This window comes from Chrysemys picta, chromosome 15 (assembly GCF_011386835.1).
Source record: "Chrysemys picta bellii isolate R12L10 chromosome 15, ASM1138683v2, whole genome shotgun sequence".
NCBI classification, from domain to species: Eukaryota; Metazoa; Chordata; order Testudines; family Emydidae; genus Chrysemys; species Chrysemys picta.
The window spans coordinates 540,012-599,359 of NC_088805.1; the positions used below are offsets into that span (position 1 = coordinate 540,012).

General features: G+C 56.9%; 2 protein-coding genes across 5 annotated transcripts; one reads left to right on the forward strand and one right to left on the reverse strand.

The window, feature by feature from the left end:
* The first annotated feature begins 2,453 nt into the window (after positions 1-2,453).
* LOC112060228 (zona pellucida sperm-binding protein 3-like) lies at positions 2,454-13,739 on the forward strand. Of its 4 annotated transcripts, XM_065568399.1 has the most exons (9): positions 2,454-2,609; positions 5,694-5,831; positions 7,009-7,200; positions 8,459-8,639; positions 9,125-9,236; positions 10,296-10,387; positions 11,030-11,124; positions 11,941-12,021; positions 12,380-13,739. In XM_065568399.1, exons 1-9 carry the CDS (start codon positions 2,549-2,551, stop codon positions 12,667-12,669), a joined length of 1,242 nt encoding a protein of 413 aa, XP_065424471.1. In that variant the 5' UTR covers positions 2,454-2,548; the 3' UTR covers positions 12,670-13,739. The 4 variants fall into 4 exon arrangements, with proteins under 4 accessions (XP_065424471.1, XP_065424473.1, XP_065424474.1 ...); XM_065568401.1 differs by lacking the exon at positions 11,941-12,021; XM_065568402.1 differs by lacking the exon at positions 5,694-5,831 and having other exon boundaries at positions 2,487-2,609.
* Positions 13,234-21,466, reverse strand: MTFP1 (mitochondrial fission process 1). The gene is made up of 4 exons (XM_005278796.5): positions 21,174-21,466; positions 19,745-19,872; positions 17,666-17,898; positions 13,234-13,915 (listed from the first exon to the last, which is right to left on the reverse strand). The coding sequence occupies exons 1-4, from the start codon at positions 21,226-21,228 to the stop codon at positions 13,843-13,845; spliced, it is 489 nt and encodes a 162-aa protein (XP_005278853.1). The 5' UTR covers positions 21,229-21,466; the 3' UTR covers positions 13,234-13,842.
* Between the last annotated feature and the right edge of the window lie 37,882 nt (positions 21,467-59,348).

Here is a 59,348-nt window from a genome sequence, read left to right on the forward strand (position 1 = left end):
ACCCCCTCCTGGTGCGGGAGGAAATGTGTGGGCAGCAGGGGCACAATAGCAGCCTGGCTCAAGATCCAGCAGTGGTGCAGGGGGTGCAGGGAAGAGCAGGTGGCATCAAGGAGCATCTGCTCTATGGTTGTGGTTGCATGGTTATTTCGGGGAAACAGGGAAGGTCTGGACAACAGTGATGTGATATAAATGCTTAAACAAAGACAATGAGTAGGGACCAAAGCCAGGAATTTCCTGTGTGTGGCCAAGAGCTCCCTGCTCCACACCCCATCCCCATGGCCCCTCACTCTCCTGGGCAGCTGTCCCACCATCTCGCTTCCTGCACTTCACTTGGGTCACTCCGCCTCTCATCCCAGCCTCTGTCTCTGCCAACACTGCATTGGAGCCAATGTCCTGATATAGCCTGGAGGGGGGGTTGAGAGGGAAGAGGATGTGGAGGAGGCCCAGACCCCCGTCAGTAACCACCATCATGTTCCCCAGCGACTCAGTCAGTGCAGTAGAGCATAGGCTGCCAGGTTGGAGAGGCAGCTAGGGTTGCCATCTTTCTACTCGCACATCCTTGCCATGCTCTCTGCCCTGCCCCTTCTCTGAGGCTCCGCCCCTGATCACCCCATCCTCCCACCCTCACTCACTCGCTCATTTTCACCAGGCTGGCTCAGGGGGTTGGGGCGCAGGAGGGGATGCGGGCTCCAGCTGGGCATGCGGGCTCTTGGATGGGGCAGAAATGAGGGATTCAGGGTGCGGGAGGGGGCTCCAGGCTGAGGCAGTGGGTTGGGATGTGGGAGAGGGTGAGGGCTCCGGCTGGAAGTGCAGGCTCTGGTGTGGGGCTGGGGATGAGGTGTTTGGGGTGTAGGAGGGTGCTCCAGGCTGGGACCAAGGGGTTCGGAGGGAGGGAGGGGGATCAGGGCTGGGGCTGGGGCAGGGAGTTGGGGCGCAGGAGGAGGTCAGCGGTGCAGCCTCTGGGCGGCACTTACCTCACGCAGGTCCTGGAAGCAGCAGCATGTCCCCCTCTGGCTCCTATGCGGAAATGCAGCCAGGTGGTTCTGCGCACTGCCCTGTCCACGGGTTCTGCCCCCACAGCTCCCATTGGACGCGGTTCATAGGAGCCAGAGGAGGGACGTGCCGCTGCTTCTGGGAGCTGTGCGGCACGCAGAGCCATAGCAGGCAGGGAACCTGCCTTAGCCCCACTGCGCCGCCGACCAGTCTTTTAACCAGCAGTGTTGACCAGAGCTGCCAAAGTCCTTTTTCAACTGGGCATTCCGGTCGAAAACCAGACACCTGGCAGCTCTAGAGGCAGCATGCTGGGATACAGAGGTCTATAGGATGCCAGCCATTCTGTCATCTCAGAGGATAATGGGGGGGGGGGTGAATACTGTAGATAGTGAGGTCAGGTGGGAGGAGAGGGTAGTGCCAGGCTAGCAGAGGCAAGACAGGGGCTGGTCCCACAGCCAGGAGCCCCAGAGAGTTCTGTGAGCTGCCCAGGCTAGACAAGCAAGGAGAGAATTGTGCTTCTGAGACTACTTAAACCTTGATTGCAAACTAATCTCTTTTGGGGGCATGAACTCCTTGGAGACCAGGCCCAGACCATCCTCTGAGCACACCCCTTCCCACCATCCATTCCTCACCTCAAGGAAATTGATAGGGACAGAGAAACTGGTTCTCATGAGATGAGACACAACCCTCCTCCCAAAACCTGTGCCCCACCTTGCCTGAAATTTGAAAACCTCTCGCTGATGTCCCATATTTGGGGGCAACCCCATCACCAGAGCAGGGGCTATCTCTTCCTATGTGTGTGCACAACTCCTAGTGCAATGGGGCCCAGATCTCAGTAGGCAGCAGCTTCTAGGTGCTATCTTACTGCAAAAAGGCCCGGCTTGACAAAGCCCTGGCTGGGATGATTTAGTTGGGAATTGGTCCTGCTTTGAGCAGGGGGTTGGACTAGATGACCTCTTGAGGTCCCTTCCAACTCTGATATTCTATGATTCTATGATTCTATGAAAAAATAAATAATCCCTGCACAGCTGACAATCTGTAAGGCATATACAGCCCTACTGGAATCAAGAGACTGGAAAGCCAATGGGAGAGCCAGAGCCAGTGAGATTTTCAGAGCCTGGGGTTAGAAAACACTGGACATGTTAGATATTTGGGCTGGGCAGAACCCCTGAACCTTTAGCACTGCTCCTAGCATTGATATTAAGCACTTGTCAGCTAAATTAATAGGGAGTCTCCACTCAGCACTTTTACTATGTGTTTAAATCTACATGGGCTGTGATCCCTCCCCACTACAGTGGGACTGGAGGAGACCCATTTCTAGGAGAAGGGTGAATCTGATCCAGGTGTGCCCAGGGAATCTCGACGAGCTTTTGCTTTGGCACTGATTCCCCCCCCCCCCCCTCCAGGTGGTAATCCAGGTGAACTGCCCAATGAGGAGGCAGAGCTCTTGAGCTGAAGCTGACTCAGGTGGGTCTTGTTCCCTCTCAGAGCACCTGCTGCAGGGCCTATTTACAGGGGCTGGAGAGCTAGTGTTCTGAATCATTTCTTTCCTAGGATGGCTCCCTGGAGGGTGGTCCTGGTTGTGGCTGTCTGTGTAGCAGTGTTCGGGGTGCCAGGTAATCTGAGACTGAGCCACTTGTGTTGCTGAGCTTAATAACAATGGTGTGAGCTGTTATGCTGTCTTAATGCTGTGCTGGGTGTTCTGCTTGCTGTCCTTTATTTGCCTGATCACAAGAACCTTAGAAAACAGCTAGGGGATTTCTTACCCTGTAACATCTTTACTTAGCAGTCCTACTATTAGGGTCTCTTGTCTTCTCTACTGGGAGGCTTGGGCACTCCAGTATGCTAGGTGAGATGGTGTCTGATGCCTTAGGTTAGGCTAGTCTTTTTCTAGGGTGTCTGCTTAACTCAGAAGTGTGGGGTATTAAAATGGTAAGTCATCACTTTAAATGGCATGGGGGTTTTCCTGGTCCTGCTTGCAGGCTGTGGGGCAGATGTGATATGGGCCTAGTAGCAGCCAGCTATGGAGAAGTGCGGGGAATTGTGCTTCTTTCTTGAAGAGACAAAGTAGACTGCTCCCCTTGTTTGAGTGTGATCATACTGCATTCTAAGCAGTGTTACCCTGAATATGTTGAGAACATGTAGCTTGATCTCTAGCTCCACTCACTGGTTGCTGTTTATTTCCATGTGAGAGGAAGCTGTCTATGGACAGGCATGTCTCATCTTTTGTAACCAAGGCACACTTCCACCAGAAGTCTAGCCTGCACTCTCTGCATTTCGTAGAACTTAAGGCTAGAAGCATCTAGTCTGACCACCTGCCTAACCAGGGCCGGCACCAGCTTCTCAAGCAGGCGCTTGGGGCGGCCGTTCCGGACAGGGGCGGCAGTTCCAGGTATTCAGTGGCAATTCAGCGGAGGGTCCGTCACTCCGCCTGGGAGTGAAGGACCTCCCGCTGAATTGCCGCCGCAGATCGCGATCACGGCTTTTTTTTTTTTTTTTTTTGGGTTTGGCTGCTTGGGGTGGCCAAAACCCTGGAGCCGGCCCTGTGCCTAACAAAGGCTAAACTCTCCTTTCCCCTGGCCCCTCCCCCCCAGAAAAAACCCTTATCTGAGATATAGCATAACTTCTTAAAAGAGATTCAGTCTTGACTTGCCTCCAACTTGATTTTCCACCACTCCCCTATGTCTTTCTGCTTCTCCTCACTGCATGAGGCACTGGAGGCAAAGGTGCTTCCACAGGGATCTGCCTAAAGAAGTCAAAGCTGATCTAAGAGGGCTTTTTGTAACCAGGTGTTGAGGCAGGAGGGGACAGCAAAAAGTTCTGGCTTTTATTACCCTTGAGCAGGCTAGGAACTGTTGTGGTGTCCCCTGCCTCTGACACTAGACTAAATTGCTATCCGATTGTTTGGGCTAATGAAAACCATGTGCCCAAGGAAAATGGGCTTGTTTAGTGTCTAGGGAGTAAGCTGTAGACTGAAATGCCATGCTGGGGCTTAATGCTGGAGAAAGGTGCCTCAGCCCTGGAGACTAAAATGGTCTCTAGCTCGAGTACACCAGGCAGACTGTGAGCTTCCCCCATCTGCTACCTTGCTATTATGCCTTAGCACTGACCTGCCTGGGCCATGGGGGGGGGGGGGGGGGAATCAGAGGCTTTAAAAACAAAGCTTGGCATTGGTAATACCATTTTATGATTTGATAGAGAATGCCATGTGTCTTAAAGCTCTATTTACTTCTGGTTTCTGAGCCTTTAGGGTGCACTCAAGTCAATTTCAAGCTCTTCTCTACCTAAGGCTAGAAACTCACTACAGTAACTCCTCACTTAACATTGTAGTTTGTTCCTGAAAAATGCAACTTTTAGTGAAACTATGTTAAATGAATCCAATTTTCCCATAAGAGTTAATGTAAATGCAGGGGGTTAGGTTCCAAGGACACTTTTCTTGGGGCAGACAAAAGGCATTATGTACAATACTGTGATTAGGAAGTGCCCCTGGCTTACCCCACACAGGCACAGCCTGCTGCAGGTGAGGAAGCACCTTTGCAGCAGCAGCTTCCCCAGAGAAGAACAGGCGCAGACTTTGCCAGGGGATGCTCCAGGCCTGCCTCTTCCAGTCCCTGCTGCACTCCAGGCCCACCTCTTCCCACCCCCACTCCACCTCCTCTCTGGAGCATGCTGCTTCCCCGCTCCTCACTCCCAGAAAGTCCTAAGCGCTGCCTGCTTGGCGGTGGGGGAAGCACTGGGGAGGCAGCAGAGAAGAGGAACTTGAGTAGCAACTTTACAAGGGAGCATTGCACTTCCACAGAATCTTACAAGCAGTGGACAGAGCAGGCAGCCAAATGATGTTAAAAGGGAGCATTGCACATCTTTAAATGAGTATGTTCCCTAATTGACCAGCGACATAACTTTGAAACAATGTTAAGTGAGGATGAGTAAGGAGGATGTTAAGTGAGCAGTTACTGTATTAAATGAAAGCTGAGACTACAAGAACTTGCATGACTACAAGAGCTGGGGCTGTAAGAGAACCACCAAATGCTATGAGAGTCTCTTATCAATCCAGTATCGGCAACATTGGACTTTGCCCACTCCATATTCCCTTGGGTCCCTGCTGTGACTGATAACAATGGTGCTAGCTGGGGATGTGGACACCTGACCCCTAGGAGCTGGAGCATCCACTGACTTTATATGTAGGCCATGAGAAAGGAGAGAGATGCTTCTGCCACCCTTTCTCTTCTCTCCTCCCTTCCCACCCCCCCACCCCTGCAGCCCTGGGCTGGGGAGTGGTGACACTTCACTTGCTGTATAACTGTCTACACCCTAGTCTGGATGCTCCCTCTCTGCCTGGACATTCCTTGCTCTGAAGGAAGTTCTCAACCTGTATGAGCACTTCTCTTGGGGTCTGTACTCTTGCTGGGTCCCGCTTCCTTGGTATGGCTGGGTTTTTCTGCAACTAGCTCCCTATCATCTGATAACTTTGGATTTAAAGGAACAAATTCCCTGCTTTGTTGTGATGCCTTGGATCCTAGGAATCCATACTGTTAAGGTCTCCATTTACCATCTCGCTCCATGCGAAGGAGACTGAAGGCTAGCTAGGATCACTTCTCCAACTGCGGTGCCTGGCTTGTGCACCGTGAGTGGAGGAGACTCTAAGCATAGTAGCTAACCCAGGCTGAGTCAGGCCAATAATCAAAGGTTTCCTTCTCTAGTTGTCCCAGAGTTGGTTCCCTCCCAATTGAACAGCTCCTCGCACCCAACCACAGCAGCTATTGCCACAGGTCACAGTCTGCAAGATGCCACAACTGCACAGTCTGCAAAGATGAGCCTCTTCCATAAAGTCCTGAATGGTGAGAAACTCTTGGCCTCCTGAGTCAGGCAGGCCAAGCCCTGCAAAAGCCCATGAGCTGATACTAGCTACTTCCATCTTGGGTTAGGCCCTCAGCAGATCTGCAGCAGCATCCTTGAAACTCTGTGGTGCTTATTCTCTGCTCTGAACCCTGCATCACTGCCATCCCCTCACTGGGTGAGGCAGGGCTCTGGAGGGTAGGCAGTGCTTGCCTGTTGCTTGGTGGGCTGCTGCTCAGCAAAATAACCACTGACTTGAAGGTTGCAACCTAGCCAGGCTGTCCCCTTAGTGCAGAAGTTGGTTACATGTTTGTAGGGCAGTATTCCCCTAATCCAGCCTAAGGATGACTCTTCCTGAAGGATGAGCCATCTGGGGCTGTTGTCATCTGCCTTCTGGGAGCTGCTGACTAGCCCTCTTAATTACTCTCCAACCCCTCCTTCCAGAATGACCCAAAGGCAGGTCCTATTGCACCTGTCCATGCCCTTCTACCCTCTTCATGGGAGGAAAGACCAGCTACCTAGAAACCCATGTATACTTAATGGCCCATCTTGTAGTGCTGCAGGTCTCGGGTTGGCCTCTCCATAGGTTCTCTGCTGAACCTATTTTCAGTAGGTCCCTCGGTGGTGGTGGAGGTCACACTTGGCCAGTTCTGTGGCCATAATCAGGCTGGTGAATGCTGCATGGGGAGGGCTGAGAGGAGCCTGTATGGTGCATCAATGAATCAGAGGACCTGATGAAGGTCTCCAGTCTAAAGAATGGGATAGAAAGTAGACAAGATGCTCCTACCCACCCATTCTTCCATTCCAAGAACAAATGGACACCAGTGGAATTAGAATGCAGCAAATTTAAAACTGATAAGACTTGCCTAAGTGTGGATTTCAATGCTACCAAAATGCATTGAGGTCAAGAACTCTGCCAGACTAAGATTTTCTGTGGGTCGAAAGAACATTTCCATGTTGAGGTCTAAACCATGGCATAAACCAAACTTCCCAGTGGGGGTGAGTATTTAATGATAAATTTCCCCCATGGGGAGCCTAGTTGCACATTCCTCTAAAGTCTCTCCAATTGGACACTTTTGGGAATAGGACTGCTGGTCTGATCCAGTTTGGCACTTCCTATGTTCCTGCAGATGCTGTTCAATGTAGATTCAAGTCTAGTTCTCAATTCTTCTCTCATAGCTGCCAAAGATCTAGTGTCCCCCTTCTGGGGTGATTCCTCTAACAGCACAGTGACACCTGCTGCTTCAGCCCCCTCTGGTACCACAGTGGCTGGCCATCTCTCAGCTAGGACACCAGGTCATGTCCAGTTCCTGCAAGGTGGCCACTCCATAAAGTCTGCGAAGATAAACTTCACCCTAAGGATCCTGAATGGTGAGACCTTCTTACAGATCTTGGTGAGGTTGCCATGTGTAAGAGATGCAGCCTTCTGCCTTCTCAATGTTCAGTTCTGCACTGTTTGTCCTCCCCACCCCACGTACAAAACCAACTCTGGTAAACACTAACCCAGCTGCCTAGCTGTCAGTATGAGTTTAAGCCAGCTGTCTCTAGGATAACAATCTGGCCATGGATATCTGGTTAACATGCTCCTGGATGTGACTGCCTTCAGGCATCTTAGGTTCATCTTGTTAATGGTGACTATTGACTTATTCCCTCCCTCCCCCCACCCCATCCTTTCCTGGACTGCCCCATGTGCAGGGCTTTGTGTTGAGAAAGCAAAGGTACTTCCTCAGGGAGACATTGGAAGTGTTGCTTAACACCAGTTTTTTGTTTTTTTTTTCACCTTGAGAGTGGGAAGCTGCCACCCTCAGCCCAGCTAATCAGGTCAAAGGGTGGATCACTCTATAGCACTGAACCTCTGCTGGCCCAACACCCACACAGGTTCATTCAGATGGGTGCTGGAGCCAAATGACTGGGATTAAATGCCAAGGGTGGCAGGCTTAAGGGCCAGCATATGGGGCTAGCTCTTCAGCAAAGGGTTTCATAAATGAGTTTTGTGTGGTTGCAACCACACATTTCTGGATTAGATTAGCCTCTATCTGTCTAGCTGGGGCATTCAGTAGCTTCCCTGTACCCTGAGCTGTTTGTATGCTCCAGCTGGTGGCTTATTGGTGACAGGGGGTCTCCCCCCTCCCCCGCCCCAGCACAAGTTTGAGTAGGTCTCAGTCTTAACATTTACCATGGAGTTGAACTTCTGACACCTCAGACTCCAGCCATGGGCTCCTGGGAAGCAATAGCTTAGTTTCCAATCCAGTTCGGATTGATGGTAACTGAGCTCAAGGGCTAGGTGGCCTTCATCCACCCCTCGACCACTTACTCCTTTCCTGGGCTGAAGAATCCTGGGAAGGGTGGTTGCTGGTTTGACCCTTCTGGAGAGCACAGATCCTAGCATGGAGATGTCCATAGTGAACAGCTATGGCTCACTGTTCCTGAGTGCAAGGACCCAATACAGACTTTCTCCATCCTGTGACCTCCGCGGCTGCTGGAAAGAAGGTGTTCTCAGCCCATGGGGCACTCCCCCTGTCACTGGGTGGATGAGACAGGCCCACCTCTTCAGAGGTGCTTCCAGCTTAGTTGGGATAGTGCAAGACATTGGCACATGTAACCTAACCTATCCTCTCCTCCCCCCCAGAGGACTTCAGTGTGATGGCAGAGCCCCCAACATACACCCCTGGCTCTCCCATCCGTGTTGAGGCCAAAGTGGAATCCAGTGCAGGTGTCTCTCCAAGAATCTATGTGGATGAGTGCTATGGGAGCCATGCAGAGCACCTGAGCCATTCCAGGAGGATCTATGTGATTGTGAACAATCATGGGTCAGTGGGGGTAAAGGGTGGGGAGATCAGACACTGAGGTGTTTGGGCTTGTTCTGCATGCCCTCAGCTGTGGGGTCTCACTCCCAACATAGGGACATGTGATCTATCCTGCTGGTGGGATTTCAGCACTTCCCTGGAGCAAAAATACAGCAGGGGGAGAAGGTGCTCTTTGACCCTCAGCTGGTTCCTATATTAAACCCTCATCCCTGTTCACTCTCTTGGAGGTAGGGGTGTGTGGATCCCTTGCTCTAGCAGGGGAACATGTAACTCCAATGCATACACTTGAGGGAGTCTCTTCTTGTGCTGTGCCCATCACCTTGGTATTGGGTAGCCTAGGACAAGTCAATGGGAAGAATGGCAGCCTGGTCACCTCACACTCGGTCTGCACTCACTACTGGGGAGGGCACTTCCTCTGATCCCTTCCCCCTTCTGAAGGCTGTGACCCTACTGAAGGCATCCCTGGCTGGCTCCCTTGTCTCCCCCAGGTGTCTGCATGGGGGGAAGTCTGGGGATGTTGCTGTCTGGTGTCGGCCTGAGGATTCTGCCTTGCAGTTTGCCACCCCAGCTTTCATGCTGGCTGATGAACCAGAGGAAAAGGTGAGGCCCCACTATGGGTGGGGGAGTGTGACTGGCTCTGTGCTTGGGTATCGTTCTGCTAGTGGCTGAAAGGGGTGGCTGAGCCCAGCCATGGGCTGATGGAGGAGAGCAGCAGTCTGCACACCTGCCGCCTCAGATGCTGCCAACTAAGCAGCGGACTTGGGAGCCTTGAACGAGCTCCCTGCAGTGACTGAACCGAGCTGTCTGTACCTTGCAGCCTGGCCAAGGCACTCAGCAGCAATTGCCTGTTTTGCTTCAGGGTCCTAATTCTGAACAGAGGGTGCCCTATGAGAGACGCTGCCTGCCCCTCCCAGCTAAGCCAGAAAAGCAGGAACTGCTCTGTGAAAGCCACCTTAACTGGACTCCAGATCCTCATACAAGGATCCCAAAGCCTCCTCTGCCCTGTTAGCAAGGTGCTTTAACTGCCTGGCTAGAACAGGGGGTCATCCTTGCTGTGCAAGACTGATCTAGGAAGGCAGTGCTATGTCCTGCCCTATTGCCCAGGCTCAGATGCTCAGTCCCTTGCAGGGCACCAGCTTGCATCTCCAACAATGCAGCTGGGGTCTTCTGGGAGATGTCTGCCCTGGAACATGTGCAGTAGCCAGACTGGCTGAGCATGTACAGCAAATGGTTCAGAAGAGAGGCTTGTGCTTGGCTCAGTCCTCAGGATCATTCAGCCACAAGCTCCCTGTGTGCTGCCTCTCCAGGCAGCCAACTCTTCCTGGGCCCTCATTTGTGCACAATCTTCACTTCTGTTCCCCAGAGGCTCTGGACCTGCCTGGAGTGGGAAGGCTGCATGTATGGCAGTTGCACGGCAGTGGGCAAGCCCACCATCCCCTGTCTGCTTCTGGACACCTGCCAGGCTCCCTCCAAACTTAGGGCATCAAATGAAATTGTCAGTCAGTGCAGGCCCAAGGGTTTCCCCTGGCTGCTCTGATCATGACCTTGAGCTCAACTCCTCTGCAGCCTAGCCCATATGTAAACTGTCATCCCAGGTGCCACTGGCCAATCTGGGGTGGGAGCTCAGGGTTTGCTCTGAGCACAAGCTGTCTCTTTCAGATCTACATTCACTGCCTGCTGACTGCATGGGGCCAGGAGAGCCTCACAAGCCTAGGGAAGAAGTCCTGCTATTACAACAGTACCTCCTTCAGGTCTGTTCAGCCATTCAGTGCATTACTGGGGGACATAACCAAAGCACCCCATAACACTGGGACTAGTGGGGCTCTCCAATAGAAGAAACAGCTGGCAGGGCTGTTGCAATAGTCACATCTGGGGAAGTGCTTTTTCACATCTGAGCACAAATGAGACACCACTCCAGAGCATCTGTCAAACAATGCCTGGAGAAGGCTCTCTAGGCTATGCTTGGAGGGAGGGCATGTGTGACTAAACTGGAGCCACCATGACCTGGCTCAAATGTGGCTCCCCTGCCAACATGATGCCATTGCAGGCAGGGTATGGAGGGGACTGGCACTAGGGAGGGTACCTCCCAGAAGCAGGTTTGAATCCAGCTCTGATCAGTAGTTACCATTTGGTGGTTGTAGCCTATGTGGAAGTAGGGGGTTTCCATTCAGTTCTAGTGGGCAAGCTGCCACATGGAAATGGCCACCACAACTGTCATCAGCTGGTGGGTTCTCTGCAGAGAAGCCAAGGCTATAATGGTATGGGGCTCACCTGTCCTCAAAGTGCCTGCTTGTGGGGCTATATGGGCTACCCTCTCTGTAGGACCACTCCTGACCCCAGATGTGCTGTGTAGGGACTGCTGCCCAGTGACTCCTTCCTCTCACTATCTCCAGCTGGCAGAACCTAGAGGACCCTTCCCAAAACTTAAAGTGTAGCTGCTGTGACAGCCACTGCCCTGCTGACTCTGCTCCCCCAGGAGAACTAAGAGGTACCAGGACCCTGTGTCCATTATCTTCTCTGCATGCTTGATACTGTGCAACCAGATTGTATGGCCAGTTGGTGAGTGCTCCCCAGACAGAATGTGGGGAGGCTGGGGTGTAGTCACTGTCTTAGCCCCAGCAGAGAACATCTGGATCTCTGCAGCTATCTCAGCAGACTGCAGGCAGGACCTTGCAGCAATGCCATAAGAGGGTGCTTCATCTGCCCAGGGGGAGGGCTTCTGGATTCCTGTTAGCCACTCTGCTGTGGCTAGTTAGCATTAGGCTCTCCATTGGACTTGAGTGGTTGTGAGGGCAACAACACATCCAACAAGAGTGGGGCAATGTTGAGGAAACGTGCTCTTCTGTGAGCCTCAATACATGGTGAGGGGGGGGAAGTTTAGCTATCCAACAGGAGCCAGTCACAACCACCTCCCTGCTCTGGTGGGGACACTAACACAAAGGCCCTATCTAACATCAGACTCGGCAGCCTCCACTCCATCCTATGGAGCACTTTGTTGGTTGCTACATGGTATCAAACCACCTTGCCAAATCAAGCTGTGGCACCTGAGGCGGGTATTGGACCCTCTCACACAAGTAACCCCTGTTCTGTTAACCAAAACCCTCTCAATATGGCAGTGCAGCCTGTAGTGACTCTCTTGGAGAGAGCAGTGTAGCTGCATGCTGGGACCTGTAACCTCTATCTCCTTGTGGCATGAAGGTGGCTGCAGCCATCGCATAGATCTCCATGGCTGTGCTCAGTTGCCTCTGTAAAGTGACTGGACAACCCAGTCTGAGTGTGGGTACAAAGACCTGTTTTCCTCCAGAGTTTGTAGGTGAAGGGATGCTCCATAGAAAGGTAGCTGGCCCCTTGATGGTGCACAAGGAAGAGGCTCCATGGTATGAAGGTAGGTGCAAATGAGACCTGTCAAACTCCTTGTATTGGGAGGGAAGTGGGAATGACTAACTTAGGGTTGGAAGGACCCGTGAGTCTACTACACCTGGAAATGGCTAAGACCATGCTAAAAGCTCTGTTGGCACTGGTCTGAGTAAGAAGGCAGTACTTGCTGCTTTAGCTCCCAGCTGGCATTGCTTGTAACCACAGTTCTGGGCACTTCTCTGTAGGTGGCATCTAATGAATGGCTATGCACATGGCACAGATATGCAAATGCAGGGCTCTTAGCCTTAGACTGGCTTCTCCTGGGGTTACATTTTAATTTGGTCCACTTGGTCTGGACTCAATCCCTGAATGTCTCTGTCCCCTAGAACGATGCCGCACCCTGAAGAAGCTTCTGCTGGTGGGTGTTGCTTTTGTAGGCAGCTGTCTAGTGGGAGCCCTCTTTGTAGGAGGCCTCTTAGCTCTGGCTCTGGCCTTGTTCCGGTCATACCAGCGCAGCAAAGGGCAAAGGCTGCTGAGGAAGAGGAAGGAGTACCCCTACCAGACAGAGCTGCAGAGTGTGGTGAACGCCCTCGTGACTGCTGAAGAGATGCAGAAGGCTGAGAGAGAATCCAGCATAGACTACAACTTGAATACAGATGCATCAGAGAAGGAATAACCAGCCCTTCAAGCTACAATAAATGCTCTATTTCTCTAATGTTCATCTCTTGTCTTGCTTCCCTCTGCTGACAAATGGGGGTGGTGGGGAGGAGGCAAAAGCCAAGGAGCTGGAGCTTTGTGTGAAGCTCAGCAATAACAGGTGCAAGTACCAGTGTCCTGACATGCAAGTGCACTTGCCACCTATGCACAGGGCCAATCTCTGCCTTCAACTGACCTGTAACAATGAACCAGGGGACCTCCCTAGTAGCAAATGACTCAGAAAATAGAGCTGGAGTATAGGGTATCTCAAGGCTAGCAGTTAAACCAAAGCTGTGCTAGAGGTCAGGGCCAATGCTTTGAGGCTACAGCTGCAGGCTGGGGTGCTACAGTGGGCACCACCCAAATCCTGCATTTTCTGGTGTCTGTATATTGCATTGTCTGCTTCTGTGAGGCTTAGAGGAAGGGAGAGACAAACCTCCTCACTTCTCTCCCTGCCAGCATATCATGGCTATTAAGACCGTCCCTGCACTAAAGCAGAGGGAGCCTAACTAATTAGTTCAATAGCACATGGAACTGGAGTGAATTCAGGTTAAAGCAGTTTATTCTGAGGAGAGGGAATTGCTAGTGTTGACTAGTCAGGTTCCCACTGTAAGACAACAGCAGGAACTGGAGCCAGTTAGAGGAATGTGAGTTAGTGCAATTAACCCCCAGAAGAGGTGTGTGGGTTTTTTTTTGTTTTTTCACAGTAAATACAGATATCTCAATGGGCCAAAACTAACCTGTCCTGGGGCTTCCTCCAATACAGAATCTATTGGCCCTAGCCTGTATTTAATATCTCCTGGCACCACTGGGTTTTGGTAGCAATTGCACTTTCCCCTCTTCCCCCTTCCGCTGGATCAGGCCACAAAGGACCAAGAACAACCCTGAAATCCCATGCTGCCAAAGCAGCTGGGCTTCCAGCATTTGGGTAGGGCAACCAGCTTCTGGCAATTCAGGTCTGGTGCTAATGCCTCTAAAGCAGGGGTGAGCCTGCACTGGGGCAGGGCTGCCCAGCCCACGTGCTCTCCCGCCCCATCTCACAGTAAGTTGGTTTAATAGCAAAAATTACTCTAAATACAGTGGAGTTAGTTGTGAGGAGTTCTCTCTTTCTCTTCCCCCCCCCCCCCTCCAGTTTTAGCTGTATTGTATTGCCTCAGGAAGGAGGACATTTCTCTTCTGCCGCGTAGAGTTTGCGGAGGCTGGAATCCATCAGGAAATCCACTGACCTGCAGAGAGGAGAGGCTGTGGTTACTTCAAACAGTTGTCTTCATTCTCCCATCCCATTGTGCCCCTGGCATATCCCTTCATTCCATCAGCTGAGCCCCCTCTCCTAGCAAACAGCCCCAGAGCACTAGCTCACAGCAAGGAGTTACTTAAGGAAAGCATTTGTATCCATCTCTAATGTGATCAGTGTTGGGCCCTTAGTGAAAGGGTTAATCACATGGTCTCCTTTGATCTTCTTTCTCTCGCCTCCTAGCTGGTAAATCCCTTGAGAATAACATGAGGGGGAAAAGAGTCCAGGAGAGCTGGCTGTATTTTAAAGAATCCTTATTGAGGTTGCAGGAAAAAACCATCCTGATGTGTAGAAAGAATAGTAAATATGGCAGGCGACCAGCTTGGCTTAACAGTGAAATCCTTCCTTAAACGCAAAAAAGAAGCTTACAAGAAGTGGAAGATTGGACAAATGACCAGGGAGGAGTATAAAAATATTGCTCAGGCATGCAGGAGTGAAATCAGGAAGGCCAAATCACACTTGGAGTTGCAGCTAGCAAGAGATGTTAAGAGTAACAAGAAGGGTTTCTTCAGGTATGTTAACAAGAAAGTCAAGGAAAGTGTGGGCCCCTTACTGAATGAGGGAGGCAACCTAGTGACAGAGGATGTGGGAAAAGCTAATGTACTCAATGCTTTTTTTGCCTCTATCTTCACAAACAAGGTCCGCTACCAGACCGCTGCACTGGGCAGCACAGTATGGGGAGGAGGTGACCAGCCCTCTGTGGAGAAAGAGGTGGTTCGGGATTATTTAGAAAAACTGGATGAGCACAAGTCCATGGGGCTGGATGCGCTGCATCCGAGGGCGCTAAATAAGTTGGCGGATGAGATTGCAGAGCCATTGGCCATTATCTTTGAAAACTCATGGCAAGCAGGGGAGGTCCCAGATGACTGGAAAAAGGCTAATGTAGTACCCATCTTTAAAAAAGGGAAGGAGGAGGATCCAGGGAACTACGGACCAGTCAGCCTCACCTCAGTCCCTGGAAAAATCATGGAGCAGGTCCTCAAGGAATCAATTCTGAAGCACTTAGAGGAGAGGAAAGTGATCAGGAACAGTCAGCATGGATTCACCAAGGGCAAGTCATGCCTGACTAACCTAATTGCCTTCTATGAGGAGATAACTGGGTCTGTGGATAAGGGGAAGGCAGTGGATGTGTTGTTCCTTGACTTTAGCAAAGCTTTTGATACAGGCTCCCACAGTATTCTTGCCAGCAAGTTATAGTAGTATGGGCTGGATGAATGGACTATAAGGTGGATAGAAAGCTGGCTAGACTGTCGGGCTCAACGGGTAGCGATCAATGGCTCCATGTCTAGTTGGCAGCTGGTTTCAAGCGGAGTGCCCCAAGGGTCGGTCCTGGGGCTGGTTTTGTTTAATATCTTCATTAATGATCTGGAGGATGGCATGGACTGCACTCTCAACAAGTTTGCAGATGACACTAAACTGGGAGGAGTGGTAGATAGGATACAGAGGGATCTAGACAAATTAGAGGATTGGGCCAAAAGAAACCTGATGAGGTTCAACAAGGACAAGTGCAGAGTCCTGCACTTAGGATGGAAGAATCCCATTCACTGTTACAGACTAGGGACCGACTGGCTAAGCAGCAGTTCTGCAGAAAAGGACCTAGGGGTGACAGTGGACGAGAAGCTGGATATGAGTCAACAGTGTGCCCTTGTTGCCAAGAAGGCTAACGGCATTTTGGGCTGTATACGTAGGGGCATTGGCAGCAGATCGAGGGACGTTATTATTCCCCTCTATTCGACATGGGTGAGGCCATATCTGGAGTCCTGTGTCCAGTTTTGGGCCCCGCATTAGAAGAAGGATGTGGAAAAATTGGAAAGAGTCCAGCAGAGGGCAACAAAAATGATTAGGGGTCTGGAGCACATGACTTATGAGGAGTGGCTGACGGAACTGGGATTGTTTAGTCTGCAGAAGAGAAGAATGAGGGGGGATTTGATAGCTGCTTTCAACTACCTGAAGGGGGGTTCCAAAGAGGATGGACCTAGACTGTTCTCAGTGGTACCAGATGACAGAACAAGAAGCAATGGTCTCAAGTTGCAGTGGGGGAGGTCTAGGTTGGATATTACGAAAAACGTTTTCACTAGGAGGGTGGTGAAGCACTGGAATGGGTTACCTAGGGAGATGGTGGAATTTCCTTCCTTAGAGATTTTTAAGGTCAGGCTTGACAAAGCCCTGGCTGGGATGATTTAGTTGGGAATTGGTCCTGCATTGAGCAGGGGGTTGGACTAGATGACCTCCTGAGGTCCCTTCCAACCCTGATATTCTATGATTCTAGGTGCTGCCCAGCCACCTGCTCTTTGATACTAGCTGCCTGTTTCTTCTCACACACAGCAGTCCCTATTAGAGGCAGCCAGGGGGCTGCTCTTAATGTCCAGCTACTTTTCCAGCCCTCGGTGCAGGGGGATGCTTGGCATATGTAGGTGTAGCTAGTGCTTGCAGCGTTTCAAGTTGTCTGAGCGTGAGAATCTCACTTTTTAAAATGGAAACTCAGGTTCTATCCCTGTAGCGGGTGGAGAAAAGCTTGGAGCTGTGACCCTGAACAGCTAGGACACCGGCAGCCAGCCAAAAACAATAGGGCTTTGGGGGTGTCTTTAAAAAAAGCCATGCTGGTGGGGGCCTGACTCATGATGTGTGGATGCCTGTGCTGGTAATACAGAGCGAGTGATAGGTGAAAGCAAAGAGCAGCACCATGTAGGATGGCAGGATGCACCACGTCCAGGCACCAGTGAGGGCTGAGGCCCTACGTGAACCAATCAATTTCAGCTTCCCAGGCCTGCACCAGCCTTTGCTTGGTGGCTTGTGGGTCATTTCTCAGTGTAGGAATTTCCTAGTGAGCACTGAGGCTTGTCATCAGCCCCAGGCTGATATTAGCCATGCGCCCCTGCAGTCTGCCTGGGGCCGTGACTCCTTGAAGCAATGGGCAGGGTTTAGCTATGAGCTAGCGCTGTGCTCGGCCAGATGTTCAACAGCAGCTGTGCCAGGAGAGGGTGACACCATGCTGGTGCAGGGCAATGGTGCAGCCAGGGTATGTGCACATTCCCCAGTGGTAGCTCCCTCTGAGCTGCTTGACAACGAACACACAGGCTGCACTTGCCAGAGGGCCTGGGGCACGAGGGGACTTTCAGCAGAAGTTGAGTGCCTGAGGCCTCGCTCCAAAGACACTCGGGGGTTGTTCCACTCTCATTAGGGGTTTGTGAGGCCCTGGGCCAGAGCAAGTGGGGCCCTTTCGGCTTGCAGTTCCCCCAGCACTCCAGCTGGGGAAATAAGGTTGGGGCATGGGGGCTTCCCCCCCGCCCCCCGCTCCTGCCAGGGAGTGGGGTCAGGGTGCAGGGGCTTGCAAGGATCACTTACACGGGTCACTTTTATCCCTAAGGCAGAGCACTACTGACAAATGCTGCATTTTTAATGCCAAGCATTGTAGCTACCGCTGATAGAGACAGGGAAAATGAGGCCCAAAGCCATACCATGAGTCAACGGTGGAGTGAGGAGTCTTGACTCCTAGTCCTCTGCTCTAACACCCTGCCTCTCTATGCATGTAATGTACACTACCCCCTCCATCACCAGCTTCCCCCCAGGGCATCACAGGCCTCCGGCCTCTTGCCCAGAGTCCTGGGCCCCAGGTGTTGAGCCCTGATCCTGCCACCTGTGTTAACCCTTGGCATGCCAGGGAAGCCAGGCCAGCCCTTACCTGTCAATGGGCTTGATGATGACGGGAATGGCTGAGAGGCCGATGGCTGTGGTCATCCACTTCCGGATGGGGAGGGGCCAGTGGGTCATGGTGCCCAGGAAGTAGAGGGAGGCAGCACAGATGCGGTTAATGGTAAAGCCGGGGATAGCCACAGAGGCCAGCGCCTGCCACACAAACGTATCCACCACAGCCACGGACACCTGCGTCGTCTTCCCCACGTCGTGTTCATGTGCCTGATGGGTGCAGCATGGAGAGCATGGAGATCAGGGACACTGCACTGGAGGAGAGGGGCAGAACAGCAGGGAGTGGGTGTGGGAGTGCAGAGAGAGGAAAGTACCACTGATGTGGAAGAGGGGGGTTCCATACTGGACCGTGTGTGTGTTTGGGGAAATGGTGCAGAGAGGAATGGACCACAGCAGAAGGCAAGCCGAGAAAACACGTTTGTTATGGGCTCTGTGTGCGCATGCGCACATGTGTACAGAGGTGTGTGCAGGCAGGGGTGTGTAGGTGTGTTTGCAAGTAGTGGGTGTATAGATCTGTGTGTGCGCACACATGTGTACACGTGTGTGTGCAGCTGGGGGTGTACAGATCTCTGTGTGTGTGTGTCTAAGTGCACATGTGTACAGGGGTGTGCAGGTAGGGGTGTACAGGTGTGTGCATGCATGAGTACAGGTGTAGGTGCAGGTAGGGGGTGTACAGATCTCTGTGTGGGTTTGTGGGTGTGTGTGTGCAGGTTGGGGGTGTACCGATCTGTGCACACATGTGCAGGTCTGGGATGTCAGGTCTGTGTGTGTTTGTACATGTCTGGGTTAGCTCACCATTAGCTCACCTGAGCAGGGCAGGTGCTGCCCTGGTGTGTGCAGGGTGTAGATCACAGCCTAGCAGCAGCTTTCCCCAGACAGGTACCACCACTCAGGAACACGCCACAGAGCTCAGCTTGGCACTGCCGGGCAGCACAGCCAATACAGAGCAAGGAAGCTGCCAAGTCATTGCTGTGTCTGACAGGGATCCCACCCGCCGCTTCAAAGGGAGCCAGGCCTCCCCTGGCCCGCTCACCCAGACCATGGCACATGGCTCCCTGCTCTCTGGCTAACATTGGATGGTGGGTCAGTGCTAGCAGGCTCTGACCCTCTGTCTCCAGTACGGTAGCAGGGCTCAGAGCATCCTCTTCCACACTCCTGGAGGTGCTGTAGCTGGCTTTTCTGGCTCCTGGATCTGCTGTCAGCTCCTGGCATGCCCTAAACCCAAATGCTTTTGCAGAGGATGGGCTCAGGAATGATCCCCCAGCCCAGCATATTGCACAGTTATGACACACCTGGCACTGGCCAATGTCAGACACAGGGCTCTGGACTGGATGACCCAGGGGTCTCTTCCAGAGTGTCAGGGACATGGGATACTGCACTAGACGGACCACAAGTCTCTTCCTGCAGGGGAATTCTTATGGTCCTAACCTCCAGCTCTCCTGGAGACAGGGAGGTGAGTGAGAAAGGACTGAAAGGAAAAGGCAGGTGCATTTCACAGAATAGAGATGCAGGACACTACAAGTCCTGAGCTGACACCATGAATCAAAAGATGCCCAGGAACTTCAATCTGTGGAGTCTGACGCCTGTTGCAGGTGGAGTGGGAGAGAAAGACAGGGCCTCAGCACAGAGAGCTGTGCAGCGGAGGTGTGCAAGACTGACTTTGTCTGTGCAAAGATGGGGACTGCCCCTGGGCTCAGAGGAAGAAGCAGACTTTTGGTGCATGAGCAGGACTGGCCCAGTAGACAGGATCTGGGCAGGAACGAGAGGGAGGGTGGAGTTGGCAGATGAGAGAACTTGGCCCCAGGCTGCCCAGTTTGTCAGCAGGAGAGGGGAGCCCTTGTCCCATGGAAGGTCAGAGGCCCAACAGCGAGACCCACCCTAGCCTGCCCTTCCCGCTGGCACTGCTCCCTCCACCAGGACCTGACCAGGGTCTAGGTGACAGGATCTTGCTCTGGCCCCTCTCTTTTAGGACACACACAGGCCATCCCCAGGGTCCAGGAGACAACCAGCTCTGGGGGGCGGTAACAGAAGGGTTTGAGAGCTCCAGGACACTTACAACAGCTGCCTTCTTTCCCTTATCAATCGCGTCAGCCGTCACGTACGTAGTCGCCACCCCATAGCTCGCCCAGACCAGCCAGATGGGCACAATGGCTCTGAAGGACTCTCCAACTTCATTGGCGTAGCCTTTAAGAAAGGACAAGGTCGGAGGGGCCAGAGTTACCGAGAGGATAAGGCACAGGGCAGAGAGGAGTTAAAACAAAAAAATGGTGGGACTCCAAGCTCCACCCACAACACCCCAGTTGCTAAATGATCAGCTGTCCACGTGTTGTCATTCAAGCATCAGCACTAGGCTTCAGAATGGCAGCTCTTTGCAACCAATGGGCAGCTCATGCCTCTCAGAGAGTGTCAGGCTCTCTGCAGACTGAACAGACAATTCTGCATCAGGTCACCTCTGCGATCAGGGGGCTGGGAACTGCACATGTAAATTCTGCAGGAGGTGCCAGCGCAGGAGAGACTAGGCCCTGGGTCCCTCCTCAGCAGGGCTGAGGCATGGGGCAGGGCAGTGTGGGCGAAACTTGCCCTCTGCTGCACTACTCTAAGGCTCTCCAGGGCTCACTCATGGATGCACCACACAGAGTTTCAGAGCAACCTGCTTCTCAGCAGTGCCTCCTGCATTATTTTTAGCCCTGGTGCCTCCCATACCTGCAGGTTGTGCCAGGTGCCTCCGGAGCACGGAATCACTGAGCGCTGGCAGATGCCTCGCTAGTCTGGGGCTGATGGGCAGGAAGGTCACCTTGAGCGCTTGCCCTTTGTTTCCTGCATCGCCCTCCAGGAGCCCATCACGAAGGGGTGGGCGGTGCCACCTTGGGGCGAGCTGCCCGCTGAGGGTAGGGGCAGAAAGCCATCCCCAGCGGGAAGATCCCATGGCGCGAGTAGTCACAGGAGCACATTTGACCCAGCAACTCAAAGAAGCCAAATGCTCCATAGTGTGGCATGGGAACATGGCCCCCTTCTCTGCAATGCAACAATCGGGGCGGGGGTGGTGGGGAAGGAGCGCATGGGCGCCTGAATGTGCTGTGCACGGATTGCACAACAACACACACGCTGTACAATGATCTATATAAATCGGTGTGTGGTTACACAGCAACACACACACTCTATATTGCATAGCTACACAATAACACCCTGAAAAATCAGGCTGACAACCAACCCTTACAGCATTAGCTATGGAGTGTGGCTGCCTCTCGGAGTACACACAGCCCCTTCCCCACGTGTGTGCGGCACCCTGGAGCCCACGCAGCATGCCCTGCACGGACGGCTAGGTGTCTAACACAGCGGAAGATCCTGCTCCCAGACACATCACTGACCATGGAGCTAGTGCCGCGCTGTGCACACGTTACACGGGCGGGGGGGTCAGGATCGGGCCCGCAGCGTGGCCGCGGCGGGCCGGCGTTACACGGGGTCAGGATCGGGCCCACACTCACCCAGGTAGCGCACCCACGTATCGCGGTAGAGGTCGGGCTCGGCGGGGGGCCCCATGGCGCAGCAGCCGCTGGCTCCCGTCACGCCGTCCCCGGGTCAGCCGCCGCCATCCAGCCCGAGGGCGGTGTCAGCAAATCCCCGCCCCCCTGGGGCCCGGCCGGCGGGGCTAGGCAAGCGCGGCGGCTGCTAGTGGCGGCCGATGGGAGCCAAGCTCAGCCAGCCCTTCCCCGGGACACTTCTGCCGCCCAGCGCCGCCCGCAGCCGGGAGGGGGCAGCTGGGCTGCCTTCCCCAGCGAAGTCACACCAGAAATAGTCTAGCGCCCCTACCCCCCGCGCTGCCCCGTGGTGTGTGCAGTGTCACCCCGGGGGCACCTGCACAGAGCCAGGGTCCTGTGGGGGGAGGGCTAAGCACCCCCAATAGCCAGGGGTCTCTAATGGATCCTGACTCACCCACCTTCCTGCTGCAAGGCCTGGGCCTGCAGCGTTGGGTCAGGGCCATCTCTACCAGAATAGTTGGCAGTAGCCTCCCCTCGGTCGGACCCCACTTTCCAGGCAGGAATAAAATCGGAAACCACACACGGACATTTCCAGCCCCAAGGGAGAGTCTTTCAGAAAGTTAAAAGGAGGAGGGGGTTGAGAGTCCCTGCCAGCTGAATCTAGACTCTCTGGGTTCATGGCTCTGATTGTGCTAAGACATCAGTGCATTATATAGGGGGTTGTTCTTATAGACAGAGCAGCCCCATGTCCTTATAATGGTCATCCCTTTCTACCAGAGCTCTATTCTGCTGGGAATAAATGACAATGCAGGGCTAAACTGGGGTTATGAATTACAGTATTCCACTGGCATGTGTGTTATCTTGTGCTCCTCTCTGTGAATCAGATTGTAATTTCCTTTCCAGAACTCAGCTTCAATTTATCATAGAATCAGGGCCGGCTCCAGGCACCAGCTTACCAAGCAGGTGCTTGGGGTGGCCACTTCAGAGAGGGGTGGCAGATCCAGCTGTTCGGCGGACACTCCCTCACTCCTGCTCCGAGCGAAGGACTCCCGCCGAATTGCCACCGCAGATAGTGGCTTTTTTTGTTTGGAGCGGCCAAAACCCTGGAGCTGGCCCTGCATAGAATCTCAGGGTTAGAAGGGACCTCAGGAGGTCATCTAGTCCAGCCCCCTGCTCAAAGGGGAATCCTTAGACAGATTTTTGCCCCAGAGTCCTAAGTGGCCCCCTCAAGGATTGAGCTCACAACCCTGGGTTTACCAGGCCAATGCTCAAACCACTGAGCTATCCCTGCCCCCTACTGGGACCAGTCCTATTCAATGTATTCATAAACAATCTGGAGAAAGGGGTAAAAAGAGGTGACAACATTTGTAGATGATACAAAACTACTCAACATAGTTAAGTCCCAGGCAGACTGTGAAGAGCTACAAAAGGATCTCACAAAACTGGGTGACTGGCCAACAAAATGGCAGATGAAATTCAATGTTGATAAATGCAAAGTAATGCACATTGAAAAACATAATCCCAACTATACATATACAATGATGGGATCTAAATTAGCTGTTATCACTCAAGAAAGAGATCTTGGAGTCATTGTGGATAGTTCTCTGAAAACTTCCACTCAATCTGCAGCGGCAGTCAAGCCAACAAAATGTTGGGAATCATTAAGACAGGAATAGACAATAAGACAGAAAATATCAGGTTGCCTCTATATAAACCCATGGTACACCCACATCTTGAATACTGCATGTAGATGTGGTCTCCCCATCTCAAAAAAGATATATTGGAATTGGAAAAGGTTCAGAAAAGGGCAACAAAAATGATTAGGGGTATGGAACAGCTGAGGAGAGATTAATAAGACTGGGACTTTTTCAGCTTGGAAAAGAGTTGACTAAGGGGGGATATGATATGACTGGTGTGGAGAAAGTAAATAAGGAAGTGTTATTTACTCCTTCTCATAACACAAGAACTAGGGGTCACCAAATGAAATTAATAAACAGCAGATTTAAAACAAACAAAAGGAAGTATTTTTTCACACAATGCACACTCAACCTGTGGAACTCCTTGCCAGAGGATGTTATAAAGGCCAAAACTATAACAGGGTTCAGAAAAGAACTAGATACGTTCCTGCAGGATAGGTCTTCGCCAGGATGGGCAGGGATGGTGTCCCTAGCCTCTGTTTGCCAGAAGCTGGGAATGGGCAACGGGATGGATCACTTGACGATCCTGGGGGTTGCTGTTGCTGTTCTGTTCGTTCCCTCTGGGGCACCTGGCATTGGCCACTGTCGGAAGATAGGCTACTGGGCTAGCTGGACCTTTGCTCTGACCCAGTGTCACAGAGTCACTGGGTCAATGCTCTGGAACTACTCCATACAAAGCCAGCCAGGACTCTGGTGTAGCATGCCTCCTCTCTCTGAGCATATTGTCACCAGGGCAAGCTTACTTAGCTTCGCCCTTCCTGCATCTGACCACGGAGTATTCAGCATCTCCTTCCTCCCTGTGTGCTTCCCGCAGCGAGTCCATCCAGGCGGGGTTCCTGGGGAAGCCAGAGGGCCCTGCACCCCAGCTCCTACAGTTAACAGTCACTCTCAGTCAGCGTGTAGAACAGAAGGGTTTATTAGCTGACAGGAACACCGCGTAGAACAGAGCTTGCGATCTCAGAAATCAGTGACTTTCAGCCAAGTCCATCTTGGGGAGTTCTGGGCCAGACGGCCTGGACTCCCCCTCTTCCAGTCCCCCAAGCAGCCTGACCAGCTTCCAGCGACCCGCCCTCTGACACCCCTGTTGCTCCTTCTCCTCTTTGTCATGCTTCCCTGGCAAAAGATGTCAGCTGGTCACATCCCCCTCCTGGGTCTCAGGTACATACGTGCAGACAGCTGGACAGCCTCACCTGCCCCGAGGGCCTCAGCAAAAATCACACACCCACTTCCCACCACCGAAATATTGGTGCAGTACACAGGGAAACTGTTGTACACATAGTATTAGTATAGGACAGTAAGACGCACATGCAACATAACAAGATGAATAAAACCCCACTTCGTCACATCTCTCCCCGCTCCGAGACCGAACTGAGCGGGGCCACTTTAGCCAGTGGTCTGGGGAAGTTCTGGCCCAGCACTTGTTTAACCTGGGAAACATGGTCCTCCCAGGTCTGGCTAAAAACACAGAGATCCTCAATATACGCCAGGGCAAAATGCTCCATCCCTTTGAATAAATGGTCCACCAGGCGCTGGAAGGTGGCAGGTGCCCAGGGCCGTCCCTAGCCATACGCAAACTACACAGCTGGGTAGAGCACCAGGAAATTTGGGGCACCAAATTGCCCCAAATTTTCTGGTGCCCTACGCAGCTGCGTGCTACATCCAGCTCCAGCAGCCAGCCCAATCCCCCGGACAGCTGAGCTGGCCCCTTGTGGACTGTGCACAGCAGGACCCAAGAAAGCTACCTCCACCCCAGACCCACCCCTTCTCCTCAGCTCCCGCCCCTGCTCTGCCCCACCCCCACCCCCACTCCACCCCTTCCCCCCCAAACCCCATCCCCTGAGCTATGCGTCCCAGGGGACTGCAGCAGGGGTCAGAGTCGGGCCCACCCTGCACTCACCAGGCGGCGGGAAGTGGAGTGACCCGGCCCCAGCTTGCTATGCTATGCTGGCTCCCAGCCGTGCTGCCGATGAGTGCTGGGGGGCGGTTCCCCTCCTTCTCCCAAGCCTGGGAGCCGGGGGAGCAGAGCGGAGCAGGCTGGGGCCGGGTCACTCCACTCTCGCTGCCCCGTGAGTGCGGGGGTGGGCCCGACCCCTGCTGCCTTCCTACACTGGCTGCTCCTGCCTCCCAAAGTGGGCGCAGCTCACCCTCACCCCCTGCAGAGGCCTGGGACACCCCCCTCTCGGAGGCCCGGGGCCGGCCCCCCTGCAGGGGGGCTGCGTAGGGCACCACAATCTCTAGGGATGGCCCTGCAGGTGCCCCCTTTAGGCCAAAAGGTAGGACCAGGAACTCGTATAGCCCCAGAGGGGTGATAAAAGCAGATTTCAGCCTGGCATCCGGATCCAAGGGTACTTGCCAGTAGCCCTTGGTGAGATCCATACTAGTGAGATAAAGAGCCCCCCCTAGCTTGTCTAGGAGCTCGTCAGGCCTAGGCATGGAGTAGGCATCGAACTTGGTGATGGCATGGGGCGGGATAGCTTAGTGGGTTGAGCATTGGCCAAGGATTGTGAGCTCAATCCTTGAGGGGCCCATTTAGGGATCTGGGGCAAAAATCTGTCTGGGGAGTGGTCCTGCTTTGAGCAGGGGGTTGGACTAGATGACCTCCTGAGGTCCCTTCTAACCCTGATATTCTATGACTCAACACAAAACCAGATTGACCCGTCCTTCTTGGGGACCAACACCATGGGAGAGACCCAAGGACTGGAGGATGTCTGGATTACCCCTAAAGCCAGCATGTCCTTGACCTCTTTCTCCAGGTCCTGGGCTGTTTTCCCAGTGACCAGGAACTGGGAGCATCTTACAGGAGGGTGGGCTCCTGTCTCCACCAGGTGGACAACCAGATTAGTGAGCCCAGGCCGGTTGGAGAACAGCTGCTGGTAGGAACCCAGCACCTCTTGGATCTCTGCCTGCTGGGCAGGGGTTAGCTGGTCAGAGAGGTGAACTGATTCCAGTGAAGGGCCAAACCCTGTCTCAGGGAATAGATTCACCATGGGGTCATCTCCCTGTGCCACACATGGCCAGTACCAAATTCTCCCTGTCAAAGTACAGCTTCATCATGTTAAGTATCAAAGGGCTAGCCGTGTTAGTCTGGATCTGTAAAAGCAGCAAAGAGTCCTGTGGCACCTTATAGACTAACAGACGTATAGGAGCATGAGCTTTTGTGGGTGAATACCCACTTCTTCGGATGCATGTAGTGGAAATACACTGCACCATCTACTCAGGACACTCCCTACACTAACACAGGAACAAATCAACATACCCTTAGAGCCCCGACCAGGGTTATTCTATCTACTACCCAAGATCCACAAACCCGGAAACCCTGGACGCCCCATCATCTCGGGCATTGGTACCCTCACTGAAGGACTGTCTGGATATGTGGACTCCCTACTCAGACCCTACGCCACCAGCACTCCCAGCTATCTCCGTGACACCACTGATTTCCTGAGAAAACTACAATGCATTGGAGACCTTCCAGAAAACACCATCCCAGCCACCATGGATGTAGAGGCTCTCTACACAAACATCCCCCACACAGATGGAATACAAGCTGTCAGGAACAGTATACCTGACGATGCCACAGCGCAACCGGTTGCTGAACTCTGTGACTTTATCCTCACACAAAACTATTTCAAATTTGATGACAATATATACCTCCAGACCAGTGGCACCGCCATGGGCACCCGCATGGCCCCACAATATGCCAACATTTTTTTGGCTGACCTGGAACAACGCTTCCTCAGCTCCCGTCCACTCATGCCCCTTCTCTACCTACGCTACATTGATGACATCTTCATCATCTGGACCCATGGGAAGGAGACTCTGGAAAAATTTCACCACGATTTCAACAGCTTCCACCCCACCATCAACCTCAGCCTGGACCAATCTACACGGGAGGTCCACTTCCTAGACACCACGGTGCAAATAAGTGACAGTCACGTTAACACCACCCTATACCGAAAACCCACCAACCACTATGCCTACCTTCATGCCTCCAGCTTCCATCCCGGACACACCACACAATCCATTGTCTACAGCTACAGTCAAGCACCGAGATACAACCGTATCTGCTCCAACCCCTCAGACAGAGACCAACACCTACAAAATCTTCACCAAGCATTCTCAAAACTACGATACTCGCATGAGGAAATAAGGAAACAGATCAACAGAGCCAGACGTGTACCCAGAAGCCTCCTACTGCAAGACAAGCCCAAGAAAGAAACCAACAGAACTCCACTGGCCATCACATACAATCCCCAGCTAAGACCTCTCCAACGTATCATCAGTGATCTACAACCCATCCTGGACAACAATCCCTCACTTTCACAGGCCTTGGGTGGCAGGCCAGTCCTCGCCCACAGACAACCCACCAACCTGAAGCATATTCTCACCAGTAACCACACACTGCACCATAGTAACTCTAACTCAGGAACCAATCCATGCAACAAACCTCGATGCCAGCTCTGCCCACATATCTACACCAGCGACACCATCACAGGACCTAACTAGATCAGCCACACCATCACCGGTTCATTCACCTGCACGTCCACCAATGTAATATACGCGATCATATGCCAGCAATGCCCCTCTGCTATGTACATCGGCCAAACTGGACAGTCCCTACGTAAAAGGATAAATGGACACAAATCAGATATCAGGAATGGCAATATACAAAAACCTGTAGGAGAACACTTCAACCTCCCTGGCCACACAATAGCAGATTTAAAGGTAGCCATCCTGCAGCAAAAAAACTTCAGGACCAGACTTCAAAGAGAGACTGCTGATCTTCAGTTCATCTGCAAATTTGACACCATCAGCTCAGGATTAAACAAAGACTGTGAATGGCTAGCCAACTACAAAAGCAGTTTCTCCTCCCTTGGTGTTCACACCTCAACTGCTAGAAGAGGGCCTCATCCCCCCTGATTGAACTAACCTCGTTATCTCTAGCCTTACTCACTCTTGCTTGCATATTTATACCTTCCTCTGGATATTTCCACTACATGCATCCGAAGAAGTGAGTATTCACCCACGAAAGCTTATGCTTCTATATGTCTGTTAGTCTATAAGGTGCCACAGGACTCTGGTCTGCTTCATCATGTTGACATGGTACACCCGGTGGCTGTGAGCCCAGTGTAGACAGTTCCACTACATAGTTCACCTCATTCAGCTGCTTGATGACCTTAAATGGCAGCTTATAGTTTGTTCTTTCTCACAGGAATGAGAACCATCATCTGGTCCCCGGTGGCATAGGAGCAGGCATGCACTGAGTGGTTGTACCAGACCTTCTGCTTCCCTTGGGCCCTGGCTAGATTCTCCCTGGCCAAGCTCATGAGCTCAGTGAGCTTTTCCTGGAAAGTCAGTACATTCTCCACCATTGATTCTCCATCAGGAGAGGCTTTCCCCTCCCTTAGTTCCTCATCAAATCCAGGGGTCCCCTCACTCTCCTCCCGTACAGCAACTCAAAAGGAGAGAACCCTGTAGATTCTTGGGGCACTTCCTGGTACGTGAACAGCAGGTGGGGTAAATACTTGTCCCAGTCCTGCGGGTGCTGGTTCATAAAGGTTTTCAGCATCATCTTTAGAGTCCCATTGAATCTCTCCACCAGCCCATTGAACTGAGGGTGATAAGCTGAGGCCCAGGTGTGTCGGACCCCACACTTCTCCCACAAGTACCAGAGCAGGGGTGACATGAAATTGGAGTCCTGGTCTGTAAGGACCTCCTTGGGGAATCCTACTCTGCTGAAAATGGTCATCAGCGCGTCTGCCACAGTGTCTGCCTCGATAGAGGACAAGGCCACCACCTCCGGGTACCAGGTAGCGAAATCTATCACCACCAGAATGTATTTTTTCCCTGTCCGAGTTGCCTTCCTGAGGGGCCCCACTATGTCCATGGCCACCTTCTGGCCTCAAAGCTGCTTTCCCCTTGTCCCGGACCTTCTCCACCCTTTGGCAGCGGTCGCAAGACCTGCAGTACTGCTAGACGGCATTAAAGACTCCAGGCCAGTAAAAGTTCTGTAAAAGCCTCTGCTTGGTACACTGGATTCTCTGGTGTCCCGAGAGAGGGACATAGTGGGCCAGATACAGTAGCCTGCAGAGGTACTTCTAGGGGACCACCAGCTGCTTCCTGATCCCCCACAGTTCCACTTCCTCTGGGGGAACCCATTCCCAGTACAGGAATCCCTTCTCTCACAGGAATCTTCCCCAGCAGCCTTCCCTCAGGGGTTTCACCGTGCTGTGGCCAGCAAGTTCCCTCAACTTCTCTAAGGAGGGATCCTTCCATGAATTCGGCCTGGAATTCAGTGTCTGGGGAAGGGATGGGGACTACTCCCTCTCACTGGCTGGGTCTGAAGCTGCAGCCCCGCTAAGTCCCGTCCCCTGTGGCTCCTTTCCTGTCAGGGTAGGGTCCCACACCCCCTGCAGGGTATACACACACACTCCCGCCTGGTGTCAGGGCAGAGTGCCCTTCGCTGGCTCTGGCTACAGGTAATGACTAGGGTGCTCTGGGGGCCGCCCGGCCAATCCGCCAAGTCACCCCCCACCAGCACCTCGGGCCCGGCCAGCGTCACTTCAGCACCTGTGTCCCAGTACCCTGTGGTCTGCTTCCCATCCACCTCCAGGGGAATGAGGCACTCACTCCTCAGGGGCCATCACGCACCCACCCTGTAGACTGAGAACTTAGAATCCAGAGCATCAAGCCTCCCTGAGGAGCTGGACTGGGAGACTCCTCCCTCTTGGGCCATTGCTAAACTGCCAGCCCCTCCTGCCTGGGGATCCATCCCCTCCTTCAGCTGGGCTCCCATCCAGTTAACCCTTTGAGGGCTTGGTTTGCTCATCCAGTCCCTGACCTTTTGGCACCGGGCCCATATGTGGCCCCTCGGCCCACAGTAATTACAACTCAGGTCCTGTTGGTCCCCTGGGGTTGGTCGGTCGGCTCTGGTATTGGCTGTGCCTCTCAGGAGGGATTTATCCGAGTCCCTCTTCTGGCAAGCCCCTGAGTGACTCCCCTTCTGCACTGATGTGGGCCTGTCTCCCTGGGATTCCATTCCATATCCCGACCTTCTGTCTACAAACTCATTAGCCAGCAACCCTGCACAGCGCAAGTCCTTCGGCCTCTTGTCCATCAGCCACATCCTCAGGTCAGGGGGACAGAGTTCATATAGTCGCTCCAGCCCCATCAGTTCAATCACATCCTCCTTGGTCTGGGCCCCGGCCCCATTCACCCACTTGTGGGTGTATTCCCCCATCAGTGTGACCAGTTCCAGATATGTCATCCCCTGGATCTTTTGCATACTCTGGAACCTTTTCCTGTACACCTCGGGGGTCAGCTCAAACTTGTGCAGCAGGGCTTGTTTGAACAGTTCATAGTCCCCTGCTTCCACCCCATCCATCTGGCTGAACATCTCTATGGTCTTGGGACCCAGTAAGATGTCGAAGCCTGTCTGCAGGGTCAACCTGGTGCACATTGCAAGCCTTCTCAAAGGCAGTGAGGAAGGCATCTATATCATCTCCTTCCTTAAAATGAGGCAGCACTTTTATATTGGAGTTCCCTTTGGGCTTTGCCACCCTGGGCCCATCCCTACTCACCCCAGCAGGGGTCTCTTTGCTTCTCAGCTCCGCCATCACCAGTTCATGCTGCCTCTGTCTCTCACGGTCCTCCAGCTCTTTCAGTTTCAGTTCCATTTCCAACTCCAACTGTCTCAGCTCCACTGATGGGAAACTCGGCTGTGAAGATCCCCTGCTGGTCAGGTAGGTGGGTCCTGGGATCACCTGGCTGCTTTCAGCCCCTCCCACAGCCCCAGTTGGGTCGGTGGCTGGGGTGACCACTGGGGCTGTCTGGCTGCTCCCAGCCTCTCTCATGGCCCCAGCTGAGTCACAAACCGACTCCTTAGAGCGATCATTCTCTTCCAACTGAGCAATTAGCTGTGCCTTGGTGAATCTTGTAATGTGCAGCCCTCTCTCTCTGCACAGCTCTACAATGTCCTTCTTAAGGAGGTGGTTCCCAAGTGGTCACAGACTAACAGGCCTGTACTCTCTCAGCTCCCCACAGTCCCTGGGAGGAACCCCTTCAGTGCAACAGCCCTTCTCGGGGATCCACTCTCTCTCGGGGTTGAGCCGTAGGCTCCTCCTCCTCCTGGAACTATGCCTCTCTGAGCCTTCAACACGCCTGCTAATCCCCCTTTGTTCTAGAGTACTGCTCCCCAGTCACTTACTGCAGGATGCTCTGTCCACGGGGTGCAGTTTATCCCACCTTTGCCACCAGTTGTCACGGAGTCACTGGGTCACCTGGTCACATCCCCCTCCTGGGTTTCAGGTACATACGTGCAGACAGCTGGACAGCCTCACCTGCCCGAGGGCCTGAGTGAAAATCACACACCCAATTCCCACCACCGAAATATTGGTGCAGTACACAGGGAAACGGCGGTACACACAGTATTAGTATTGGACAGTAAGACACACATGCAACATAACAAAATGAATAAAACCCCGCTTCATCACACCCAGTATGGCCGTTCTTATCTTCTTATCTGATGGCATCTCAGTGGTCAGTGTGGGATGAACGAGGGGTGTCAATCAAGTTCCTATTCAGCAGGTGGCCATGACACAAAAGCCACCGTCACACTTGGCACTCGTTGGCCCCTTCATAGAATATCAGGGTTGGAAGGGACCTCAGGAGATCATCTAGTCCAACCACCTGCTCAAAGCAGGACCAATCCCCAATTAAATCATCCAACAGATTTTTGCCCCATATCCCTAAATGGCCTCCTCAAGGGTTGAATTCACAACCCTGGGTTTAGCAGGCCAATGCTCAAACCACTGAGCTATCCTTCCCCCCTTGGTGGAAGCCTCAGTCGGGAGGCCCTAGTACTGTACTGAGCAGGCTCTGAAGACCAAACTACCTTCGTTCTTTGAAGACAATCCCTCCAGAAGGGGATTGAGGACTCCTGTGAGGGACGTGTGATGGTGTACCCCATAAGGCTTCATGGGATTATGCTTATGAATGTATATATGATATAACTGGAATATGTTTTATGCTACATATGTCATGTAACATATCTATGTAAAGATTATGATCTACTGAATACATTCCTCCTATTTGTATGCATGTGTCATTTTTGTACTTGAAGTTAGGAATATTGGCTGTATACTTGCTTAATTTCTAAGTAGCCTTAGGCCTTGGCTACACTTGCGAGTTACAGCGCTGTAAAGCTGCCCCTAACGCTGTAACTCACTCCCCGTCCACACCGGCAAGGCATTTGCAGCGCTGTATCTCCGTGGCTGCAGCGCTGCATGTACTCCATGTCCCCGAGAGGAATAGTGTGTATTGTGCTGCCGCTGCAGCACTGCGGTGCCAGTGTGGCCGCCCAATGCACTGTGACTGGCCTCCAGAAGTATTCGGCAGTATCCCACAATGCCTGTTCTAGCCACTCTGGTCATCAGTTCAAACTCTACTGCCCTGGCTTCAGGTAACCAACCATGTGAGCCACCCTTTACATTCCCCGGGAATTTTAGAAATCCCCTTCCTGATTGCTCAGCCCGGCGTGGCGTGGAGTGCTATCAGCGAATCTTTCCAGGTGACCATGCCTCCACGTGCCAAGCGAGACCCAGCATGGAGCAATGGCAAGTTGCTGGACCTCATCAGTGTTTGGGGGGAGGAAGCTGTGCTCCAGCCGTAGGAATTACGATACCTTTGGGAAGGTATCAAAGGACATGATGGAAAGGGGCCATGACCAGGACGCCCTGCAGTGCAGGATTAAAGTGAAGGAGCTGCGGAGTGCTTACCGCAAAGCCCGCAACGCAAACGGCCGCTCGGGTGCTCCCCCCGCAACCTGCTGATTCTACAAAGAGCTGGATGCGATACTTGGGGTTAACCCCACCTCCACTCCGAGCACCACTATGGACACTTCAGAGCCGGGGGAGGGGAGAAGGAGGAGGAAAACGGGAGTGAGGGTGGTGGGCTGGATGGAGACACCCCGGAATCCCTGGAGCCATGCATCCAGGAGCTCTTCTCGAGCCAGGAGGAAGGTAGCCAGTCGCAGCGGCCGGTAGTTGGTGGAGGACAAACAGAAGAGCAGGTTCCCAGTAAGCGGGTTTTTTGGGGGGAAGGAATTTTTTCGGTGCGGGCTCTTTGGGAGAGGAGGGTTAGGCATGCATGCCTAGATGCGGAATAGTGCATTGATGTGGTTTATCACATCGCGGTAATCGGCCTTGGTAATCTCCTCGAATGTCTCATCCAGAACGTGTGCAATGCGCTTGCGCAGGTTTATCGGGAGAGCCACCGTCGTCCTTGTCCCAGCCAGGCTAATGTGTCCGCGCCACTGTGCCGCGAGGGGCGGGGGGACCATTGCTGCACACAGGCAAGCTGCATATGGGCCAGGGCGGAAGCCGCATTGCAGTAGAAGACCCTCCCTTGCTTCCCAGTGGCAGATGACAGAACAAGGAGCAATGGTCTCAAGTTGCAGTGGGGGAGGTCCAGGTTGGATATCAGGAAAAACTATTTCACTAGGAGGGTGGTGAAACACTGGAATGCGTTACCTAGGGAGGTGGTGGAGTCTCCTTCCTTGGAGGTTTTTAAGGCCCGGCTTGACAAAGCCCTGGCTGGGATGATTTAGCTAGGAATTGGTCCTGCTTTGAGCAGGGGGTTGGACTAGATGACCTCTTGAGGTCCCTTCCAACTCTGATATTCTATGATTCTATGATTCCCAGGTCACCCTCAGCAGCGAGATATCGTCCAGGACCAACTCCTGTGGAAAATGTTGAGACAGTGTTCAGTGTAGGTGCCCCCTGAAGCTGTTGGCTCTCCCCAAGGCACAGAAACCCAGAGGACAGTGCAGCCCTGAAACAATCAATCCCCCTTACTCACCATTTTGAGGCTCCCATGGGATACGTGTGCTCTGTTTTGGACGGGAAAATTATGCAATTGTGTAGATCCTGTGTGTTTTCTACTCCTTAAGTGCGGGGGAAATCATTACTCTGTCTGGTATAAACAATGCTGCCTCTGTTAAATGTTGCATTTTGCCTATACAGCTGCATCAACCTTGAGACCTCAGCCGTCCTTCTTATCACCTGCTCAGAGACTGCAAAGACTCAGGAAGAGACCGTGAAAAAGCAAAGAAGACATGCTGCAAGAAGTGATGCGGCAATCTATTAAAGAGAATGAGAAAGCACAGAACTGGAGGGAGAGAGAAAGCAGGATCCGCCAGGAAAACACAGCGCACCGGCAGCAAAGCACGGAGCACCGGCAGCAAAGCACAGATCGGCTCATAAGCATCCTGGAGCGCCAAGCAGACGCTATCCAGGAGCTCGTAGCCATGCAGAAGGAGCAGTACCGCAAACACAAACGCCACCCCCCCACAGCCCTTGTCCCAAAACTCTTTCCGTTGTGCCCCACTGTCACCTCCAACCCACTTTCCCCAACTTCCGTGTTCTTCACGCCACCAGCAGCCTCCAACACCAGTATCTTCACCACCCAGCCCTGAAAACCACGACCCTTACCCTCTCCACTCAACCCCCATCACCATGCAGTATAGCTATCCTGAAGTGCAGCACTCACTGCACAGCACACCAGCCAGGACATATGCGAATCTGTGATTGTACCATTCCCCACCACACCCCCTTGTTTCTTTTCAATAAATAATTTTTTTTTCTTTTCAATAAATGGATCTTTTGGCTTTGAAAACATTCTTTATTATTGCATAAAGTAAAAGACTCCTTAGCCCAGGAAATAAACAGGCACTGCAAGTCTGCTTGTCTGCTTAACAAACACTGATTCCTAAAGATTGGAACTACTGCACTTCACTCCCGTGCAGGGCACCAGATATCACTGCTGGTTTTCAGCCTCAAATTGCTCCCTCAAGGCATCCCTAATCCTTGCAGCCCGGGGCTGGGCCCCTGTAATAGCCCTGCTCTCTGGCTGTGCAAATTCAGCCTCCAGGTGTTGAACCTCGGAGCTCCATGCCTGAGTGAAACTTTCACCCTTCCCTTCACAAATATTATTGAGGGCACAGCACGCGGATATAACCACGGGGATGCTGTTTTCGGCTAAGTCCAGCTTCCCATACAGAGATCGCCAGCAGGCCTTTAAATGGCCAAAGGCACACTCCACAGTCATTCGGCACCAGCTCAGCCTGTAGTTGAACCGTTCCTTGCTGCTGTCAAGGCTCCCTGTGTAGGGTTTCATGAGCCATGGCATTAACGGGTAAGCGGGGTCTCCAAGGATCACAATGGGCATTTCAACTTCCCCTACAGTGATCTTCCACTCTGGGAAAAAAGTCCCGGCCTGCATCTTCCTGAACAGCCAAGTGTTCCGAAAGATGCGTGCATCATGCACCTTTCCGAGCCAGCCTGTGTTAATGTCAATGAAACGCCCACGGTGATCCACAAGCGCCTGGAGAACCATAGAGAAATACCCCTTCCGATTAACGTACTCGGATCCTAGGTGTGGTGGTGCCAGAATAGAAATGTGCGTCCCATCTATCACCCCTCCACAGTTAGGGACCCCCATTTGTGCAAAGCCATCCACTATATCCTGCACGTTACCCAGAGTCACGGTTCTTCTGAGTAGGATGCAATTAATGGCACTGCAAACTTGCATCAACACGATTCCAACGGTCGACTTTCCCACTCCAAACTGGTTTGCGACTGACCGGTAGCTGTCTGGAGTTGCCAGCTTCCAGATTGCAATAGCCACCCATTTCTCCTCTGGCAGGGCAGCTCTCAATCTCATGTCCTTGCGCCGCAGGGTGGGGGCGAGCTCCTCACACAGTCCCATGAAAGTGACTTTTCTCATCCGAAAATTCTGCAGCCACTGCTCGTCATCCCAGACTTCCATGACGATTTGATCCCACCACTCGGTGCTTGTTTCCCGAGCCCAAAAGCGGCATTCCACGGTGCTGAGCATGTCCGTGAATGCCACAAGCAATTTCATGTCGTACGCGTTACGCGGCTTGATAGCATCGTCGGACTCCTCACTCTCACTGTCACTTTGGATCTTAAGAAATAGTTCGACAGCCAAACGTGACGTGCTGGCGAGATAAGTCAGCATACACCTCAGCAGTTCAGGCTCCATTTCCCGCAGACAGATCGCGCTGCACAGAAACCGTTGAAAGATGGCGCCAAAGGTGGACAGAAACAAAGGGATTTCTGGGATGTGAAGCGATGCATCATGGGGCGTTGGGACAGGATCCAGAATGCCCCGCACCTAGCCCCCTTCCCACAACTCACGGCGCCAGAATGGGAAAAGGTGCTCTGTGGGATAGCTGCCCATAATGCACCGCTCCCAATGGCACAGCAAATGCTGCAAATGTGGCCACAACAGTGTGCTGGGCAGCTGTCAGTGTGGACAGACTGCAGCGCTTTCCCTACTCAGCTGTACGAAGTCAGGTCTAACTCACAGCGCTGTACATCTGCAAGTGTAGCCTTAATAAAGCACTTGGTCAGCTTCTTGAGAAAGGAATGTGCAAATTAAGTGCCCAGTCAAGAACCACTTAAGCCAACAGTGAACTCGAAGATGCCAGTTCACATCGGAGCTTTCCCAGGAATGTGGCTTGGCTGGTAAGAAACTCAGTCATGCATGGTCATGCGACTTGCCCATGTGACTCCAAAACTCCATCTTGGTACTGGACTTTGCATAGGAGAGAGGAGGGGGTCTCCACCCACAAGAGAAAGTCTACTTAAACCCCTGGGGACTCCTCCATTTTGTCTTCAGCTGGCTAAAGGGATAGCCTCTCCACCCCCAAGGATACCTGAAAGAAACTGGAACAAAGAACAGTAACTACGGGGGGGTGTGAGTGATTGCTGGACCAAGACTAGAAGGAGACTAGTCTGTAAAAGGAAGCTTACTGGAATTCCTCTAAGGGTGAGGTTTTTATCTGTACTCAGTTTTCTTACTGTATTAGCCTCAGACTTGCATGTTTTACTTTATTTTACTTGGTAATTCACTTTGTTCTGTCTGCTATTACTTGGAACCACTTAAATCCTGCTTTCTGTATTTAATAAAATCACTTTTTACTTATTAATTAACCCAGAGTATGTATTAATACTGGGGGGGGGGCAAACAGCTGTGCATATCTCTCTATCAGTGTTATAGAGGGCAAACAATTTATGAGTTTACCCTGTATAAGCTTTATACAGGGTAAAACGGATTTATTTGGGGTTTGGACCCCATTGGGAGTTGGGCATCTGAGTGTTAGAGACAAGAACACTTCTTAAGTGGCTTTCAGTTAAGTCTGCCACTTTGGGGCATATGGTTCAGACCCTGGGTCTGAGTTGGAGCAGACTGGCGTGTCTGGATCAACAAGACAGGGTGCTGAAGTCCCAAGCTGGCAGGGAAAGCAGGGGCAGAAATAGTCTTGGCACATCAGTTGGCAGTTCCCAAGGGGGTTTCTGTGATCCAACCCATCACAGGACGCTTGCCCTGTGGATAAATAGGGGACTGTGGTCTTCAAGGCCAACAGGCTGGTTCCTGAATGAGCAGAGAAGGGACAGGAATGAGCAGTGCTGGGATGGTGACAGGACCCTCAGGCCTAGACTCTCTGGAAGATCAAAAGGCCACTGTTCTGTATCAACCCAGCCTAGAAGAGATGCATGAGCTCCAAGTGAGGCTGTTGGTAGCTGAGAGGGGATCTCATTTGGCACACATGTTATGGGCATGATATTCAGCCCCTGGCTCTCTAGCACTCTAGTGACTCTTCAATGTCTCGATATTACAGTGATGGGTATTTTCAAAATGCAGAAAGGCAGATCCAGGGATGGAATCAATAGAGCTACATAGATCTGCTGTGCACGGACCCTCGCTGTGTTATATCATGGTCCAACCACTCCCAAGAACCAGCACATTATAAAATCACTTGTTATGGGGGGTATAAATTCCACACTGGTAGACAAAGGGTTAAATGGGAGCTTGTGGCCCCAATTAGCTCAGGAGGTTACACCAGGAGTGTGTGTGAGAGACCCAGCTGGGGAAGAGCTAGGTCTTCATGAAGGAAGGAGCTCAGAGTAGTGGAGGGAGAGACCCAGGAGGGGGTCTGCCTGCAAAGTTCCAGGGAGAAAGTCCTGGGGGTTGCTGTTCTGGAAGAGGAACAGGGAGCTGAGGATGACCAGGAGGGACTAAAAGCTCAAGCCAGAGGCAGGCAGAAGTGGCTTAAGCTGTATATGGTTCTGGCTGGAGTTTCTGAGTTCTGCTGGGAAGCCTAGGACCCTACTGTGCTGAAAGAAGAGGGGAAGTGAAGAGCCCAGCAGGAGTGGAAGATGTTCTATGGTAAATTATTTGGGACATTGTCAGCTCGTAAGAAGTGAGACTACATGACCTGCCCAGAGGATCAAGTCAGTAGAAGAACCAGACAACTGAAGGGCCATCAGAAGTGACTGGAGGCAAGGTCCTGCAATGCTGTGCCCAGCCATGAAGGGGTGTGCTGTTGAGTGAGTCCCTCTTCTTGCATCTCTCTCCGAGGGGTGATGTAAAAGGCTCAGCACTGCAAATGAACACAGAGTGGCACTGGGAAATGGCATCTCTGTGTTATTCCTCTCAACATCACAGGATGGGGGGGGGGGGGGGTTAACATAATAATCTTTATTTTTAGACTGTTAAAAATTTAAGGTTTTATTCAAGTCCTGGCATGAATCTCATTGTCTGTAGGTGGTGCTGTTGCAAGAGCAGCATCGATGTTTGTTCTCAAAGGTGAGCAGCGCACACATCCTGGGGGTATTCTATCTGCTACCCAAGATCCATAAACCCGGAAACCCTGAACGCCCCATCATCTCAGGCATTGGCACTCTTACAGCAGGATTATCTGGCTATTTGGACTCTCTCCTCAGACCCTACGCTACCAGAACTCCTAGCTATCTTCGAGACACCACTGACTTCCTGAGGAAACTACAATGCACTGGTGTTCTTCCTGAAAACATCATCCTGGCCACCATGGATGTAGAAGCACTTTACACCAATATTCCACATGAGGATGGACTACAAGCTGTCAGGAACAGTATCCCTGATGAGGCCACAGCACACCTGGTGGCTGAGCTTTGTGACTTTGTCCTCACCCACAACCACTTCAGATTTGGGGACAACTTATACCTTCAAGTCAGTGGCACTGCTATGGGTACCCGCATGGCCCCACAGTATGCCAACATTTTTATGGCTGACTTAGAACAACGCTACCTCAGCACTCGTCCCCTAGTAGGTGTACACAGTGCTAGGTGGATGGAAGAATTCTTCCATCTGCTGCCATGTTCTAACTGTGCCGCTGTAGAATTTCAAGTGTAGAGTAGCCCTGATCATGCCACAGCCCCTTAAAGCTGCTAGTACTGACCAGACTGTGCATGCACGATCCCCACAGAGCCATGGTTCATCCCCTCGCAGTGCCTATGTGTGACTGGACTGCACAGAGGCCACAAAGACACATGAGGCCACGATTACAACGGCACGGAAGCATTTTCCCTGTAATGCCTTCTCTGGGCCTGTGTATGCCTGGGTACCACCCTGAAAGCAAGGAGCCCATTTATCCAGTACGACCCTGATGCCACGCAGACAGTGGAGGAGGAAGACACCTGATTTCAAAGCAGAGGGAACAAATGCTGGGTTGAGGGAGAGGAGGGAATAGATTGTGATGAAGACTCTGGAGAGACCAAGACTGGCTGAGCCTGGAGATGGGGACCTGGAGCCAGCGGGGTGCGGAGGCTGAGACTGGCTGGGCATGGAGATGGGGACCTGGAGCCGATGGAGTGAGCAGGCCGGGACTGGCTGGGCACGGAGATGGGGATTTGGGGCCAAAGGGGTGAGGAGACCGGGACTGGCTGAGCTCGGTGATGGGGATTTGGGGCCGGCGGGTTGAGCAGTCTGGGGCTGGATGGGTACGGAGATGGGGACCTGGAGCCGATGGGGTGAGGAGGCCGGGATGGCTGGGCAGGGAGATGGGGATTTGGGGCTGATGAGCTGAGAAGGCTGGGACTGGCTGGGCACGGAGATGGGGATTTGGAGCCGGCGGGGTGAGGAGGCTGGGACCGGCTGGGCACGGAGATGGGGACCTGGAGTCGGTGGGGTGAGGAGGCTGGGACCGGCTGGGCACGGAGCTGGGGACCTGGAGCCGGTGGGGTCAGGAGGCCGGGATGGCTGGGCAGGGAGATGGGGTTTGGGGCTGATGAGGTGAGAAGGTTGGGACTGGCTGGGCACGGAGATGGGGATTTGGAGCCGGCGGGGCAAGGCGGCTGGGACTGCCTGGGCACGGAGATGGGGACCTGGAGCTGGTGGGGTGAGGCGGCCGGGACTGGCTGGGCACAGAGATGGGGATTTGGGGCCTGTGACGTAATTGATATAAACTGGGATCATATAGAACATGGTTGCAACCAGAGTCCTGAGGTGGCACCAAATCTTCTATAAAAGGGGTCAAATGAGATGTCTAAGACAAGGTTATGGTTTACTGGTTATGAGTCTGCTGTCTATATGAGTGTATCAATTTTGTAGTTGAAGTTATGAGTATTGGCTCTATACTGTCTGTATTTAAAATTTATGCTATGCTTCTGGGAGATATCCCAGACAAGTTGGTGTTAGCTCTGCCTAGCCTGCTTCATGGCCCATTAAGGACCATCAGCTATATAATTGACCCTTTGAGAGAAAGCAGATACGCCCTGTAACTCAGCAAAGTATGCAGGGACTGGCCCATGTGACTCCAGACTCCATTTTGCTGTGATTTTCCACAGTAAGAAGAAAGAGGTGTTCTTACACCTGGAAAAGACTATTAAAGGCTGATGCCGCATCTCCATCTTGTCTTCAGTCCTGCTTCTTACCTCTGGAGGGACTTTGCTACAAACTGAAGCTCTGAACAAAGGACTGAGGACCCATCCCAGCTGGGGATGTACTCCAGAGACTTGATTTTGAACCTGCAGTTTATTTCATCACTGCTACAAGCCTGAACAAAGAACTTTGCCATTACTGTATGTAATTGATTCCATTTAACCAATTCTCGCTTTCATCTACATCTTTTTCCTTTTATGAATAAACCTTTAGATTTTAGATTTTAAAGGATTGGCAACAGTGTGATTTGTGGGTAAGATCTGATTTGTATATTGACCTGGGTCTGGGTTCTTTGGGATCGAGAGAACCTTTTTTTTCTTTTACTGGGGTATTGGTTTTCATAACCATTTGTCCCCATAACGAGTGACACTGGTGGTGATACTGGGAAACTGGAGTCTCTAAGGGAATTGCCTGTGTGACTTGTGGTTAGCCAGTGGGGTGAGACCAAACTCTTCACTGTCTGGCTGGTTTGGTTTCCCTTAGAGGTGGAAAAAGCCCACCCTTGGGCTGTAACTGCCCTGTTTTAGCAAATTGTCCTAAATTGGCTCTCTCAGTTGGGTCTCGCCAGAACCGCATCGTTGCAGGGCCGGTGGGGAGAGGAGGCTGGCACTGGCTGGGCACGGAGATGGGGATTTGGGGCTGATGGGGTGAGGAGGCCTGGACTGGCTGGGAACGGAGATGGGGATTTGGGGCCGATGGGGTGAGGAGGCTGGGACTGGCTGGAAACGGAGATGGGGATTTGGGGCCGATGGCGTGAGGAGGTCAGGACTGGTTGGGCACGAAGATGGGGACCTCTAGGTAGTGGGGTGAGGAGGCCGGGACTGGCTGGGCATGGAGATGGGGATTTGGGGCCGGTGGGATGAGGAGGTCAGGACTGGTTGGGCATGGAGATGGGGACCTCTAGGTATTGGGGTCAGGAGACCGGGACTGGCTGGGAATGGAGATGGGGATTTGGGGCCGATGGGGTGAGGAGGCCGGGACTGGCTGGGAACGGAGATGGGGATTTGGGGCCAGAGGGGTGAGGAGGCCGGGACTGGCTGGGAACGGAGATGGGGATTTGGAGCCGGCAGGGTGAGGAGGCTGGGACTGGCTGGGCATGGAGATGGAGACCTGGAGCCAGTTGGATCAGGAGGCAGGGACTGGCTTCGCACGGAGATGGGGATTTGGAGTCGGTGGGGTGAGGAGGCTGGGACTGGCTGGGCACGGAGATGGGGATTTGCAGCTGGCAGGGTGACGAGGCCGGGACTGGCTGGGCACGAAGATGGGAATTTGGGTCCCGCAGGGTGAGGAGGCTGGGACTGGCTGGGCACGGAGACGGGGATTTGGAGCCGGCAGGGTGAGGAGGCCGGGACTGGCTGGGCATGGAGATGGGGACCTGGAGCCAGTTGGATCAGGAGGCAGGGACTGGCTTCGCACGGAGATGGGGAGTTGGGGCCGGAGGGGTGAGGAGGCCGGGACTGGCTGGGCACGGAGATGGGGACCTGGAGGTGTTGGGGTCAGGAGGCAGGACTTGTTGGGCACAGAGATGGGGATTTGGGGCCGATGACGTGAGGAGGCCGGGACTGGCTGGGCATGGAGGTGGGGATTTGCGGGCCAATGAGGTGAGGAGGCCGGGACTGGCTGGGCACGGAGATGGGGATTTTGAGTGAGTGGAGTGAGGAGGCTGGGACTGGCTGGGCACGGAGATGGGGACCTAGAGCCGGTGGGGTGGGGAGGCCGGGACTGGCTTGGTACGAAGATGGGGGCGTGGACCCGGTGGGGTGAGGAGGCTGGGACTGGCTGGGCACAGAGTTTGGGAATTTGGGGCCGATGACGTGAGGAGGTTGGGATTGGCTGGGCACGGAGATGGGGATTTTGAGTCAGTGGGGTGAGGAGGCTGGGACTCATTCGGCACGGAAATGGGGACTGGCTGGGCATGGAGATGGGGATTTGGAGCCGGTGGGGTGAGGAGGCCGGGACTGGCTGGGCACGGAGATGGGGATTTGGGGCCGGTGGGGTGAGGAAGCCAGGACTAGCTGGGCAACGAGATGGGGATTTGCAGCCCAATGAGGTGAGGAGGTCGGAACTGGCTGGGCACAGAGATGGGGATTTGGGGCTAATGAAATGAGGAGGCCGGGACTGGCTGGGCATGGAGATGGGGAGCTGGAGCCGGTAGGGTGAGGAGGCTGGGACTGGTTGGGCACGGAGCTGGGGACCTGGAGGTGGTGGGGTCAGGAAACCAGGACTGGCTGGGCATGGAGGTGGGGATTTGCGGCCCAATGAGGTGAGGAGGCCAGGACTGGTTGGGCACGGAGATGGGGATTTGCGGCCCAATGAGGTGAGGAGGCCGGTACTGGTTGGGCACGGAGATGTGGATTTGCGGCTGATGAGGTGAGGAGGCCAGGACTGGCTGGGCACGGAGATGGGGATTTGAGGCCGGTAGGGTGAGGAGGCTGGGACTGCTTGGGCACGGAGATGGGGACCTGGAGGTGGTCTGGTCAGGAGACCGGGACTGGCTGAGCATGGAGGTGGGGATTTGGAGCCGGCGCGGTGAGGAGGCCGGGACTGGCTGGGCACGGAGATGGGGATTTGGGGCCAGTGGGGTGAGGAGGTCAGGACTGGCTGGGCACGGAGATGGGGACCTCTAGGTAGTGGGGTCAGGAGACCGGGACTGGCTGGGCATGGAGATGGGGATTTGGAGCCAGTGGGGTGAGGAGGCCGGGACTGGCTGGGCACAGAGATGGGGATTTGGGGCCGATGACGTGAGGAGGCCGGGACTGGCTGGGCACGGAGATGGGGACCTGGAGGTGTTGGGGTCAGGAGGCAGGACTTGTTGGGCACAGAGATGGGGATTTGGAGCCAGTGGGGTGAGGAGGCCGGGACTGGCTGGGCACGGAGATGGGGATTTTGAGTGAGTAGAGTGAGGAGGCTGGGACTGGCTGGGCACGGAGATGGGGACCTAGAGCAGGTGGGGTGGGGAGGCCGGGACTGGATTGGTACGAAGATGGGGGCGTGGACCCGGTGGGGTGAGGAGGCTGGGACTGGCTGGGCACAGAGTTGGGAATTTGGGGCCGATGACGTGAGGAGGTTGGGATTGGCTGGGCACGGAGATGGGGATTTTGAGTCAGTGGGGTGAGGAGGCTGGGACTCATTCGGCACGGAAATGGGGACTGGCTGGGCATGGAGATGGGGATTTGGAGCCGGTGGGGTGAGGAGGCCGGGACTGGCTGGGCACGGAGATGGGGATTTGGGGCCGGTGGGGTGAGGAAGCCAGGACTGGCTGGGCAACGAGATGGGGATTTGCAGCCCAATGAGGTGAGGAGGTCGGAACTGGCTGGGCACAGAGATGGGGATTTGGGGCTAATGAAATGAGGAGGCCGGGACTGGCTGGGCACGGAGATGTGGATTTGGGGCCGATGGGGTGAGGAGGCCGGGGCTGGCTGGGCATGGAGATGGGGAGCTGGAGCCGGTAGGGTGAGGAGGCTGGGACTGGTTGGGCACGGAGCTGGGGACCTGGAGGTGGTGGGGTCAGGAAACCAGGACTGGCTGGGCATGGAGGTGGGGATTTGCGGCCCAATGAGGTGAGGAGGCCGGGACTGGTTGGGCACGGAGATGTGGATTTGCGGCCCAATGAGGTGAGGAGGCCGGTACTGGTTGGGCACGGAGATGTGGATTTGCGGCTGATGAGGTGAGGAGGCCAGGACTGGCTGGGCACGGAGATGGGGATTTGAGGCCGGTAGGGTGAGGAGGCTGGGACTGCTTGGGCACGGAGATGGGGACCTGGAGGTGGTCTGGTCAGGAGACCGGGACTGGCTGAGCATGGAGGTGGGGATTTGGAGCCGGCGCGGTGAGGAGGCCGGGACTGGCTGGGCACCGAGATGGGGATTTGGGGCCGATGACGTGAGGAGGCCGGGACTGGTTGGGCACGGAGATGGGGATTTGCGGGCCAATGAGGTGAGGAGGCCGGGACTGGCTGGGCACGGAGATGGGGCGTGGACCCGGTGGGGTGAGGAGGCTGGCACTGTCTGGGCATGGAGATGGGGATTTGGGGCCAGTGGGGTGAGGAGGCTGGGACTGATTCGGCACGGAAATGGGGACTGGCTGGGCATGGAGATGGGGATTTGGAGCCGGTGGTGTGAGGAAGCCAGGACTGGCTGGGCAACGAGATGGGGATTTGCAGCCCAATGAGGTGAGGAGGTCGGAACTGGCTGGGCACAGAGATGGGGATTTGGGGCTAATGAAATGAGGAGGCCAGGACTGGCTGGGCACGGAGATGTGGATTTGGGGCCGATGGAGTGAGGAGGCCGGGACTGGCTGGGCATGGAGATGGGGAGCTGGAGCCGGTAGGGTGAGGAGGCTGGGACTGGTTGGGCACGGAGCTGGGGACCTGGAGGTGGTGGGGTCAGGAAACCAGGACTGGCTAGGCATGGAGGTGGGGATTTGCGGCCCAATGAGGTGAGGAGGCCGGGATTGGTTGAGCACGGAGATGGGGATTTGCGGCCCAATGAGGTGAGGAGGCCGGGATTGGTTGGGCACGGAGATGTGGATTTGGGGCTGATGAGGTGAGGAGGCCAGGACTGGCTGGGCACGGAGATGGGGATTTGAGGCCGGTAGGGTGAGGAGGCTGGGACTGGTTGGGCACGGAGATGGGGACCTGGAGGTGGTCTGGTCAGGAGACCGGGACTGGCTGAGCATGGAGGTGGGGATTTGGAGCCGGCGCGGTGAGGAGGCCGGGACTGGCTGGGCACGGAGATGGGGATTTGGGGCCAGTGGGGTGAGGAGGTCAGGACTGGCTGGGCACGGAGATGGGGACCTCTAGGTAGTGGGGTCAGGAGACAGGGACTGGCTGGGCATGGAGATGGGGATTTGGAGCCAGTGGGGTGAGGAGGCCGGGACTGGCTGGGCACAGAGATGGGGATTTGGGGCCGATGACGTGAGGAGGCCGGGACTGGTTGGGCATGGAGATGGGGATTTTGAGTCGGTGGGGTGAGGAGGCCAGGACTGGCTGCACACGGAGATGGGGATTTGCGGGCCAATGAGGTGAGGAGGCCGGGACTGGCTGGGCACGGAGATGGGGCGTGGGCCCGGTGGGGTGAGGAGGCTGGCACTGTCTGGGCATGGAGATGTGGATTTGGGTCCGGCAGGGTGAGGAGGCCGGGACTGGCTGGGCACGGAGATGGGGATTTGGGGCCAGTGGGGTGAGGAGGTCAGGACTGGCTGGGCACGGAGATGGGGACCTCTAGGTAGTGGGGTCAGGAGACCGGGACTGGCTGGGCATGGAGATGGGGATTTGGAGCCAGTGGGGTGAGGAGGCCGGAACTGGCTGGGCACAGAGATGGGGATTTGGGGCCGATGACGTGAGGAGGCCGGGACTGGTTGGGCATGGAGATGGGGATTTTGAGTCGGTGGGGTGAGGAGGCCAGGACTGGCTGCACACGGAGATGGGGATTTGCGGGCCAATGAGGTGAGGAGGCCGGGACTGGTTGGGCACGGAGATGGGGCGTGGGCCCGGTGGGGTGAGGAGGCTGGCACTGTCTGGGCATGGAGATGTGGATTTGGGTCCGGCAGGGTGAGGAGGCCGGGACTGGCTGGGCACGGAGATGGGGATTTGGGGCCAGTGGGGTGAGGAGGTCAGGACTGGCTGGGCACGGAGATGGGGACCTCTAGGTAGTGGGGTCAGGAGACCGGGACTGGCTGGGCATGGAGATGGGGATTTGGAGCCAGTGGGGTGAGGAGGCCGGGACTGGCTGGGCACAGAGATGGGGATTTGGGGCCGATGACGTGAGGAGGCCGGGACTGGTTGGGAACGGAGATGGGGATTTTGAGTCGGTGGGGTGAGGAGGCCGGGACTGGCTGGGCACGGAGATGTGGATTTGGGGCCGATGGAGTGAGGAGGCCGGGACTGGCTGGGCATGGAGATGGGGCGTAGAGCCGGTAGGGTGAGGAGGCTGGGACTGGTTGGGCACGGAGCTGGGGACCTGGAGGTGGTGGGGTCAGGAAACCAGGACTGGCTGGGCATGGAGGTGGGGATTTGCGGCCCAATGAGGTGAGGAGGCCGGGATTGGTTGGGCACGGAGATGGGGATTTGCGGCCCAATGAGGTGAGGAGGCCAGGACTGGTTGGGCACGGAGATGTGGATTTGGGCCTGATGAGGTGAGGAGGCCAGGACTGGCTGGGCACGGAGATGGGGATTTGAGGCCGGTAGGGTGAGGAGGCTGGGACTGGTTGGGCACGGAGATGGGGACCTGGAGGTGGTCTGGTCAGGAGACCGGGACTGGCTGAGCATGGAGGTGGGGATTTGGAGCCGGCGCGGTGAGGAGGCCGGGACTGGCTGGGCACGGAGATGGGGATTTGGGGCCAGTGGGGTGAGGAGGTCAGGACTGGCTGGGCACGGAGATGGGGACCTCTAGGTAGTGGGGTCAGGAGACCGGGACTGGCTGGGCATGGAGATGGGGATTTGGAGCCAGTGGGGTGAGGAGGCCGGGACTGGCTGGGCACAGAGATGGGGATTTGGGGCCGATGACGTGAGGAGGCCGGGACTGGTTGGGCATGGAGATGGGGATTTTGAGTCGGTGGGGTGAGGAGGCCAGGACTGGCTGCACACGGAGATGGGGATTTGCGGGCCAATGAGGTGAGGAGGCCGGGACTGGCTGGGCACAGAGATGGGGCGTGGGCCCGGTGGGGTGAGGAGGCTGGCACTGTCTGGGCATGGAGATGTGGATTTGGGTCCGGCAGGGTGAGGAGGCCGGGACTGGCTGGGCACAGAGATGGGGATTTGGGGCCAGTGGGGTGAGGAGGTCAGGACTGGTTGGGCACGGAGATGGGGACCTCTAGGTTGTGGGGTCAGGAGACCGGGACTGGCTGGGAACGGAGATGGGGATTTGGAGCCAGTGGGGTGAGGAGGCCGGGACTGGCTGGGCACGGAGATGGGGATTTGGGGCCGATGGGGTGAGGTGGCCGGGACTGGCTGGGCACGGAGATGGGGATTTGGGGCTGATGGGGTGAGGAGGCCTGGACTGGCTGGGAACGGAGATGGGGATTTGGGGCCGATGGGGTGAGGAGGCTGGGACTGGCTGGGAACGGAGATGGGGATTTGGGGCCGATGGGGTGAGGTGGCCGGGACTGGCTGGGCACGGAGATGGGGATTTGGGGCCGATGGGGTGAGGAGGCTGGGACTGGTTGGGCACGGAGATGGGGACCTGGAGGTGGTCTGGTCAGGAGACCGGGACTGGCTGAGCATGGAGGTGGGGATTTGGAGCCGGCGCGGTGAGGAGGCCGGGACTGGCTGGGCACGGAGATGGGGATTTGGGGCCAGTGGGGTGAGGAGGCCGGGACTGGCTGGGAACGGAGATGGGGATTTTGAGTCGGTGGGGTGAGGAGGCCAGGACTGGCTGGGCACAGAGATGGGGATTTGCGGGCCAATGAGGTGAGGAGGCCGGGACTGGCTGGGCACAGAGATGGGGATTTGGGGCCGATGACGTGAGGAGGCCGGGACTGGTTGGGCATGGAGATGGGGATTTTGAGTCGGTGGGGTGAGGAGGCCAGGACTGGCTGCACACGGAGATGGGGATTTGCGGGCCAATGAGGTGAGGAGGCCGGGACTGGCTGGGCACGGAGATGGGGCGTGGGCCCGGTGGGGTGAGGAGGCTGGCACTGTCTGGGCATGGAGATGTGGATTTGGGTCCGGCAGGGTGAGGAGGCCGGGACTGGCTGGGCACGGAGATGGGGACCTCTAGGTAGTGGGGTCAGGAGACCGGGACTGGCTGGGCATGGAGATGGGGATTTGGAGCCAGTGGGGTGAGGAGGCCGGGACTGGCTGGGCACAGAGATGGGGATTTGGGGCCGATGACGTGAGGAGGCCGGGACTGGTTGGGAACGGAGATGGGGATTTTGAGTCGGTGGGGTGAGGAGGCCAGGACTGGCTGGGCACAGAGATGGGGATTTGCGGGCCAATGAGGTGAGGAGGCCGGGACTGGCTGGGCACGGAGATGGGGCGTGGACCCGGTGGGGTGAGGAGGCTGGCACTGTCTGGGCATGGAGATGGGGATTTGGGTGCGGCAGGGTGAGGAGGCCGGGACTGGCTGGGCACGGAGATGGGGATTTGGGGCCAGTGAGGTGAGGAGGCTGGGACTGATTCGGCACGGAAATGGGGACTGGCTGGGCATTGAGATGGGGATTTGGAGCCGGTGGGGTGAGGAAGCCAGGACTGGCTGGGCAACGAGATGGGGATTTGCAGCCCAATGAGGTGAGGAGGTCGGAACTGGCTGGGCACAGAGATGGGGATTTGGGGCTAATGAAATGAGGAGGCCGGGACTGGCTGGGCACGGAGATGTGGATTTGGGGCCGATGGAGTGAGGAGGCCGGGACTGGCTGGGCATGGAGATGGGGAGCTGGAGCCGGTAGGGTGAGGAGGCTGGGACTGGTTGGGCACGGAGCTGGGGACCTGGAGGTGGTGGGGTCAGGAAACCAGGACTGGCTGGGCATGGAGGTGGGGATTTGCGGCCCAATGAGGTGAGGAGGCCGGGATTGGTTGAGCACGGAGATGGGGATTTGCGGCCCAATGAGGTGAGGAGGCCAGGACTGGTTGGGCACGGAGATGTGGATTTGGGGCTGATGAGGTGAGGAGGCCAGGACTGGCTGGGCACGGAGATGGGGATTTGAGGCCGGTAGGGTGAGGAGGCTGGGACTGGTTGGGCACGGAGATGGGGACCTGGAGGTGGTCTGGTCAGGAGACCGGGACTGGCTGAGCATGGAGGTGGTGATTTGGAGCCGGCGCGGTGAGGAGGCCGGGACTGGCTGGGCACGGAGATGGGGATTTGGGGCCAGTGGGGTGAGGAGGTCAGGACTGGCTGGGCACGGAGATGGGGACCTCTAGGTAGTGGGGTCAGGAGACCGGGACTGGCTGGGCATGGAGATGGGGATTTGGAGCCAGTGGGGTGAGGAGGCCGGGACTGGCTGGGCACAGAGATGGGGATTTGGGGCCGATGACGTGAGGAGGCCGGGACTGGTTGGGCATGGAGATGGGGATTTTGAGTCGGTGGGGTGAGGAGGCCAGGACTGGCTGCACACGGAGATGGGGATTTGCGGGCCAATGAGGTGAGGAGGCCGGGACTGGCTGGGCACGGAGATGGGGCGTGGGCCCGGTGGGGTGAGGAGGCTGGCACTGTCTGGGCATGGAGATGTGGATTTGGGTCCGGCAGGGTGAGGAGGCCGGGACTGGCTGGGCACGGAGATGGGGATTTGGGGCCAGTGGGGTGAGGAGGTCAGGACTGGCTGGGCACGGAGATGGGGACCTCTAGGTAGTGGGGTCAGGAGACCGGGACTGGCTGGGCATGGAGATGGGGATTTGGAGCCAGTGGGGTGAGGAGGCCGGGACTGGCTGGGCACAGAGATGGGGATTTGGGACCGATGACGTGAGGAGGCCGGGACTGGTTGGGAACGGAGATGGGGATTTTGAGTCGGTGGGGTGAGGAGGCCGGGACTGGCTGGGCACGGAGATGTGGATTTGGGGCCGATGGAGTGAGGAGGCCGGGACTGGCTGGGCATGGAGATGGGGCGTGGAGCCGGTAGGGTGAGGAGGCTGGGACTGGTTGGGCACGGAGCTGGGGACCTGGAGGTGGTGGGGTCAGGAAACCAGGACTGGCTGGGCATGGAGGTGGGGATTTGCGGCCCAATGAGGTGAGGAGGCCGGGATTGGTTGGGCACGGAGATGGGGATTTGCGGCCCAATGAGGTGAGGAGGCCAGGACTGGTTGGGCACGGAGATGTGGATTTGGGGCTGATGAGGTGAGGAGGCCAGGACTGGCTGGGCACGGAGATGGGGATTTGAGGCCGGTAGGGTGAGGAGGCTGGGACTGGTTGGGCACGGAGATGGGGACCTGGAGGTGGTCTGGTCAGGAGACCGGGACTGGCTGAGCATGGAGGTGGTGATTTGGAGCCGGCGCGGTGAGGAGGCCGGGACTGGCTGGGCACGGAGATGGGGATTTGGGGCCGATGGAGTGAGGAGGCCGGGACTGGCTGGGCATGGAGATGGGGACCTCTAGGTAGTGGGGTCAGGAGACCGGGACTGGCTGGGCATGGAGATGGGGATTTGGAGCCAGTGGGGTGAGGAGGCCGGGACTGGCTGGGCACAGAGATGGGGATTTGGGGCCGATGACGTGAGGAGGCCGGGACTGGTTGGGCATGGAGATGGGGATTTTGAGTCGGTGGGGTGAGGAGGCCAGGACTGGCTGCACACGGAGATGGGGATTTGCGGGCCAATGAGGTGAGGAGGCCGGGACTGGCTGGGCACAGAGATGGGGCGTGGGCCCGGTGGGGTGAGGAGGCTGGCACTGTCTGGGCATGGAGATGTGGATTTGGGTCCGGCAGGGTGAGGAGGCCGGGACTGGCTGGGCACGGAGATGGGGATTTGGGGCCAGTGGGGTGAGGAGGTCAGGACTGGTTGGGCACGGAGATGGGGACCTCTAGGTTGTGGGGTCAGGAGACCGGGACTGGCTGGGCACGGAGATGGGGATTTGGAGCCAGTGGGGTGAGGAGGCCGGGACTGGCTGGGCACGGAGATGGGGATTTGGGGCCGATGGGGTGAGGTGGCCGGGACTGGCTGGGCACGGAGATGGGGATTTGGGGCTGATGGGGTGAGGAGGCCTGGACTGGCTGGGAACGGAGATGGGGATTTGGGGCCGATGGGGTGAGGAGGATGGGACTGGCTGGGAACGGAGATGGGGATTTGGGGCCGATGGGGTGAGGTGGCCGGGACTGGCTGGGCACGGAGATGGGGATTTGGGGCTGATGGGGTGAGGAGGCCTGGACTGGCTGGGAACGGAGATGGGGATTTGGGGCCGATGGGGTGAGGAGGCTGGGACTGGTTGGGCACGGAGATGGGGACCTGGAGGTGGTCTGGTCAGGAGACCGGGACTGGCTGAGCATGGAGGTGGGGATTTGGAGCCGGCGCGGTGAGGAGGCCGGGACTGGCTGGGCATGGAGATGGGGATTTGGAGCCAGTGGGGTGAGGAGGCCGGGACTGGCTGGGCACAGAGATGGGGATTTGGGGCCGATGACGTGAGGAGGCCGGGACTGGTTGGGCATGGAGATGGGGATTTTGAGTCGGTGGGGTGAGGAGGCCAGGACTGGCTGCACACGGAGATGGGGATTTGCGGGCCAATGAGGTGAGGAGGCCGGGACTGGCTGGGCACGGAGATGGGGCGTGGGCCTGGTGGGGTGAGGAGGCTGGCACTGTCTGGGAATGGAGATGTGGATTTGGGTCCGGCAGGGTGAGGAGGCCGGGACTGGCTGGGCACGGAGATGGGGATTTGGGGCCAGTGGGGTGAGGAGGTCAGGACTGGCTGGGCATGGAGATGGGGACCTCTAGGTAGTGGGGTCAGGAGACCGGGACTGGCTGGGCATGGAGATGGGGATTTCGAGCCAGTGGGGTGAGGAGGCCGGGACTGGCTGGGCACAGAGATGGGGATTTGGGGCCGATGACGTGAGGAGGCCGGGACTGGTTGGGCATGGAGATGGGGATTTTGAGTCGGTGGGGTGAGGAGGCCAGGACTGGCTGCACACGGAGATGGGGATTTGCGGGCCAATGAGGTGAGGAGGCCGGGACTGGCTGGGCACGGAGATGGGGCGTGGGCCTGGTGGGGTGAGGAGGCTGGCACTGTCTGGGAATGGAGATGTGGATTTGGGTCCGGCAGGGTGAGGAGGCCGGGACTGGCTGGGCACGGAGATGGGGATTTGGGGCCAGTGGGGTGAGGAGGTCAGGACTGGCTGGGCACGGAGATGGGGACCTCTAGGTAGTGGGGTCAGGAGACCGGGACTGGCTGGGCATGGAGATGGGGATTTGGAGCCAGTGGGGTGAGGAGGCCGGGACTGGCTGGGCACAGAGATGGGGATTTGGGGCCGATGACGTGAGGAGGCCGGGACTGGTTGGGCATGGAGATGGGGATTTTGAGTCGGTGGGGTGAGGAGGCCAGGACTGGCTGCACACGGAGATGGGGATTTGCGGGCCAATGAGGTGAGGAGGCCGGGACTGGCTGGGCACGGAGATGGGGCGTGGGCCCGGTGGGGTGAGGAGGCTGGCACTGTCTGGGCATGGAGATGTGGATTTGGGTCCGGCAGGGTGAGGAGGCCGGGACTGGCTGGGCACAGAGATGGGGATTTGGGGCCAGTGGGGTGAAGAGGGCCGGGACTGGCTGGGCATGGAGATGGGGAGCTGGAGCCGGTAGGGTGAGGAGGCTGGGACTGGTTGGGCACGGAGCTGGGGACCTGGAGGTGGTGGGGTCAGGAGACCGGGACTGGCTGGGCACGGAGATGGGGATTTGGAGCCAGTGGGGTGAGGAGGCCGGGACTGGCTGGGCACGGAGATGGGGATTTGGGGCCGATGGGGTGAGGTGGCCGGGACTGGCTGGGCACGGAGATGGGGATTTGGGGCTGATGGGGTGAGGAGGCCTGGACTGGCTGGGAACGGAGATGGGGATTTGGGGCCGATGGGGTGAGGAGGCTGGGACTGGCTGGGAACGGAGATGGGGATTTGGGGCCGATGGCGTGAGGAGGTCAGGACTGGTTGGGCACGGAGATGGGGATTTGGAGCCAGTGGGGTGAGGAGGCCGGGACTGGCTGGGCACAGAGATGGGGATTTGGTAGGGTTACCATACGTCCGGATTTTCCCGGACATGTCCGGCTTTTGGGGGTTCAAATCCCCGTCCGGGGGGAAATCCCCAAAAGCCGGGCATGTCCGGGAAAATCGGGAGGGAGGGATGGAGGCCTCGGCCGGGGCCTCTTTGGCCGGGGCCGGGGTCGCGGGCATGGTGCCGGGCCGGGCTGGGAGCCGGGGGCGCGGGGCCGGGCCGGGGGCGCGCGGCCGAGCCGGGGGCCGGGCGCGGGGCCGGGCCGGGGGCCGGGGGCGCGGGGCCGGGCGGGGAGCCGGGGGCGCGGGGCCGGGCGGGGAGCCGGGGGCGCGGGGCCGGGCCGGGGAGCCGGGCGGTGCGCCGGGCCGCGGGCCGGGGTAGCGGGGGGGTGCGCCGGGCCGCGGGGCCGCGAGCCGGGCCGGGGTAGCTGGGGGGGGGGGGGTGCGCCGGGCCGCGGGGCCGCGAGCCGGGCCGGGGTAGCTGCGGGGGCGGGTGCGCCGGGCCGCGGGGCCGGTCCGGGGTAGCGGGGGGGGGGGTGCGCCGGGTTGCGGGGCCGGGCGGGGAGCCGGTCCGGGGTAGCGGGGGGGGGATGCGCCGGGCCGCGGGGCCGGGCGGGGAGCCGGTCCGGGGTAGCGGGGGGGGGGATGCGCCGGGCCGCGGGGCCGGGCGGGGAGCCGGTCCGGGGTAGCTGGGGGGGGTGCGCCGGGCCGCGGGGCCGGGCGGGGAGCCGGTCCGGGGTAGCTGGGGGGGGTGCGGCGGGCCGCGGGGCCGGGCGGGGAGCCGGTCCGGGGTAGCTGGGGGGGGTGCGCCGGGCCGCGGGGCCGGGCGGGGAGCCGGTCCGGGGTAACGGGGGGGGTGCGCTGGGTCGCGGGGCCGGGCGGGGAGCCGGTCCGGGGTAGCGGGGGGGGTGCGCTGGGTCGCGGAGCCGGGAGCCGGTCCGGGGTCGCGGGGCCGGGCCGCCGGGGGGTGCGCTGGGCCGCGGAGCCGGGAGCCGGTCCGGGGTCGCGGGGCCGGGCCGCCGGGGGGTGCGCTGGGCCGCGGGGCCGGGAGCCGGTCCGGGATAGCGGGGGGTGCGCTGGGCCGCCGGGGGCCGGCAGTGCTGGGCGGGCTGGGGGTGGTCGGCCGGGGCCGCGCCTCCTCCCCCCCACACCCCCCTTACCTGCTTCAGGCTTCCCGCGAATCAAATGTTCGCGGGAAGCAGGGGAGGGGGCGGAGACTTTGGGGAGGGGGCGGAGTTGGGGCGGGGCCCCGTGGGGTGTCCTCCATTTGGAGGCACAAAATATGGTAACCCTAGATTTGGGGCCGATGACGTGAGGAGGCCGGGACTGGCTGGGCACAGAGATGGGGATTTGGGGCCGATGACGTGAGGAGGCCGGGACTGGTTGGGCATGGAGATGGGGATTTTGAGTCGGTGGGGTGAGGAGGCCAGGACTGGCTGCACACGGAGATGGGGATTTGCGGGCCAATGAGGTGAGGAGGCCGGGACTGGCTGGGCACAGAGATGGGGCATGGGCCCGGTGGGGTGAGGAGGCTGGCACTGTCTGGGCACGGAGATGGGGATTTGGAGCCAGTGGGGTGAGGAGGCCGGGACTGGCTGGGCATGGAGATGGGGATTTGCGGCCGATGGGGTGAGGAGACCGGGACTGTCTGGGCATGGAGATGGGGATTTGCGGCCGATGGGGTGAGGAGACCGGGACTGTCTGGGCATGGAGATGGGGATTTGCGGCCGATGGGGTGAGGAGGCCGGGACTGGCTGGGCACGGAGATGGGGATTTGGAGCCAGTGGGGTGAGGAGGCCGGGACTGGCTGGGCACGGAGATGGGGATTTGCGGCCGATGGGGTGAGGAGACCGGGACTGTCTGGGCATGGAGATGGGGATTTGCGGCCGATGGGGTGAGGAGACCGGGACTGTCTGGGCATGGAGATGGGGATTTGCGGCCGGTGGGGTGAGGAGGCCGGGACTGGCTGGGCACGGAGATGGGGATTTGCGGCCGATGGGGTGAGGAGACCGGGACTGTCTGGGCATGGAGATGGGGATTTGCGGCCGATGGGGTGAGGAGGCCGGGACTGGCTGGGCACGGAGATGGGGATTTGGAGCCAGTGGGGTGAGGAGGCCGGGACTGGCTGGGCACGGAGATGGGGATTTGCGGCCGATGGGGTGAGGAGACCGGGACTGTCTGGGCATGGAGATGGGGATTTGCGGCCGGTGGGGTGAGGAGGCCGGGACTGGCTGGGCACGGAGATGGGGATTTTGAGTCGGTGGGGTGAGGAGGCCTGGACTGGCTGGGAACGGAGATGGGGATTTGCGGCCGATGGGGTGAGGAGGCCGGGACTGGCTGGGCACGGAGATGGGGATTTGCGGCCGATGGGGTGAGGAGGCCGGGACTGGCTGGGCACGGAGATGGGGATTTGGAGCCAGTGGGGTGAGGAGGCCGGGACTGGCTGGGCACGGAGATGGGGATTTGCGGCCGATGGGGTGAGGAGGCCGGGACTGGCTGGGCACGGAGATGGGGATTTGGAGCCGGTGGGGTGAGGAGGCCGGGACTGGCTGGGCACGGAGATGGGGATTTGCGGCCGATGGGGTGAGGAGGCCGGGACTGGCTGGGCACGGAGATGGGGATTTGGAGCCGGTGGGGTGAGGAGGCCGGGACTGGCTGGGAACGGAGATGGGGATTTGGATCCAGTGGGGTGAGGAGGCCTGGAGCGGGCTGGGAGAGGAGACAGCGGAGCTGATCGCTGCGGCTGCCGCCCTCCGAGGTTCGCGACACGAATTTTCAGACGGTCTCTAATTTACCCGCGTCCAATCCCTCCTCTGTGGCTCCGCCCATCCCAACCTTGGAGTACTTCCGCCCCGAATAAAGATGTCTGCCGAGAGTTCCTGTCCTGACTGCCACAGGAAGGGGAAAAACGCTTCGGACGCTGCGGTCCCGGAAGCGACCCGCCTCATAGTGCGCATGGGCATATAGTTTTCCATTGAGATGGGGCTCAGTGACTCCTCCCCTTAAAGGGGCCGCAACTGAGGTTGTGCGGAGGGGCCCCAGCTGCATGGCGTCAACTGCCAGCACGGCTCTGGGCCTGCGTGTGCTGGGCTGGGCCGGGTACTGACCCCGCAGGCTGGCTTGGAAGGGCGGGGCAGTGTCCGGGATGGGGAGGGGGCGGGTGCTTGGATGGAGGATATGGGTGCGGGGATGGTAGGCGGAGGAGGGAGCTGAAGGGACGCTGGCCGTGTGGGTGGGTGAGGGGACACGGGGGGGTGAGGGGACGCTGGCCGTGTGGGTGGGTGAGGGGACACGGGGGTGAGGGGATGCTGTTGGGGGGGGTGAGGGGACTCTGGGTGGGTGGGGGGGTGAGGGGACACTGGGGGGTGAGGGGATGCTGTCTGGGTGGGTGAGGGAATGGTGTTGGGGAGGTGAGGGGACACTGGGGGTGAGGGGATGCTGTCTGGGTGGGTGAGGGGATGCTGTTGGGGGGGTGAGGGGACTCTGGCTGGGTGGGTGGGTGAGGGGACACTGGTGGGTGAGGGAATGGTGTTGGGGAGGTGAGAGGACTCTGGCTGTGTGGGTGGGTGAGGGGACACTGGGGGGTGAGGGGATGCTGTTGTGGGGGGTGAGGGGACTCTGGCTGGGTGGGTGGGTGAGGGGACACTGGTGGGTGAGGGAATGGTGTTGGGGAGGTGAGAGGACTCTGGCTGTGTGGGTGGGTGAGGGGACACTGGGGGGTGAGGGGATGCTGTTGGGGGGGGGTGAGGGGACTCTGGCTGGGTGGGTGGGTGAGGGGACACTGGGGGGTGAGGGGATGCTGTTGGGGAGGTGAGGGGACTCTGGCTGGGTGGGTGGGTGAGGGGACACTGGGGGGTGAGGGGATGCTGTTGGGGGGGTGAGGGGACTCTGGCTGTGTGGGTGGGTGAGGGGACACTGGGGGGTGGGGGGATGCTGTTGTGGGGGGTGAGGGGACTCTGGCTGGGTGGGTGGGTGAGGGGACACTGGTGGGTGAGGGAATGGTGTTGGGGAGGTGAGAGGACTCTGGCTGTGTGGGTGGGTGAGGGGACACTGGGGGGTGAGGGGATGCTGTTGGGGGGGGTGAGGGGACTCTGGCTGTGTGGGTGGGTGAGGGGACACTGGGGGGTGAGGGGATGCTGTTGGGGGGGTGAGGGGACTCTGGCTGTGTGGGTGGGTGAGGGGACACTGGAGGGTGAGGGGATGCTGTTGTGGGGGGTGAGGGGACTCTGGCTGGGTGGGGGGGTGAGGGGACTCTGGCTGGGTGAGGGAATGGTGTTGGGGAGGTGAGAGGACTCTGGCTGTGTGGGTGGGTGAGGGGACACTGGGGGGTGAGGGAATGGTGTTGGGGAGGTGAGAGGACTCTGGCTGTGTGGGTGGGTGAGGGGACACTGGGGGGTGAGGGGATGCTGTTGGGGGGGTGAGGGGACTCTGGCTGTGTGGGTGGGTGAGGGGACACTGGGGGGTGAGGGGATGCTGTTGTGGGGGGTGAGGGGACTCTGGCTGGGTGGGTGGGTGAGGGGACACTGGTGGGTGAGGGAATGGTGTTGGGGAGGTGAGAGGACTCTGGCTGTGTGGGTGGGTGAGGGGACACTGGGGGGTGAGGGGATGCTGTTGGGGGGGGTGAGGGGACTCTGGCTGTGTGGGTGGGTGAGGGGACACTGGGGGGTGAGGGGATGCTGTTGGGGGGGGTGAGGGGACTCTGGCTGTGTGGGTGGGTGAGGGGATGCTGTTGGGGGGGGGTGAGGGGACTCTGGCTGTGTGGGTGGGTGAGGGGATGCTGTTGGGGGGGTGAGGGGACTCTGGCTGTGTGGGTGTTTGAGGGGACACTGGGGGTGAGGGGATGCTGTTGGGGAGGTGAGGGGACTCTGGGTGGGTGGGTGAGGGGACACTGCGGGGTGAGGGGATGCTGTTGGGGGGGTGAGGGGACTCTGGGTGGGTGGGTGAGGGGACCCTGGCGGGTGAGGGGATGCTGTTGGGGGGGGGGTGAGGGGACTCTCGCTGTGTGGGTGGGTGAGGGGACACTGGGGGGTGAGGGGACACTGGCTGTGTGCGGGGGTGAGGGGACATTGTGGGGGGTTAGGGAATGATGGCTCTGTGGGTGGGTGAGGGGATGCTGTGGGGCAGGAGTGGCCAGCCTGAGAAGGAGCCAGAATTTACCAATGTACATTGCTGAAGAGCCAGAGTAATATATCAGCAGCACCCCCATAAGCTCCCCACTCCCAGTACCTCCCGCCCACCTGCAGCCCCTCTGATCAGCTCCTTCCTCGCACCTCATGATCACCTGTTTCCTTGCATGCAGGAGGCTCTTGGGAGGAAGGGGAGGAGTGAGAGCACAGCAGGCTCAGGGGAGGAGGCAGGAAGGGGTGGCGTGGGGGCAGGGCCCATGGCAGAGCCAGGGGTTGAGCTAGGGTTACCATATTTAGCAAATAAAAAAAGAGGACCCTCCACGGGCCCTGGCCCTGGCCATTTCCCCAGCCCCAACCCCACCCTAACTCCGCCCCCTCCTCCCTCCCACTCCCAGCCACGCGAAAAGGGCTGCCCGAGCGCTACCGGCTTCACAGTTTGCCGGGCAGCCCCCAGACCCTGCACCCCCGGCCGGCGCTTCCCCAGCACAGCTGTAGCCCGGGAGGGGAAGCGCCCAGCCGGGGGCGCAGGGTCTGGAGGCTGCCTGGCAAACCATGAAGCCGGTAGCGCTTGGGCTTCGGGCAGCCCCTATGCCTCCGGACCCTGTGCCCCCGGCCGGGCACTTCCCCTCCCGGGCTCCGGCGGCGCAGGGTCCGGAGGCATGGGGGCTGCCCAAAGCCCGTAGCGCTTGGCTCTTAAACAGAGCCGAAGAGTCAGGGGAGGAGCAGAGCTGCCGCGGCCGGAGGCTCTGCTCCTCCCCTGACTCTTCGGCTCTGTTTAAGAGCCAAGCTGCCCGAGCACTACCGGCTTTCGGGCAGCCCCCATACCTCCGGACCCTGCGCCGCCGGAGCCTGGGAGGGGAAGTGCCCGGCCGGCGGCTGGGGTCTGGAGGCAAGGGGGCTGCCTGAAGCCCATAGCGCTCGGGCAGCTCGGCTCTTAAACAGAGCCGAAGAGTCCGGGGAGGAGCAGAGCCACC

Coding starts and splice junctions, on each gene's coding strand:
- MTFP1 (XM_005278796.5), bottom strand. CDS start 21,228: ATGGGGCCCCCCGCCGAGCCCGACCTCTACCGCGATACGTGGGTGCGC. Junction 17,899..19,744: donor AGGGAAAGAAGGCAGCTGTT/GTAAGTGTCCTG, acceptor TGCACCCATCAG/GCACATGAACACGACGTGGG. Junction 13,916..17,665: donor ATCATCAAGCCCATTGACAG/GTAAGGGCTGGC, acceptor TCCTCTCTGCAG/GTCAGTGGATTTCCTGATGG.
- LOC112060228 (XM_065568399.1), top strand. CDS start 2,549: ATGGCTCCCTGGAGGGTGGTCCTGGTTGTGGCTGTCTGTGTAGCAGTG. Junction 5,832..7,008: donor CTTCCATAAAGTCCTGAATG/GTGAGAAACTCT, acceptor CTTCTCTCATAG/CTGCCAAAGATCTAGTGTCC. Junction 10,388..11,029: donor TACAACAGTACCTCCTTCAG/GTCTGTTCAGCC, acceptor CACTATCTCCAG/CTGGCAGAACCTAGAGGACC.